Raw genomic sequence first — 71,138 nt, forward strand, 5'->3', positions numbered from 1 at the left:
TTAACTGGTTTTATTTAAATAAAAAAAATTATTTAATCTGATTGAAATTAACCTGGCAAATAAAGTTACATCAACGAAAGTCATTTTATGGGTTAAATCAACTATAAATACATCCTTGAGCTGAATGTTGACGTAAACATAAATTGGCATCTAGATAGCAGCATAGTATGGAGATGAACTGCATTTGGTTATCAAAAGGCAAGCTGAATGAACAGTAGGCCATTATGAAATGTTATGAGAAAATTTGACTTTATACCTTTTTTTATTTCTTATTTTGTTAATAATAGCCTACCTCATCTCATCAATCATGACAAAATTCTTTAACCACATGAAAGCAACCGCTGTGTATTTCATGTTTGGACATTTTCTTGAAAGATGAAAATTCAGCATGTAATTGATATGAAAATTGCTTGTCTCCAGTTATGACTTTGCTAATGGATCATTGTCTGTGTGCAGGCTGCTTATGGTTTTACTGTCTGTAAGTAAAGCAGTTGTTCCTCTTTCTTTTTCTCATGCTCCACTACATTAACATGCAAACAGGCAAATTAGCCTCCCCACAGGAAGTTTATGAGAGCAGGCGGGAGAGCGGCCATTGCTAAGTTAGGTACTCTAATCAATGGCCTTGTTTCACGGGCAAGAGAGGAAACCGAATATTCGCATGACAATAGTGGGCACTGGCGCAAAAGAGGATTCAAATGTTCTTGAAGTTGGAGATGTTGCATTTACTGTATGTCGTGTGGCATAATCACTGATTCCAAAGTCACATTGCTGCAGTAACATAAAGGAATAGATCACCCAAAAAATTCTGTGGCCATTTACTCACCCTCATGTTGTTCCCAATCCATTTGACTTTTGCATGTGTATCAAAAGGAGATGTTATAGGCTGAATATCAGCCTCAGTCACAATTTGCTTTTATTTGTTGCATGGAAAATATGTAACAAAAGTGAATGGTGACTGAGATAAATTCTGCTTCACATCTTTTTTCCATGGAATGTTAGATCCACTATAATACTATAATATTGATGTTGTAATGTATAATAATCATGCTATGTTAAAAAAGGAAATCACTTGGTTTTTCTTCAATTGACTTAGACCTAGAGTGCAATGTGCCTCTTTCACAGCCTGAAATATTTGTGGGAAATCCACACAATAGACGCAAAGCAAAGCATGCCATTGTTCTTGTGAGTGTCTTTTGTCTGAGGGTTACCTGCAGGTTGTGGGTATGTGCACAACCCCACACACTCTGATGCACACACTTTTACTTCTGAACTCATTTTGCTCACTTTCTATCCCTGTGGCTGCAATGTGCTCAATACCATATTGACTTGTTCTCCACGGCAACCTGCAGAATTCCACCGACTCCCCTCCACGAGCCTGGCAGTCTGTCTCTCCACCCCTCCCTCCCTCTCTCACTCTGTCTCCATCGCTTCTCCCATCCCCCCATCTCCAGCTCGAGGGATGTGGTGACACTAAATGTCTGTGTGTGTGTGTGTGTGTGTGTGTGTGTGTGTGTGTGACTGAGAGAGAACGAAAGAGAGAGAGTGCGTGTGTATCATGGCTTCAGATGTGTATGTGCTTCATGCTTCTATATGTGCAGCTGCGTGTCATCCGCAACCATCCCTGTGTGTGATGTGGGGGTGGCTCATTGCATGGTGCTGCAGGCAGTGTGATTTAAATAGCCAGTTAGTCCACAGTAGTCGTGATAACAATGACTTCAGCACAGCCATTTCAGAGCACTGATCCAGAAAACACACACAACCATTCACATATGTCAATAACGTTTTCTGCCAATAAAATAGCTTCATATAATTTGAGGCGTAAGTATGTGCACATAATTGCTTGTAAATATGCACATTCTACAGAATTTATTATCCTTTATTTTAATTGATTGTAGTGATCAATGATTTTATCTCAGTACCAAGACAACACAGAGGGTCTGCAATCTTGGGTAAATGAGTATGTTATTATAAAAGGCAGGTTACAGAGCCGGATGCTGATCGTGCTACCCGGTGTTAATGTGGAAATGTGAGGGTAAGAGAGTCTGAAGCTTATCACTCCCACTGATGATGTTTGACTGCTACTTTGGGGGCCACTCCAAACATTTCTCTCCCTCTCTTCACCCTTTTCTCTCTCTCTGTTTTGACATGTAACATTATGTATTATTTTTCTAAAAGTCTTTCAGTTTCCATATAAATCTGCTTTGATCAAATGGAAACATTGGATAATTTCTCTGACTGATGTTCTGGGTTTCTAATTTGCTACATATAATTTAAATATAGTTAGTTAGATAGTCGTATGAGCACTTTCCATATGATCAATAAATATGAATAAGAAAAGAGTACTAATGTCAAACTGACGGGTGTGAGTCAGCTACACATCCTCACTATCCCCACTGATTAACCTTTACTGCCAGAGTGTAAGTGCGTCAGAGCCACAAGAGAGAGCAAGAGAGAGGGAGAATGAGAGAGAAAGTGTGGAAGAGAGCCAGAGAGAAATGAAGACAGTGTGTGTGCGGAATAATAGAGTGGTCCACAGTGATTCACTCTAGCTAGTCATTTTTGTTCAATAATGATGAACATTACCTGCTATTTGCGTACTGCACTCTCAGGGACTCTGAGCCAATCAAAGAACCCGGCATCAGAGGGCTTGACTGAGTCACTGTGACGGCAGTGCATTTTTCCATTCTCATATAAGTGGTGACAATAAAGCACTTAATTTATAACTGAGTGTGTGTGTGTGTGTGTGTGTGTGTGTGTGTGTGTGTGTGTGTGTGTGTGTGTGTGTGTGTGTGTGTGTGTGTGTGTGTGTGTGTGTGTGTGTGTGTGTGTGTGTCTGTGTGTAGGTGTGTGTTTGGATACATAAATGTCTGTATGTGTACTTATGGAAAGTTTTGCAGAAATATGTATGAGAACCGGTTTGATTACTTATGAAAGTGATAAAGTATATGTTCAACGTTTAGTCATGCATTAAACATTGTCTTCCTTGTAAACAGGACTTCTGTTGATAGCATCAAAAGAAACTCTTGACATACTTTCTTTTTTTCTTTTTTTTTTTAACCTCTGCTGTTATTTGCAAGTGTGCTTGACTTGTAACCTATATGTTTAGATGTTACAGTAAAGTACAATATGCAAAAGTATTGAAAAGTTGATTTGTTAAGCAGCCAAATGATTACAGTCAATGTACATTAAATTGAGCTTCAAATTAATGTTTGAGAAGACATTGTTCATCTAATTGTTCTATCACATTTGATATCTTATAAAGAGACAAACAGCTTCTAACTTCACAGCATTTAATTGACAATTCCTCCGGTATCCACTACTCCAACTGTTATGTGTAATAATTAAAGGGAAAAGAAAAGAAAATTCTCTCATAATTTTTTCACCCTCATGCCATCACAGATGTGTGAGACTTTCACAGACTTCACAGACTTTCTTTCTTCTGCAGAACTCAAATGAAGATTTTTAGAAGAATATCTCTCTGTAGATCCATACAATGCAAGTGAATGGGAGCCAACATTTTGAAGCTCCAAAATGCACATAAGGGCAACATAAAAGTACTCCAGACAACTTTGGGAGTTATATTCATATTTACTGAAGCAATATGATAGGTGTGGTTGAGAAACTGATCAATATTTAAGTCCTTTTTCCTTTAACAATTTCCTGTTCTGTTTTAGGCAATTCACATTATTTGTGCATATTGTCCCCTACTGAGCAGGGAGGTGAATTTATGATCCTAATATTATATCATGTCTGAACCACATGGATTTAACCACTGGAGTCATATGGATTTTTGTACACATTCACATGTATTGTGAGGACCTACAGAGCTGAGATATTCTTCTAAAAACCTTCAATTGTGTTCAGCAGATGAAGGAAAACCGTGCACATCTTGGGATGCCTGGAGGCATTAGAGAATTTTCATTTTTGGGTGAACTATCGTTTTAATATTTCAATAAAGTCTGAGGGTAGGGATGGTGGGTTCCTCCTTTAAGACAAGGTCAAACAGCAATGTTTTGCTCCTGAATACACTGGCTGAAATTATTAGGCCATTAGCGGTGCAACTGCAACATCAAAGGTTTTCAAGAATCAACAATACATTTCTCAAACACCAATAATCCCTGTGGCCATGTTTGCACTGTTATGACAGTTATCGATTGTGTATTTAAAGCAGATTGTCCAAACTGAATGAACCTGTTCCAGTTTTATCCATAGACTCAATATCCAGCTCAGTGCTCAGAACCTCTTTGTCTTTGAGAACAGATGTAATGCAATTAGTGTTGTAGAATTGGCAGTTTTTAACCAAGAAAATCATAAATTGCTTCAGTAAAGATTGATGATTCCACTATGAGTCTGATTCATTCCCTTAAAATTGTGCATTACAAAAAGTTTTCTTTCAGTTGAGTGTACTTTTTGCTCTTAACAGGAGCTTTTGAGACAGTTCTTTTGGAGTGGGTTGATTGTGTCACTGTTAATTTCAAACCCCAGATAATTATGTAGGGAACATGATTAGGCATTATTGTCATGAGACATTTCTGCAAATGGGCAATGTAAGGGCAACCAGGAGACTCAGCTCAAAAATAAATTAATCAATAAATTGTGTTATGGTGTTATCTATAAGTGTTATCTGAAATATTCCCCAACCAATTCAGAGTGTAACATCACCCTTTCACGAAAATGTCGCGGCATGTCTTAAAGTTACATGACTCTGCAAAAGTATCAGCTTTTGGTTTCACGATACATCACAATTAAACAACACTGGATGCAACTGATATAACATCCCCGCATTCCAGAGAAACATTATGATGTCACTATATTGAACGGGGTTTTCAAATGAGATGATGAGCACTGTGGTGCGCATTTTTTACATTTTCATTTTGGGCCAAGCATGCATGCAGAAACTTCAAAAGGTATAGCTCAATTCGTAATATTTTAATCATCATGTTTTCACAAATCAAAGACTGTGATGTCAAGTTCTGCATTGCAAAAAAGCACAAAACAAGCAGTGAAACTCGAGAAAGTCTCGAGCTTTAGATGCATCACCGTTACCTTTCAAACTTTATATATATATATTACCTGTCACTGCGAAAAGTTGGTTTTGCATTTAGAAGCCAGCAGTCGAAAAATGATTCGCATAGTCATGAATGTGAGTAGTTAATTATTTGAAGAAGGACAGTGAGGTCTTTATCAACATCATTACTGGTCGACCTTTAGCCATAAACTATTTGTCATTTTAAGCAGATCACCGTCTCCGAAAAGAACTGGCCAAAATAATTTCGTTGCATTTCAAGTATCTGCACACCCGCATTAATTAGATGGGACCCTCTGGCATAGTTTAATACATCATTTCCCTTCTCAGCAGTTCAAAAAAGTGACTTCAGATACTTAACCACATGTCATAATGTCGGCATATACATTAAACCTCACACGTTAAACTCTTCTGAAATTCAAAGCCAATGTTGAGTTCTTGGTTGTTCCGTTCGGGTTATTTACATCGCTTGGATATGAATTTGGGATTCCATGTGCAATTCATCCATGTCACTAGATAGGCAGGATAGGAGAAAAATTGACGAGACTCTTTATTGTAGCCTACATTTTAGGATGAACAGCAACATCTCACGAGCACCAGAGATCAGCAGGTTGTGTAGAAACACTGTTCGTTGAAGACACTACATATCGGTAAATGCTAAGGCAAACTGTTGTATGATGAAGACTTGGACATAGCCGATAACATGGCAGAATATCCCCTAAAATGACCAAAACAGGGTTCGTGCGATTAAACGGTGTTTTTACAATGCGACAATTTGTGTTCCTGGGCCAGATTCATTCATGAATGAACATTTTCACCTCGAGTCCATTTTTATGCAGTTCCATAATGTCATTAATTACTACATCCAAAACTGTATTGTTTAATTTTTCCAGTATTTTTGCTTCTGCGCAGCACTCATTGCCTTATAAGGAAAGGCTGTCGTGCCATTCTGCAATAGGCTGACAATTGCCGCCTGCAGTTAACCCTTATCCTGCTGAATTTTTCTGAAGATGTATTGCCATTTCGCAGCCGCAAAAGCATATTATGGTGTTTATATGACTGTGCATATAATGTGTGTGTGTGTGTGTGTGTGTGTGTGTGTGTGTGTGTGTGTGTGTGTGTGTGTGTGTGTGTGTGTGTGTGTGTGTGTATGTGTGTGTGTGAGTGTATGGGTGCATATTCTGAGTGCGTGAGTATACATGTAATTGAGTTGCCATTGTGTGTGTGGTGTGTGTGTGTGTGTGTGTGTGTGTGTGTGTGTGTGTGTGTGTGTGTGTGTGTGTGTGTGTGTAAAGGTTTGGGTGGTTTACAAGGACACTTTTAGGTTACAAACTGGTAATTACAAGTGCATTAGGCTTCAAATGTGGTTTATGAGGACATTTCAAGTGTTCCCATAAATCAAATCACTTAGTAAACATATTAAACTAGGCCTATGTTTTATTGAAAATGTAAAACTGCAGAATGTTTTTTGTGAGGGTTAGGTTTAGGGGTAGGGTTAGGTCTATAGTTTGTACAGTATAAACATCATTATGTCTATGGAGAGTCCTCATAAGAATAGCCGCATGTGTGTATGTGTGTGTGCGCTAACTCAATATGTAACTGGTACGCTGGGCATTGCCCAGGGTTTTGCAGCAGCCGTTGGCCGTCAGAAAGCAGTTTTCAGATGTAGATGCGTATCAGCTTGCTGTTTGCTGGAGGCTTTAAAGACCAACCACAGTGACCTACATATGGTGGTACATTCGCGGTCCACTTACATGTGCATTGAATGCGCACAAGAGTTTAAAGCGGCATTTTGCAAACCCTAATATGTCTAATATGCAGGCAGCCATCCATGCAATTAAATAAGCTGAATTCTAATGATGTCCAAATGGGCATTGCCTTCAGAAACCAAAAAACGAGCGTTGAGTCAGAACATTAAATAAACGGTCTTACCTACAGAATATATTATGATGATGAATCCCATTCACTACCATATGATTATTTTATGTATCAATGGAAAGAAGAGAAAGAGATCGCTATTAAAAGCAGCATTAAAGTTAACATTAAAAGGAGAATAAGTGTTATCGTTTTCGTGCTGTCAAAGTGTAAAAAGTCCTTTTGTTAATAGCCTAGCTTTTAATGTTTTTATTATATCCTTTCCCTTAAAGTATCCACTGATATATCAACTTAAAATGAATGGGAAAACAACAGAAGACCTTGCTGCTGCTTATGACGATGTTAATGACTGAAGTCTGTCACATGACAGCTATTAATCAATGCAAAAGTAATCAAGCTTGAATTTGAAAATGGATTAATTGCCACGAGTGTCCCCAACTTTGCGTCATAAAAGAAGAAATTTCGCCGCAGACATGAGAAGCTGCTATAACGACTCTTCATTTGCTCGGTAAACCCGCAGGCACGGAGCTGACCAGCCTCTACAGCGCCCCGCCTGTGTGTGACGTCACGCCCATGGCTATTTGCATGAAGTACGTTCTGCAGCTCATTTGAGAGTTAAAACTGAATCTCACTCTCAAAGCGAAAGATCATCCAGAGCAGAGGAGGAGAGCGCGGGGAATCAGCGCGAGAAGAACACTCATGTTATCGCGCGCGTGCTGAGCAACAACGCGTGCTGAAAATGGAGCTGCCCGCAGCGGGTGAGCACGTCTTCGCGGTGGAAAGCATCGAAAAGAAACGTATTCGAAAGGTTTGTGATCGTTTTCTTAACACTGTTAAAATTGTGCACGCTGGAAGACTGTAAAACGTGCAAGTAAGGTTTGTGTTTTAAACGCAAGAACTTGTGCGCAAGTGTACGGATTTGTTATATTATTATTATTATTTTCAATCGAAAATGACTTTTGTTTTTTATGATCTCTTTAGGGAAGGTTTGAGTACCTGGTCAAGTGGAGAGGCTGGTCTCCCAAGTAAGTTTCCCAGCAAGATGTAATCTTGCTTTTTCAGTGTATGCGTATGAGAAAGAGGCTAACTGCGCGTGTTACTGAGGAATACATAGTTTTGATGGTGAATTGCAATGTTTAAAATTTAAGCTTAATGCCAGTGAAATGTGTCCTTGTTATCATTTTGTTCAAATTATTAAAACCTATATAAAATAGGACATATTGTTGCTGTTTTAGAGGGAGCCTTTGCCTTTTACAGAATCGTTTTGCTCTCTAACGTCTTTGAAGATCCATTTAGTATGTGCATTTTAGTTAATCGCTCGGATGACAACCACGTTAGATAGTTTGGTTGAGAGAGCTGATTATATTCATGCTTCTCTGATCTCCCTCTATCTCCGCCTCCTTTCTTTTCTCTCTTTAGATATAACACATGGGAACCAGAGGAAAATATTCTGGACCCGAGACTCCTCGTCGCTTTCCAAAACAGGTGAGATATAGAGGCACCCTCGGCTTGGCGCCCTGACCTTGTACAGTCCAAAGGGGAGGAGTGGAGACGCTTTTACTGGCTGTGCTCATTCTTTTTCACTTTCTCTTGCTGACAGAATGGGGGTTGAGCACGCAAGAGCGGGAGAAAGCTGGTGCGCAGGCGTACCACAAAATGTGACTGTTTAATTGCGCGGTACACCAATGCTACGTACAGGACTCAGCACCCAACCATTAAAGGATGGTTACAGGGTAGAAAATTTGATAGATTATTTGACGCATTGTTTTCCTTTTTCTAATGGAGCCTCATGATCTCAACAAACGTTAACCATTCAACATTGTAGGCCTACTAGGGGTGTAACGGTTCAAATTTGTCACTGTTCGGTTTGTATCACGGTTTTAAGGTCACGATTTCGGTACGGTATTTGTAATGTTCAGAAAAAAAAAATCTGCCATATCAAAAAGTAAAAATACTCTATTTGGTAACCAACACTTCAACAGGGTTGCCCTTAAAAAAAATAATTGTTTTACAGTAACCATAGTTTAACAACGGTATTTGTAGAAAAACATAGTAACCACAAAATCAACACGTTTACTGTCATGTTTACAAAGTATATAATTATGGTTACTATATGGAAACTACAGTATTACTGTTGTAAACACATTGTTATTGTATCAAAACCCTGATTTCTGCAAAAAATACCATGGTGACAGCAGTCATGGTTACTACAATATTACTAAAGTAAACCCAAGGTTAATTTTTATTATGGTCTTAAACTTAAACAAACTTAGAAAAAATTTAACTCATTTTAACATTTTAACTCAATACCTACATTATTACTATACATGCATCGACATAAAATGTGTTTCAACCTCTCCAGCACATATTCAATATTCGGAAGCTGTACATCACTACAGAAGGAACTTTGCTATTAAAATGGATACGAGGGATGCTGTGACTCGTTTTGAGTGATTTAATCATTTGCGGAAATCACACATCTTCATCAGCGGAGTAGGGAAACATATCATTGACAATGAACACCCCAATCGCATTAGTTATTGTTATATGTCTGTCCGAAAGGGAGTGTGTGCAGTTTCTTTATCCCGTGATTGTGGCGTAAATGATCATATGTCGATGTATTAGGCCTACCAGTATACACTGTTTGCAGACACGCATCGAGCGATGTCTGCAAACAGTGCCTGTTTTGTAAACATTATTTGACCATCACTGTTGCAATTGACTGCAAAAAGGAAATATTCCCAGACTGGAGACCTGAATAACGCAGGGAGGGTGCTTCTCTATCAGTGGCTCGTTTTCTCCACGTGCCATTTTCAATTACACACAACAGTGATGTCATCAGTTTGACGTACGTGAAACTCAGGGAGCATATCCATCTACAGATCCATTCAGGTGCACTAGCGGAGGTTGTAAATGTGCGTGTCTATTTGATGCTTTATTTTCTAAGCAAAACCTTGTGCTCCAAATGCGTAAATAAACTTGAGATGAACCACAGTGGCATTGCTTACCAAACTGTGGTTGGCGAACCGAACCGAACAGATCTTTTTTATGGAGATCTGTTACACCCCTAGATTGTACCTACAATTATTCCTGACTGGGTTGGCTGACGGCTTATCACTCTTGGCCCTCTTTAGTATTTTCAAAGCACATTCAGTACCAAAGTCTTGAAATTTTGTAAAATTACAATATTCACACCATTGACTGGCATCTCCTCTTGCCATTACCTGCATTTTGGGTTGATGCACTTTGGTGCGAATCAGGGGCAGACTGGCCATTGGGAGAACCGGGACTAAGCTGAAATGAGCTGCCGCGTTATGCAGAACGGACAACAAAACGGTACAGCGTTATTCAGAAAATGACAGTGTTAGGGTTTAGGATTAGTTTTTTTTTGCAATATCATTTGATAGAATGGGGTGGATGGGAAAAAAGCTGATGGCCCATTTATCTACAGTCAACAGACTCAATTTGAGCTGACAAGTAGGCCTAAATTGTATAACCAATTTGAAAAGCCTGTCAAATAACACAAACGTGCAACTCTGTTTATTATCTTTTATCTTATTCATTAAAGACTTTATTTCTAAATTGAATTTTACACCAAAATATTAAACTAAGTTCACAGACTAGCTGTTCTTATGTTTATGCCATTTATGGTCACGTATTGTCATTTATATGCTATTTAAAACCCAGGCACATTTAAAAATTGTATAATTGTGATTAATGGTATAATGGATATTCAGTCATTTGCTTATCATGAATGCTTATAATTTTTTTTAAGTGCAAGACTTTATATAATCTGAGATTCTTCTATACAGGGAAAGTCAAGAGCAGCTAATGGGTTATCGCAAACGAGGGCCCAAATCAAAACATCTTATCATGCAGGTAATTTACCACTTACAAACATGCCCATGAACACAATGTACCCAATTAACAGCCATGGATGACACGCCACTGTTTCTCTTGCATATATAGCTAATTGTTGATTTGTCTGATTTCCAAGGTGCCTTCATTTGCTCGAAGATCCAGTGTTCTTACAGACCTCCAGGAGGTGTCTCAGGGTGATGATAACCAACCCAAAACCATCCCAGACCTGGTCCAAAGCCAGCAATACCAGCTTAACAGCAAGAAGCACCATCCCTACAAGCCCAACCCAAAAGACAAGCAGGGAGAGGCACGAACAAATGGGAAAAAGAAGCACTACTACCAGCTCAACAGCAAGAAACACCATCACTACCAACCCAACCCTAAAATGTATGACTGTCTGTATCAGAATGTCAGAGAGACCAAAGTGCCTGAGGGCTGGGACATATCTCCAGCTCTACAACAGAAATGGGTTCAAGAAAAGAATTCTGGGTGCCTCACTAAGGTGAGAAATATTACGATGGAGTTGAAAAAGCTTCCAGCTAAACTAAATAGTGGTGCAGACTCAAACGTGAACACAAAAAGTGATACAAAAGAGGACACAGCACCAGCCAATGGAATAAACAGCAAGTTGAAAATAGTAAAGAACAAAAATAAAAATGGCCGCATTGTCATTGTCATGAGCAAGTCCATGGAAAATGGCACCCAGGCAGCTAAAATTAAGAAGGGAATGGCAGATGCTGTGGAAAAAAGACAATCACGTGATTGTAAGCCTAATGGAATGAATGAGAGCTTAGAGAAGTTAAAGCACAACAAGAAGCAAAGTCTCGAGAAGGTGATTAAAAAGGACAGTAGTGAGTCTGCCCCTCTTGGGCTTTCCGATGCACTATTATCCTGTGGAGTGGACAATTCTGATAAAGCAGACCCAACAGTGTTTGAGCCGAATGACTCAGAGAAGCTCTGCAGCTCTGGAGATTATGCATCTGATGATCGACCATTGAAACTGTCATCCAAGCCTATTCAGACTCCAGTGACCATTGAGAAGGGTAATCCAAGTGGCAACCAGTCTACCCAATGTGGTCCTCCCACCTTCCCTCTAAAGCGTTGTTGCTCTGACCCAGAGAGTGGCAGGGGGGAGGCCAAGATGTTCCGGAGTTCTCGGAGTATAAGTGCTCCACATACTGATGTCTCTCATTCTTACAGCTCCACCATGCACTTCAATGGCCATCAACACTATTGTGGACATGACTTTGAAAACCTGGACACCAACCATGATGAACCCATAGACCTCAGCTGTGTACGGTCAAGAGAAGAGAGGAAGGTTTCTACACATTCTCAGATTGGAAACTCTATGCCAACAAGGAAAGAAGCATTGTCCACACCAGAACGGGTAGAAGAAGAAACAGAAATGGGACCAAAACGTGTTCAAAGCTTTACACCTTTTCTTGGGAATATAATAATTACAGATGTCACTGCAAACTGCCTCACAGTGACATTTAAGGAGTATGTGACAGTTTGAGGAATATGTTATGGCAAGTCTATAAAGACTACCCACTGTTTACTGTGAATTTGTACAAATGTAAAGCATGTCTAATCTTTAAGTCCACAAGCCTGCGTGAATATTGTGAAACAATCTTCTAGTGTAAAGTTTTGATAGTCCTCAGACTGCATATGATTGAACTGAATTAATTTTTGAATTCACACTTCTAACTATTCCATGTTAGGAATAGAAAAAATAAACTGAACAGGTTTCCTGTTAATATATTATATAATATTACTTAGCATCAAAGCTGTTTGCAATGCTGCATTTCAGAAGGCTTATAATATAAGAAGCACTTACATGTAATACTGAGAAACATTTCCTACTGATGTCTTTTATAGTCTTTGTTTCAAAACAAATGACACTCAAAATGTATGTTATTTAGCATATTAAAAGTTATATTTTATGTTTGAATAATATCTGAGTCTTTGTACTTAAAGCAGGGGTGTGTGTGTGTGTGGTTAAAAGTATTCTCTCTTAAATGCTTGTGCTGACTTACAGTTTTTTAGGCTAGCTGATACATAAGTTGTAATATATAAGCATGTAAACTACCAGTAGAGTGTTGATGGAATACTTATATACAGTATATTTTAGATGTCAGCCTGCCGTCATTTGACTGACAGGACTAGTTGTTTAGATAAGTCTTCCTCAGAACCAGAGGCCTTGCTCTAATTTCACACAAATATGTAAAAGGTTTTGATAAAATACCATTCAGGTTTTTATAATACACACGCAACTTCAGAGTTCCAATACTGGAAATAAATGATTAATATTTAAAGAGAAATTTAACAACTCTCGTAACGGTTTATACTGCAGGCTATGTTTGATCAGTGCCGTCGGATTAAAAGCAGCACGTCTGGTGTGCTGGCATTGGCAGTGTTCGCTATTTCATTATTCTCAAAGCACAGGTAGGGTATCATTGCATTCGAGAGGCTCTAGGGCGTTTAGGCCAATGTCCTCCTGAAAAGTCAGTGAAAATAGCAATTTTGCTTGAATGATTCATTCTGCGTGATGCTCATCATATAAAAAACATCCTAATTAAAACATCAGAGATTGTCAAGGAAACTTCAGTGTCTTTGAAATGGCTGTCTATGACATGTCACATTTTTATATGCCACTTGCGAGAAACAATATAGGAATAAAAGAAGTCTGTTCCACCAAATGAGTCTACTAAACTCATCCGTTTTCGTGTTGATATTCCAACGGAAATCTTAAAAACTGAAATGTCATAATCAGATTTAAGTGACCAGACACTAATAACTCACTGTTAAAAAAAAGGGAAACTTTCACAGGACCATTAAGTGTCTTATTTCCATTTTTCGGGAACAATGCTCACAATTTAAAGTAGTGAATGTTGTGTAAATCAATGACAGAATATTTCACTTGTGTATGGCGAGAATATCTGGTTGTCAAATAAAAACGCATTATCGTTCAAAATCGTATTTCCTAATCTTGGTGGCCAATATTAGACTTTGCTTCTGTAAGAAGACTGTTTAACATGAATACATGTTGAGGATAGTGTTAAGACATACAACGAAATAAAACTCAATTTTAAAGATTGGATCAGATTATCAATTCGTGTCCTCGGGAAGTAAACCGAAACAGCGCTGACATTTAAGCTATTAACATTTACAGGCATGACTACTTGAGTTTATCAAAGTCAAATTAAACTTCCTCAAAGCTGAACATCTGCTTTTTCTATAGGTTTAAGATGTTGTTAGAGTCGGAATATAATAAAGCTACAACCTCCGGATTATTGGCAACTTTCTTTATGCGCTGAATGGTCCAAATGAGACGGCCAGGAGATTCATCAAATGTAGTCTATATCATCGTCAAGAGAGGGTTCTCTTCATTGTGGCTTTCTCTTTATCGTCATCAGGCTTTGATGAAGAATTCGACTATTTATTTTTTATATTCGCTAACATGGCGGACAGCAAACGCCTCTGTCACGGCATGATAGAGCTCCATATTAGTCCATTAAATAAACAAGCAGCAGAGAGAGGGATGGTTAATGGTGAACTTGGTGTTAAAGACTGGCTTCAGAAAACACTTCAGCCTCAATGAAACAGAATCAACCATTTCCTCTGCTGTATCGCCTGCGCTGAAGCTGCTCTCTTGCGCTGCAGTTATAAAATGGCTTCCTTTGGTCCATCCACTTTTTTTGCAATCAGCATATGAATTCAGATTTGCAGCAGTGCAATTTTGAGTGTAGGTTGTTAATTATGAAAGATTATTTAAAGGGCGTTTGAACAGCTTCTTTCGCAACAATAAAAGTAATAGTAATTAATTAGGCATTATTTGAGCACAAATCGCATTAGTGAGGGCGTTATGGTTTGGGAGAGGTACAGAAAAACGTTAAATATTTGGAAGATCTGTCCATTTTTGTGGTCAGTATAGAAATATTGACTGATCGAGAATGAACATCTTTAATTTAGTTAAACATAATTTCTTAAATTAAACTCGCCTTCGGGAAGCAGTTTGTAAATTTAACATGTGAAATAATCAGTATAAGATTGAGTTGGGCAATATTCAACTTCAGAGATGTTTAAATGTTCAAATGATCAAAAGTGGCATTCAACCAATAACTTAATGCACTATTTTTTTTAAATGATGCAGCAGTCCTCTTACTTTTTATGACTATATGAAATACAACAAATATTAATGGTCATATTACAAATGTAACTCTGATATAACCTGTATATTCATCTAACTAAATCGGAGAAACAATGAACACTGCACTGATCTTATTTCTTTAAGGACAAAACATCTCGAAATGTGCATTACTGTTTTTATCAAGACTGTCGAAAATTGCATCAAACAATCTGGAGAGGACAAAGTAGTAGGTATTTGCTATTTACGTTCGTAAATTGTGCAGAATTTCTCATGATGGTTGCCCAGAAACGAGCGAACCAATAATATTCCTCCAGCTCGATCTTGAGCCCATATACGGATGTAACCACTGCAGCAGCCAAACCACCAATCATCTTCCGCAAAGAATCTTCAGCAAACCGTTTTTACTTGCTTCAATTCTGTGTGCATTTAAAGGCGAAAAACTTAAGCTTTGATCTTAATTTGGCGTAATCCATTTACAAACCTCACAGAATCATGTACAGTTCATTTTTCCTGTGTTGGATGCACACTGGCTTTACTCCCCAAAACGAACCTCCCTCGGTAATCTTATAGACCAATTTATTGGCTGAATCAAAAGAATAACCTTGTATCTGTCCTGAAAATTAAAAAATATATAGACATAATATAATTAGCCTATATTATATTATATTATTCCTAAACGTGTGTTTACAATTCAAATTCAAGTTATTCCAAAAGTAAAGCACTCGGGAGTGTTGCCAATTTCGGGATTGGAATAGTCTATTACCCATACTCTTACTACTTGTGCCACATCTGTCTATGGCAGAAATAGTGTGACAGAACGTTCAGAACTCGGTCAGGTTTTTCGGACTTTTATATTTAAACTGTCATGCTGAAATTATGGGCAGTGATATCTCCCTGTAAGAAACCTAAGCGATTATGCAGAGATCTGTGAACAAGTTTCGAGAAAATTTGGTGACTATTTATTTGCCTTTGTACGGGTTAATCGCCGTAAATTAATGACTGGTTTTAAAAATAAATTCCCATACACATTGACGTCAATGTATGCAAGCAATTTCAATGTTAAAAGACGTATTTTGGGTAGCCTATTCATCTTTTTCGCTGAACCATCATATTTATTTGAGTTTTGTTTAACTGAATAAGGCCTATACAAAAGTTTTAGGCTATTTATTTTTTTTAATTACGTGGTCAAAAATAGTTTTATATATTCTTCTATCTACGTATTTTTCTCCAAAATTAAAATATATATTTTTAATTTGCCGTTACAATCAATAATATTTTAAAAACTGAGTAAAAACTATGATTTAACGCTGGTAAAAGTATCAAATAAATTTCAAAACAAAACAAAATGATCCATTCTCATTATTTTCCATATTTTATTGCTTTGTTATTTGGTTGTATTTGAGTTATCATCATTAGGCCTAATGATTGTTTCATCTCACAATTTTCTTCTCCTCTAGAAATATTAAAGGACCAATGCGATTATTTCATAGGCTATACATAAAATGTCCTTCTTATTTTTTTAAATAAGTAAATTGGGATATTTTATTTATAAAATTAGTATAAAATTAGATAGGCCTACGTTTGTGATTGTTTATAATAATATATATTCACGTGACGCTGTTTGATTCATTTGATTTTGAATTCTAAATACAATATAGCCTACGTTAAGCCTAATATTATTTTCGAGACTAATGCTTGTTGATTTTCTTTACAACCTACGAATCAAGGACCCCGGGAAATAAACAGGGTTCCCCTCAAAACAACCATCCATTTTGGAGACGAATCTGAATATTCAAGACATTTGGAGCTAACGTTTCGGCTAAATATGTTGAATGAAACTCAAGTAGTCCTAGCTATAGTCTAGGTGGTTCTTTTTACTTTCTCAGGAGTTCTAAAACGGATAAATGGTTTCCCTTTAATATTAGGCTACCCTTCATTTTTATCGCTAATAATGTGCAAAAGTCGGCTACATCTATGATCACTGAAGTAGCTACAGATTCCGCGTTTTAATTTCTATCACCAATAGAAAACCCGAATAGTCCATCACCGACCATTAGAAATCATTTAGAATTTGGAAAGGATGATTAAATTATTCAAAATTATCATTAAATAAAACAATTAATTTGACTTATATTCTGTTGCAGGAACACAAACTTTTGTCCACCTGCTTTGGCTGATTTTCCAAAAAAATATACATAAATAAATAAATAAACTGACGTGATAAGCGTGACAAGTTTGCGTCTTAGAATTAGCAAGACAGCTTTGTGAACAATGAAAAATCAGCTATACTGTTGTTATAATAACAGCTGACTAATACAGTAGGCTATAGGCCTACAAATAATATTAATAGAAATAAATCCTAATGAATTGTGCTTAAATCCATCAAAAAGAAGAAGAAAAAAAAAGAAAAAACATAAAAGTCTTCCTGGCCTACTGTTTAATGATTTACGTGTTTTGTGTATTCTATGTTGTTGTTTTTAGTTTTTTGTCTTAACGTCATTGTTATTTTTATTAATATTTTGTTTTATCTTCAGCCTTCTGATGTGTTCATCCTTGCACAGAGGAGATCTTATAATTTTCTGTCAAGGATTTAGATTTCTATGACACAGAGCAAGCAAGCTCCGGCCACTTAGCAACAACTGAGCCAATGAACGGCCTCAAAATGTTTCCACCTACAGCGGTGCCAAGGCAACATGCTAAAGAACGTGATGACGTCTGGCTGTGCACGAGAGTATTATGGGCTGCATGAAATTCTGAAGCGAGTGCAGGCGGACCGGGCTCGCGCTCACAGCTAGCCTCGCTGTAAGCTAACGGTAGACGAAGGTAAACATGGAGCTGTCGGCTGTCGGAGAGAGGGTGTTCGCGGCCGAATCGATCATCAAGAGACGAATACGACGGGTACGTATTACGTGAGGTTGCTCGCGACATTTTCTGCACGTATGTGATCATGTCGTTGGCTCACGCTAACGAATTCTTTTTTTGTATATAATGGCACGCGCAGGGTCGAATGGAATATCTCGTGAAATGGAAGGGCTGGTCACCCAAGTGAGTAATACAAACCATCCTCTCTGTTGTGCCTTGTCATAGTATTTTAGTGCAAGCAGTGGTTGTCAAATATATCGAGGTGGGTATGCAGCCACTGTCAGATTAACATACTGGTTATTTCAGCGGGATGGTTTTGGCAGATTGCATGCTGCAAGATTAGCTGGCCCAGCTAACTGGCCGATAATGCAATGCTTTAACGCAACTAGAGATTGTCAAGTGAACCGCGTTATACCTCCCCCCCTGCAGGTACAGTACTTGGGAACCTGAGGAAAATATTCTCGATTCTCGCCTTTTCGTTGCCTTTGAAGAGAGGTAAAAAAATAAATAAAACTATTAGGGGCCCGACAATTTCTGTGGTGTCACTGAGAAAAAATCTAAGAATTCACCTCACACATATTTTTGTATTTTCATTCAGGGAACGTGAGAGAGAAATATTTGGGCCCAAGAAAAGAGGACCTAAGCTCAAGACTTTTCTTCTAAAGGTTAATTGCATCTTTTTTTATTTTATATTGGTTTATAATAAAACTTGCTCGTCAATATGTTTGCAGACATAGTAGTAAATAAATAAATAAATACTATTTTAGCAGAAGGCCATCATTTAGTATTCTTTTTTTATTTTTATAGGCTCAAGCTAAGGAAAAGGCCAAGTCTTATGAATTTAGGAATGATTCTTCCAGAGGTATTCGTGTTACATATTCCAGTCCAGAGCCTGTTGTAACCCCTAGAGCAAGAGAGGGCCTACGTGCTGTGGTGCCCACAATTTTTCCTCCCAGCACAGTCAACCGAGGGGAAAGTGTGCGGCTTCCACCTCCAGAACCAAGGGAGCAACATTCTCCGCACTCACCCAGACCCAGTGCTGATACATTTAGACTTACCCCTAAAAAGAGGGGACGGAAACCCAAACTATGCTTCACAGATGTATATTTGAGCTCCTTGAATCCAGAGCCAGCAAAAAGAGTAGCAGAAGAAACCATGGCAAGCATTCCTTCCAAAATGGCAAAGTTAGGTTTGGGAGGAGAAGAAGAGGAAGAAGAAGAAGAAGATATGTGCTCTGACATAAGTGAGAGAATTAAGTTATCTCACAAGCACCTGGGTGCTACATATTCCCTGAAACAGAACAGAGTTGTAGCCAGCAGAAGCACTCAGCAAATTTCTGCAGAGTGGAGTTTGCATTCAAACAGAGTGGATGGAGATTTACAGGACAGCAGAACTAAAGAGCAAACAAGCCACTTTCACCATAAACACCTTTCAAAACGAAGCACGTTTGAACAGGTCGATTCTAACAGACAGCCTTCGCTTATCGCCAAAATCCCAGTGTCGCGCATATACGGAGAGCCCGATGAGGCAGACAGGTGGAGACCTTCCCTTAGCAATGTGGAGAAGGTCGTAGTTACGGATGTGACCACGAACTTTCTGACTGTAACGATCAAAGAGAGTAGCACAGACGAAGGCTTCTTCAAAGACAAAAGATGATTATGCTGTAACATTCTTCACAAGTCCTTTATTATAAAAAACATTCTATGTATTGTATATAAATGTTCTTATTACTTTTTCTGTCACACCGAAAAATTGTGAAATTGCTAATTTAAAAGTTTTGCATGCACTAGACTTGTTAAACAAAGCTGTTGTAAATGGAAATGCGCCCAGATAAACATGGGCCTTGGAATTTTTTTTTATTATTTTATTTTCTTTTGTAAATCGTTTTTAATCACATTTCGTTAAATATATATGTATATACATTGAATAATGAAATGTATCTCAGATTAATATTAAAAACAAATTTACTTGTAAACTAAAAGTTGAAAAATTGCACACTTGGCGCAATTAAGTTTGTAATTATTGTAAAAATAAATGGTTTCTTTTTCTTTTCTTTTTTTGAGTGTGTGTCAGTTATAATCCAATAGACGGTAAAGCGGCCTGAATAATTTACACCAAAAAGTGTCAATAAGATTTTCGTCCTATACAGTGAATAATGGACGTGTATTGATTTTTGTTTTTTATTATTATTACTTTAACTCATCTTCATAAATATCGAGTAATGCTAAATTATATTATTTTATTATATAATTCTTCATAGTTTTTTCAAGAAATAGCCTATTATAGATATAGATATAGATATGATAATAAATGGGAAATTTAGTAAATAACTTGTGCTGAGTGAAAAGTTTAAAAACATTTTGGAAAACCAAAATAAAACACATCCATAGATATTTCGATAAGTGATGATTATTTGCAAAATTAGAGTACATGTAAGAAGAGAGATGTCCTTGTTTTAAAGTAATAAGCCTACATTTTAATTCACATCCTTCCTTTAGGACAAATGCCATTATTAGTCTAGTTGTCATAATTCCGGTACTAAATTTGATAGCCTTTTTTTTATATTTATTTAATAATTATCTTTAAATATTGTATTATTTGTTTTAAGATAACTTATTTTTTTTAGAGAGGTCAGAGTAATACTACACAGTGATTATACATCAATTTATTTTGGGCCTTTATATTTGACCATGTCAAACTCTTGGTTATGTATGTATCATCACTCTTCTAAACGCGGTCGTAGTTTTACTGTCGGATTTATTCATCCACCCATCCATCTTCTATAGCCGCGTGTCCTATACAGGGTCGCTGGAGCCTATCCCAGCTGTCTCGGGCCGAAGCAGAGAACACCCTGGATAGGGGTCAGTCAACACTTACAGACACACACATTCACACTTACTGGCAAGTTAGGGTCTCCAACTAACCTGCATATCAGTCCTCGAACATGCAAACAGGACAGTTGAGTCGGGACTCGAACCCGGGACCACTGAGCCACCATTTATTATTAGTGTCCAATCTAAAATTACATGTTGTCATTTGTGCCGCTCCTGGATTTATTCAAAAATCTTATACTGCTAAATTATAGGCTACTGCTAAGGTGAAAATTAATTAGATGAGGAACCACAACCAAAATTTTGTGAACAGCATTTATTATTAGTCTCCAATCTAAAATGACATGTTGTCATTCGTTTTTTATTTTCTCAAACATATTTTAGACCGATAATATCGTATCGGGGATTTTTTTCCCTTTATCTAAATAAGACATCTCTAAATTGCTTCTTATCAATATGTGGGTGTCTTCATTGCTTTTTGCGTCCTTGACCTCCTCAGCATTTTGGGGTCTTTTTAGTGCAATCCGTTACGTTGTCTTCATCGGCATAGTCGTCACCTCAATTGTCGTCTTCACCCTGAAAAAAATCAATTTGTATTGATTGTATTCACGAAAAATAAATCTACTAATTTATACTAATTATGAACGGGTTTCCTTGATAAAACTTATGAGATGGAATTTAATTGTAGGCCATTTAGAGCAGTCAGCGTGTGTGAACATTACAACATTCAGGGCAGCTACAAACACTTAAATTGCTGTTCCTTTCTAAACAATGTTTGTCCACTTAAACCCCCTGCAAAGATTTTATTCTGTAACACTTGATATTCAGCCAGAGTGTGTTAGTTGCCCTGAGCTGCATTGCTGGAAAATAAACCCCCCAAATGATGAGTTTAGCCATTATTGCCGCATTCACCAAAATCATTTATGGTACGTTTGTGTCTGGACACATATGAGCTGCAGACTTAATCATGTTCTCCACCTGTTATAAAAAGAGGTTGTTGTTTGAATAAAATGAGGCATCTAGAAAAATTATTTAAGAGTGAAGTTGTGAAAGCACAATTGAAATAATATTTGAAACCATGAATATTTATCCACATCAAAAATAAGCTCAAACACTGCAGTCAAGCGCTAAATCCCTCAGAACCGAACCTATGGATCACTGTAGGCCGGTTAGACAGGGTAGCCATAGTTGCGGTCACAGCGGGGGAAGCAGTGGGGGTTCAGCCAGTGCTCCATATTGGTCTCTCGAGCCCTCTGCTCCAGCCTCTGCATATGCAGCATGTGCTCCTGAAATAGTATTGACATGGCGCTGAGTTATGGATTCACATATTGATTTATTGAATATTTTGTATTGAAAAGATCATAAAGCAACATAGCACCCACAGTTGTTTACCATCACAGATACAAAAATAAATACATTTAACTACAGACTGACTATCATGCATGATGTTTGTATCGTTATTAAAAATGAGAATAAAATGATCCTAGAGTCTTTTGTTGGCTCCCTACCCTCATAGGTTCATCAGGGTATCCAGGCTTCTGTCTCTTGGTGCGGAGAAGCTGCTTTGCAAAGCTTTCCTTAATTATGGGGTTTGCGTCTAAAAACCATGACAGACATGCATCAAGGTCACCTTTTGATACATTAATTCCATGGTAATGACAATATGATTTATTCATGTAAAATTAATTTACAATTCTAAATGACTGAGAGGTTATTAAGGATTTTTTGTCATGTAAAAAAAAATTGGTGATTAGTCTCTGAAACATTTCAATCTGTGTCCTTCCTTTCTTCCCCAATACTTACTTTCTTTCTTTCTTTCTTTCTTTCTTTCTTTCTTTCTTTCTTTCTTTCTTTCTTTCTTTTCTTTCTTTCTTTCCACGAGTCCTTTGGGGTTCTAATTTGTATTCCTTATCTTTCTTCACCCCTCTCTTTTTTCTCTTTCTTTCTTTCTTTCTTTCTTTCTTTCTTTCTTTCTTTCTTTCACACACACAAACACACACACACACACACACACACACACACACACACACACACACACACTCTCTCTCTCTCTCCCTCCCTCTCTCTTCAGCCCTCCCAGCTCTGTTTCTCCAGGGTAGAACACAAAGTGGCCATTCATGAGCGCGTCTCCCAGGGGAGCGAGCACTAGTGCGCGCCTGACCTGAAGCTCTGACCCGCGAGGAGTATGAAAATGAGTCCTTTACAGTAAACACCGACGTGGCAGAAAAATCACTATGAGCAGAATTTTTAGATTTTTTGGGGGAGACATTATATTTAAGTATTTAAAGTATATAGGCTATATACTTAGGCTCTCTCTCTCTCTCTCTATATATATATTTCTTTTTTTTCTTTTTTCTTTTTTTTTAGATAAGCTTTAAAAATATGTGGCGGGCGTTTTTGAGGCAAGTGTGTTAAAGGTCACATTTGTAAGGACATTGCTCAATAAGAATATTAATTTAGTTCAGATACATTAATAAACAAAGTCAGAAAAGAAAAGAAAAAAGTGTATATAGTACAGTTTGTTTTATGTGACATTTAACGTTTACAGGTGACAGAGGATATAAAGAATAATAATAATAAAAAAAAAAATAACAAGCATAGGCTAGGCATAATTATAATAATATCACAGATCTCGATATCAGACCATTTTCGTCAGCTATGAACGTTTTCTAGAACCATTACTGAATGCTTTGAAATAATTGCCATTAGAGTAAAGCCAACCAAAATATTCTGAAAAAGGAATTTTGCATGAGAATTAGACTCAGTGGAAGGTAAAATACACATAAAAAAAACATGAGGGAAAACGATATGGCCTACCTGTGCATAAGGTCAATAAGACCACGCAAAAAAGGCATGCCATCAGCTTCATTTTCGCTTCTGTCCGCAGTACGAAATAACTTCCCCTGAGTGTTTACCCAACTTATGAGGAGAAGAGGTGCATGACCCACCCCCTCACAGGCCACTGGAAATATACATGGGGGTGGAGAAAGAAGAACCGTAGAATTAATATTAAAAAAAGGGAAAATTGTTTGGAGAAAGACTAAGAGAGGGACAAGAGATTGTATTTATTTTATCCTGCAAAGCAAATGATCTTGGCAAACTCCTCTACGATGTGGTTAACTGACAAGTTTGTACTGACAATGTAAATGTAAGTTTAGGCTACCAATTCCCTCTTGCCTGCACATCTGGATGAGGCTGTAACTACAGAGCTATTCCACTAGATGTCGCACTCAGTCAGGCTTACGTCACAGGCTGGGTAGTTCATTACTAAAATAATTTAAAAAATAAAGGAAATAAATGGCAGGGTGGTGCAGCGGTTAGCACTGTCGCCTCACAGCAAGAAGGTCGTGGGTTCAAACCCTGGTTGCCCCGGCCTTTCTGTGTGAAGTTTGCATGTTCACCCCGTGTCTGCGTGGGTTCTCTCCGGGTACTCCGGCTTCCTCCCACCATCCAAAAGACATGCAGGCTAGGCTAATTGGTGTCTCCAAAAAAATTGCCGTGGAGGTGAGTGTGAGTGTGAGTGTATGTCTGTCTATGTGTGGCCCTGCGATGGACTGGCGACCTGTCCAGGGTGTCCCCCGCCTTTCGCCCAATGTTAGCTGGGATAGGCTCCCGCGACCCTGTACACAGGATAAGCGGTTGACGATGGATGGATGGAAATAAATGGCAGTTTTATTTTTGCCTTACAATGTCCACTTTCTGACATATAGTATTATTAAGTATAGCCTACTATTTATTACGCTATATTTATTCTGCACTATCATTATTATTGTTGTTGTTGTTTCTTATATGCATAGAACACTAAAAACATGACCCAGGTACGCAGTTTAAAATCTTGCAACTATTAGTTTGTAACAGTGGTTACTATTGCCCCTCCGCCTTCACATTCTGTATGGAGGTCTTATTATTGAGCAAACGCACTGCCTACGTCATAATTTCCGTTTCCGTGTTGAACTAGATTAACCTCTAAGAGGTTTTACGTGCTGTTTGTGTTTTTCCAGTGGCTTCAGCTTGGATAACAAGACTTCGAGATGACGGGATCTCTTCTGTATAAGTAACAGAACATAACCGCGCATGTATTTTATTCGCTGTAAACCAAGATTGCCTGGGTGTGCCAAGCGGTTGACGGAGTGGAGGCGCGTGGTGGTGTTTACAATGGCTGTGCTGTTGCTGTTGCTGTAATGTGTGTGTGATTTAGTGTGATGATGCTCGCTGCTCGGATGTGGTCCGAAATGGAAGATGGTAGTTTTGGGTTCTCAAAGCATCAACAACACATTGGCTGTTGACGATCTCCGACATTTATTGATAACTTTGAGCGGGTCTGAGTTGTGCATGACGACAGCCCTGTAAAATTAATGGCTATGGAGGATAGTGCTGTAGATGTGAGGGAGGAATGGACTTTGCTCCTCTGGACCACGGTTGCTGTTCTAGTCCCGGTGCTCATCACACTGTGGTGCAGTTTCCAGCGTCCCAAACGCAAAGTACAGCTCAAAGATCTGTTTCGTAAGAGCAAACACGGCTGGCACTACACGGACCTGTTCAACAAGCCCACCTACTGCTGCGTGTGCTCTCAGCCCATCCTGCAGGGGGCATTCTGTGACTGCTGTGGCATATGTGCGGATGAGCAGTGCATACATAGAGCAGATCGCACCCTGTCATGTAGGGAGATCATGACCCAGAGCCAGCCAGATGGGGGGTTCTGCCACCGGTGGGTCAGGGGAAATGTGCCCCTCGCCAGCTACTGTGCCGTCTGCAAACAGCAATGTGGGACTCAGCCCAAACTCTGTGACTACAGGTACTCAATAAGATGATTTTTACATCTTTATTGTGTTCGGTACTTACCCTGACAAATTTATAAATGTACAGAAAATAATTTTTATTGTATGAATAATAATATTACTTTACTAATATCATATTTTATCATATTCATATTATATATTAATGTTATTATTTTGGTATCGAAGAAAAGCCCAGATTTCTTTAAATGTACACTTAGTAGCTTTTTGTTTATGTTGCATTTAAATTGATGCATCTTCAAATGTAGTAGTGTGGACCTGGATTGATCTTATATTATTCAAATGGTCATGTGATCCTAACATGGCAACCCCCATGCATGGACCCACTCCATTAAGACTAAAACAGCTTTTATACTGTTCATTCAGTATTCATTTCAGAACAAGCTTTGTGGAGTGGGTTTACATTGTTTGTGGTAATTTCACCATTTATTTGTTGTTATTTCAATCTGTACTATAGGTGTGTGTGGTGTCAGGCCACAGTGCATGATGACTGTCTGTCCAGTCTGAATGAAGGAGATGTGTGTGATCTGGGAGAGTTCTGCTCTGTGATCATACCTCCATACTACCTCTATCAAGTCAACAAGCTCCGCCGCAGACATCCTGAAGAGTACAGCAAGGTGAGGAAAGGACATTCGCAATTGTTACATCTCAAATTAGAAGAAGCATTTTTTCCGAGGTTGGGCTGGATGCAAGATATCATCTGCTGAAAATGAGCATACATTTACGTAACAATCACAGTCAAAAGTTTGGATATACTGAATTTATGTTTCTTGTGATCTGAAAAACTGGAATTAATGCTTGGAATTAATTTATTTACAAAACTAATCTTTACAAAACTAAAATAAAAAAAAAATGGATAGGTGACCACTGATAGTAACAGAAAAACAGCCAACAAGTATCCAGCATACATTACATGGGAAATCCTTCAAAACTATTTAAATATTATTCCCTGTGGATACATTCATATTTATGCATTTGGAAGACCCTTTGATCCAAAGCGACTTACAGTGCATTCAGGAAATACATTTGAGCAGTTTGTGTTTATCCTGTGAATGTAACCCATGACCTTGATGTTGCTAGTACCATGTTCCCATCAGTTGGGCTACAGGAACCCATTAGATTACATTATGAAACTGTTGTGAGAATGCCAAGAGTGTTCAGAGTTGTTATCAGGGCAAACAGTGGCTACCTGTACTTTACAGAATCTTTACTTTACTTTACTATTTTTATTATTATTGGTCATTACACAATTCCAAAACTTCCTCTTGTATTATTTTTATTTTTGATGACTTTACTATTATTCTAATAAAGAATGAGTGGATGAAGTTTAGTTTCTTTTATTTGTATAACATTGTTTTTGTAACATCTTTTTTGAATTCCCAGTGTGAATGTCTGATTTTTACACCATACTGTATATAAACTAGACTGTATTTCCAAAAATGTATTGGTTTTATTTAATTATAAATTATTTGCTCCGCAAGTAATGACCCTGACTGCCATACCTGGAGTCTCAAGTTCGAATCCAGGGCATGCTGAGTGAATACAGTCAGGCTTTAAGCAACCAATTGGCCCGGTTGCTGGGGTGGGTAGAGTCACGTTGCGTTAACCTCATCGTGGTCGCTATAATGTGTTTCTCGCTCACGGTGGGGCTCGTGGTGAGTTGTGCATGGATGCCGTGGAGACTAGCGTTAAGCCTCCACACGTGCTAGGTCTCCGAGGTAACGCGCTCAACAAGCTATGTGATAAGATGCACGGATTGACAGTCTTAGACGTGGAGGCAACTGAGATTCGTCCTCCACCACCCGGATGGAGGCGTGTCACTACACCATAACGAGGAATTTGAGAGCATTGGGAATTGTGCTTGCCAAATTGGGGAGAAAATCTTCCTTTTATCAACTCAGTTACTCAGCATTAGTTGTGAAATAAACCAATCAATGTGTAGTCCACAAAATGTATTTCAATAAACCTAGTTTGACTGTTTAATTCTTAATGTGTGTGTGTGTATGTAGCTTGCTGCAATGTGTGGGAGTGGCTGGACTCCAGTTCTGGTCTTGGCAAACACTCGAAGTGGCAACAACATGGGGGAGGTTCTTCTGGGAGAGTTTCGTACCCTCCTCAACCCTGTACAGGTATCAGTCAAATCTGTTCTCACATACACAGATTCAGCACTGCTGAGCCTGTCGCGCTCTGTTTACATACAGCCTCGCTTTATTTTGGCAGACATCTTTGCCACTATTCCCAAACTTTGTTTTAATGGTTTAAAGTCATGAAAAGCAGCCAATTAAATTTTTCTTTTCAGGTATTTGATCTCTCTGAACTGCCCCCTTCTAAAGCCCTTCAGCTGTGTACTCTTCTGCCCCCCGGCAGCGTGCGTGTTCTGGTGTGTGGGGGAGATGGCACTGTGGGGTGGGTTCTGGATGCCATCGACACCATGAGGCTGAAGGTGAGAGCTGTAGAAGCAGAAGAGTTGAGTTTACTAAAATGCGTTAAATAGAATTAGGCACATTAGATTCAGTAGTTGTAAGTAACCCACAATGCTTTAGTTATAGAGTTGAAAAATTTGCATTCTCCAAGTGCCAAATGCAAGTAAAAAAAGTACATTATTTAGGAAATAAAGCAGATTTATTGGCCACTTGGATGGTAACTTTTTTCAGATCTAAAATGGATATTTTAAATGTCAATGTATGAAGGTTAGTCTGACCCTCGCTATTATGTGATATTAGAGAAGTGAGTAAATCAATTCAAAGAGATATTCAAGTGATTGTTTCTCTCGTGCTCTATCTAGGGACAAGATCAGTTTATCCCTCTTGTGACCATCCTGCCACTGGGCACAGGCAATGACTTATCAAACTCTCTGGGATGGGGAGCAGGTTATGCTGGAGAGATATCTGTAGAGCAGGTGCTCAGGAACGTTTTAGAGGCTGGGGTGGTCAAGATGGACAGGTAAGACTCTACCTGTGCTTTAAAGTCTTGTATTGAGAGGCATGGATTTTATCATTCCTCAGTTTGTTGTCTGCTGTGAATATTTCAGGTGGAAAGTTCAGGTAGCCTCCAAAGGACACTACTTTCGTAAGCCAAAGGTCAGTACAAACCATATGTAAATAACTAGCAGAGGGATTATACCTCAGGCCAGGAAGCAAATGGAATTAATATAATTTTATTTAGTATTTGATTAATTTGACGCAGTAGAAATCAGATGAAATATGCTCAGCATTTATTAAAGGTGCACTCAGTAATAATTTCCCCATTAAAAAAGGTTTACTCATAAAGAAATTAATTGTTAATTTGAAACATATGTATAAAATCATGACTACTCACATGAGATGAGGACTCCATTCATATCAGTAACCTTATAAAAGCAGTTTTATTCTACATGGGAGTGGGACAACCTCATGGGGGCTGCCATTTTAGAATCACATGACCAGCTGTATACTACTCATTTAATCTCAGTCTTGTAACTGGACACGTTCATTCTTAGATTAAATGAATCATGGCTTATTGTGAATATTGTATTTCTACAATTGCATCTGCAACTGAAAACTATTGATTTTTAATGAGGCTTACATCCACACCACTAGGTGTCACTGTAATCCAAGATGACATGAGCAAAAAGTTACTGAGTGCACCTTTAAATTAGTCATAGGCTGCGTTCCATTTCAAATTTGTATCTCCTTCCCTCGCGAACTTCAATCCGTCTAATGGTCTCGGATGTACGTCACTGCTTACTAGCAGAAGACGTGCAATTGGTTTAACTGGAACACCCTTAACCCTTGATCACTTGGAGTATGTTGAAGGCTGATGTCAGTTTGTGGAATTATTTAGGGATGTTTGGACCTGAGAAAACAATGCTTTCGGAGATTGATTTCAGAGGCTTATGTATATATATTGTATGTTTATTTTTTTTTCTCATTATAATGAATTGTTAGAAAGGATTAATCAAGATTTACAAAATTACAATTTTAACACAACATTTAACACATATTGTGCCTGTCACAATATATTTTTCATTTTAATGGTCATTTGAAGACCATTTTATACCACTGATATAATTCTAATATAATAGCAAAATAATGCAAGAACACCCATTCAAAGATCATTGAACTTGAATTTCTTAAAAATATTCAGACATTGGAATTGGAAGTCAGGAAGGCCCCTCTCCATTTTTTTTCCCAGCTCTGAAAACTGGATGGGATGGTAATGTTTTAGATGAGCTTTTACGTATTGCCACTTTTCGTTGCCACTGTTTTTAAACAAAGTCTACATAATGTCTTGTTCACGTTAATGGGCTGATTGGAAAGCGACTTAGAATCCAAGTCCATTCAGACTTATTCTTCCAAACTTTCTGGCTGTAATTATGCAGTCATCATGAAAAACACCTATTAAAACACCTACTAGCCTCGAGTAATGCGTTATCTTCACCTGTCGCGGTGTGTGTGTGTGTGTGTGTGTGTGTGTGTGGAGCAGCCTGTGTCCCTCCTCTGACACAGAGAGCAGATTAGAGGACAGAAGCAGCGCGACTGGCTAAAATGTTGGTGACATTCATTCTTATGTAAACAAACATGCATGTAAACACAATGGGCAATATGGAGGTCAGCAAAAATTTTCGAGTTCTTGTCCATATATCGTACAATAATGATTGATTACGTATTTATCGTGACAGACCTAATAACAATGAACACATAGGCTATTACTGTGTGATAAACAGTAGCTACAAGTATTATGCTGTTAAATTTCAATATAACTTTTCTAAACTGCATAATTTACCTAACTTCACTTCCATCATACATTGGAGTTGTGTGGGGGTGGGGTTTATGAAGTGCATTCTGCTGTCACATCACAGACAAGTTGCATTGTGGGATGTGGAGCTGCCTGAACCGTACATCAGAGTATGCTCACTCCCTCTGTCAAAATCGAGGGTTTGAGGGTCTGTCAACAGAAACTTCTATCACTCACATAACGAAGTGGAACGGACTTCCAAAATAGCAGCGGGTACTCACTTGAGGGAAAGTGCTTAGGGGAGTTTGCGAGTGGATGTTAAAAGTGAAGTGGAATGCAGCCATAATATTCTGAATAGTTTAGTGGAAAAGAAAAGATGCTGATTTTAGCTCAATTTTGTTTTGTCACCAGGTGTTGTGCATGAATAATTATTTCTCTGTGGGTCCTGATGCTCTTATGGCACTGAACTTCCACACACACAGAGAGAAAACGCCCTCCTTTTTCTCTAGCCGGATCATCAACAAGGTCTGAAGCCTCACCATCTTTTCATTTCACAGGAAAATTCAGCCCAAATAAGTACATGTAAGATTGTTCCAACATTATGATCATTGTTAGCTCAAACTGCATATTTAAGTTAAAAACACCATTGTGTGTTATAGAAACCACATTTCTAAGAGCCCTGGGTAGCTCAGCAAGTAAACGCTGACAACCATACCTGGAGTCGCAAGTTTGAATCCAGTGCATGCTGAGTGACTCCAGTCAGGCTTCCTAAGCAACCAATTGGCCAGTTGCTGGGGAGGGTAGAGTCATGTTGGGGTAACCTCCATGTGGTCGCTTTAATGTGGTTCTCACTCTCGGTGGGGCGCGTGGTGACTTGTGTGTGGATGCCGCGGAGAATAGCGTAAAGCCTCCACACGCGCTAGGTCTCCGTGGTAATGCGCTCAACAAGCCATGTCATAAGATGCGTGGATTGACGGTCTTAGACATGGAGGCAACTGAGATTCGTCCTCCACCACCCGGATTGAGATGAGTCACTACGCCACCACGAGGACTTGGAGCGCATTGGGGATTGGGCATTCCAAATTGGGGAGAAAAGGGGAAAACAATTTTGAATTTCTATAAGCAGAAATGAAAAGCCTCTTATCATTTACTCACCCTCATGTCATCCCAGATGTGTATGACTTTCTTTCTTCAGCAGAACACAAACAAAGATTTTTAGAAGAATATTTCAGCTCTGTTGGTCCATACTTTGCAAGTGAAAGTTCTCCAAAAAATCACAGTAGCTCCAAAAATCACAAACGTAATCTGTATGACTCCAGTGTTTAAATCCATATCTTAAGAAACAATATAATAGGTGTGGGTGGGAAACAGAACAATATTTATGTCCTTTGGTTTTTACTCTAAATCTCCACTTTAACTTTCACTTTCAGATGTAAAAGTAAAAGTGGAGATTTAGAGTAAAAAAGGATCTGTTTCTCACCCACACCTATTATATCGCTACTGAAGATATAGATTTATCCACTGGAGTCATTTGGATTACTTTTATGTTTCCTTTGTGGTTTTTGGAGCTACAGAGCTTTGTTTGTGTTCTGCTTAAGAAAGAGACTCATACACATCTGGGATGGCATGAGAGTGAGTAAATGAGAGAATTACAATTTTTGGGTGAACTATCCCTTTAAAATGAGAAGTTAAAATACTCTTGAGGTGGTATAAAAAGTTAATTGTCTTGATTCCGAGAAAAACAATATGTTTTAGCAGTTTAATTATACATCCATGTAATATAAACATATAATGTAATACATGTGGATGTCAAATTATGTTGGGGTTCTGATTAATTTACTGCTGTCCATCCCTGCATGCATATATTGCTAAAAACAGAAGTGTTTTGTAAATGTATGACTGATAGTGATGACAGTGGTCTTTTCTCACAGGCAGTGTACTTCCTCTATGGTACTAAAGATTGCTTAGTGCAAGAATGTAAAGATCTGGATAAGGTTATTGAGGTAAAGATTCTAACTTCTTCTCTAAAATGTATTTGAAAAGTAAACACTTCTCTATTTATTTCCAGTATGTTTTACCATTTATATAATTAGTGCATTCTCTTGAAGACATGAACTTCCTGCTTCATTACTGTGGTGCTGTAATGAACACTCATACTGTATTGCTATTTTCTGCTGAGACCAGATTTCTTTCTTTAATAATGTCTATGGTGAATGGTTCATCAGCTATGAAGGTAAATCAATCAAAGGTGCATTTTTTGTGCGTGTGGCTATTTTGAGTGCTTTGAGCTGTACTTTTATGAACTGTACTGCGTGAATACAGTTCTATTGATCAGTAATGTTTAATTTTTGACTGAGTTAAATACACTTGATGCGGGATGGGCTAATCAAGACACACACACACAGTTGCAGATCCCCCATATGTGCCTCCTGACAGAACTCCTTGTCTATGAAACGTATTTCTTGTCCTAAATTTTTTTTATTCTGCTGACCCCATTGAAAAGGTTTTTAATAAATCAATTTAGAATCAGTTTTAGAGTTTTTTATTCCAAATGGATCTTAAACGGCTTATATGTTTTTTTAAAGTTGTTTTACCTATTGTTATATTTTAACCTTGCCATGAAAATAACCATAGAAGCTGGCATGACATTAAATAAACAAAAGCAAAACATGCTTAATTTTATGTCTTTAGCTGGAGCTGGATGGAGAGCGAGTGACTTTGCCCAGTCTGGAGGGGATAATTGTGTGCAACATTGGCTACTGGGGGGGTGGCTGTAGACTGTGGGAGGGAATGGGAGATGAGCCCTATCCTCCAACACGGTGAGTATTTAAACATCACTGTCGACTTTAAAGACTTTTTATAGCTTTTTGTGATCATGGATTGCCATCCTGAAAATTATCTTTTGTAGAACAGAATCACTGTGAAATGACGACTGAAATTACTGCCAGTTGACTCATTTTCTTTGTATCTTCTGTCGTCAGTGTGGATGATGGTTTATTAGAGGTGGTGGGTGTGTATGGCTCATTCCACTGTGCACAGATCCAGGTGAAACTGGCCAATCCTGTGAGGCTGGGACAGGCACACACAGTTCGGGTGAGAACCAAGCCTATGTTCTTTACTCATACTGCTTTAATACTATATGTGTAGGTCAATTAAAATATGTCTCCATAATTTTGATCATTTAATTATTAGTTAAAGCCGACATCATACCAGCTGATATCTCCAGCAATTTTTTGGTGTGGCCGATTGGTGAGAGACAGAGCAGAAAAGGATCCAACATGACAGAAATGATTTTTCTGTTGCCAGGAGATGGGCTCTTGTGTTCTCTTCAAGTGACTAGTGAGCTTCTTTTACTAAAGAACTGACACAACGTCAAGCTGATCTGAACGTTTTCATCGCTCTCAGCTGCATATCATTAATTTTATTTAATTTAATTGATCAATTGTCACACATTATACATACATTTCTGCATATACATGGTGAAATTATTTATTTTTCACATATCTAAGCTAAGCTAAGCTGGGGTCAGAGCGCAGGGTCAGCCATGATACGGCGCCCCTGGAGCAGATAGGTTCAAGGGCCTTGCTCAAGGGCCCAACGGTGGTGTTGGGGCTTGAACCCCTGACCTTCTGATCACCCAGAGCCTTAACCGCTGAGCCACCACTGCTGATTGTAATCCATAGTGATTCTGTCATCACGCATTTTTCAACACTAAAATTACAAATTATATCAGACAGTGGAGGCACAACAGTCTGTTTTATTGAACGTAATTTCTTTACTTACTGAAAGCTGCATATGGACATACCCGTTCTATGGCAAGCCTCAATGGGAAAATCACTCTATCCACAGTTTTTCTGAGCAACCACTGGGTGGCGCCATGATGATTCTAGTTGCCTGTTTTCTGTTTCTGGTCTCAAGACGCAATGTAAAAAATTAACAAACTGAGCGATCCAGAAGGAGAACAATAACCATTTATGTTAATAAAAAATGGTCATCTCGACTCTGTGAAATATCGACACTATACAGCCACATGTTGTTTTGACAATTTTTAAAAATTTAATACTTTAAACATTACATTAGCCACTGAGAATATACACCGATGCGAGTGAAAACACTGGAGACTGGAAATTGAAAACAGACGAAGCGTGGAACACTTCTGCCTTAAGGAAAAAGGTGGATTACAATTGCTTATGCTCACACGGTACTCCTGTAGTTATTTCGGCGAGCTCCACATGACAGGGAAATAGAGAGAGAGAGTTGCAGTGAGTTGGTATGTCTGCCACCCCTCCACCATTTTGTTTCGGTAAGTATGTCATAGATCCGACTGAAGATAGCGAGATCTCAGCTTCTGCCAAAATTGAGTAGTTTTGAGTCGAGTCAAGTCAAGTCAAGTCAAGTCAAGTGGTTTTTATTGTCGTTTCAACCATATACAGTTAGTACAGTACACAGCAAAACGAGACAACGTTCCTCCAGGACCATGGTGCTACATAAAAACAACATAGGACCACATGAGACTACACAACGAAATAAAATACCTATATAAACTACCTATATATACCTATATAAAGTGCACGTGCAAACGTGCAAAAAGTACAGGACAGTACAACAAATTACTGACAATGAACAGGACAATAAACAGTGCAGCGCCGACCAGTACTCAGTAGTGCAAAAAGATGACAGTTTCTAAAAATGTAAACATAACATACTATGAGATAATGTTCTATGCACATAGCAGTTATTGAGGTAGCAGACAGTTATAAAGTGACAGTTATTAAAGTGCAACTCAGGACACGTGTGTGTCAAACCAGTCTCTGAGTATTGAGAAGTCTGATGGCTTGGGGAAGAAGCTGTTACACAGTCTGGCCGTGAGGGCCCGAATGCTTCGGTACCTCTTGCCAGACGGGAGGAGGGTAAAGAGTTTGTGTGAGGGGTGTGTGGGGTCGAGTCCACAATGCTGGTTGCTTCTATGGATACAGTGTTTTTTGTAAATGTCTTTGATGGAGGGAAGAGAGACCCCAATGATCTTCTCAGCTGTCCTCACTATCCTCTGCAGGGCTTTGCGGTCCGAAACGGGGCAAGTCCCAAACCAGGCAGTGATGCAGCTGCTCAGGATGCTCTCAATAGTCCCTCTATAGAATGTAGTGAGGATGGGGGTTGGGAGATGTGCTTTCCTCAGCCTTCGAAGAAAGTAGAGACGCTGCTGGGCTTTCTTGGTGATAGAGCTGGTGTTGAGGGACCAGGTGAGGTTCTCCGCCAGGTGAACACCAAGGAATTTGGTGCTCTTGACGATCTCCACAGAGGAGCCGTTGATGTTCAGCGGAGTGTGTTCACCTTGTGCTCTCCTAAAGTCAACAACCATCTCTTTTGTTTTGTCAACATTCAGGGACAGGTTGTTGGCTCTACACCAGTTCGTCAGCCGCTGCACCTCCTCTCTGTATGCTGACTCGTTGTTCTTGCTGATGAGACCCACCACGGTCGTGTCATCGGCGAACTTGATGATGTGATTCGAGCTGTGCATTGCTGCACAGTCGTGAGTCAGCAGAGTGAACAGCAGTGGACTAAGCACACAGCCCTGGGGGGCCCCAGTGCTCAGTGTGGTGGTGGTGGTGGTGGAGATGCTGTTCCCGATCCGGACTGACTGAGGTCTCCCAGTCAGGAAGTCCAGGATCTAGTTGCAGAGGGAGGTGTCCAGGCCCAGCAGGTTCAGCTTTCCAATCAGGTGCTGGGGAATGATTGTGTTGAATGCTGAGCTGAAATCTATGAACAGCATTCGAACGTATGAGTCCTTATTGTCTAGGTGGGTGAGGGCCAGATGGAGGGTTGTGGTGATTGCATCGTCCGTTGAACGGTTTGAACGATACGCAAACTGCAGTGGGTCTAGTGAGGGGGCAGCTGGGTCTTAATCTGCCTCATGACGAGCCTCTCGAAGCACTTCATGATGATGGGTGTAAGTGCGACGGGACGGTAGTCGTTGAGGCAGGACACTGAAGACTTCTTTGGCATGGGGATGATGGTGGTGGCCTTGAAGCACGTTGGAACAACGGCGCTGCTCAGAGAGATGTTGAAGATGTCGGTAAGAACATCTGCTAGCTGGTCTGCACATCCTCTGAGCACTCTGCCAGGAATGTTGTCTGGTCCAGCAGCCTTCCGAGGGGTTGACTCTACGTAGAGTTTTCCTCACATCTGCCGTGGTAAGACAGAGCACCTGGTCGTTAGGAGGAGGGGTGGACTTCCTCGCCATCACGTCGTTCTGCACTTCAAACCGAGCGTAGAAGTCGTTCAGCGCATCTGGAAGGGAGGCATCTTTGTCACAGGCAACTGATGTTGTCCTGTAGTTGGTGATGGCCTGGATGCCCTGCCACATGCGCCGCGTGTCACTGCTGTCCTGGAAGTGACTGTGGATTCTCTGGGCGTGCTGCGCTTTGCCTCTCTGATTGCCCGTGACAGTTTGGCCCTAGCTGTTCTTAGGGCTGCCTTATCGCCTGCTCTGAAGGCGGAGTCTCGGGACCTCAGCAGCGTGCGCACCTCCGCAGTCATCCACGGCTTCTGGTTGGGCGTGTGGTGATGGTCTTGGAGAAAGTGACATCATCAATGCACTTGCTGATGTAGCTGGTCACTGATGCTGTGTATTCCTCCAAGTTGGTAGAATCGCCATATGTTGCAGCCTCCTGAACATGTGCCAGTCAGTACACTCAAAACAGTCCTGAAGAGCAGAGATGGCTCCTGCTGGCCAGGTTTTCACCTGCTTCTGGAGCGGTTTTGTGCGTCTGACGAGCGGTCTGTATGCTGGAATTAACATAACAGAGATGTGGTCTGAGTAGCCGAGGTGGGGCGGGGCTCCGCCCGTGCACGCCTGGGATGTTTGTGTAAACAAGATCAAGCTGCGTCAGCCCTCTCGTTGCAAAGTCCACATACTGATGGAATTTAGGGAGCACTGTCTTGAGATTTGCATGGTTGAAATCTCCGGCGACAATAAACAGTCCGTCGGGGTGAGCGTTCTGCAGTTCAGCTCATAGCCCCATACAGTTCACAGAGCTTCCTTAGCGTTAGCGCTGGGGAATGTAAACTCGGTTATGCAAACAGTGGTGAATTCCGTGGTAGATAAAAAGGTCTGCATCTAACAGTCACAAGCTCCAACAGTGATGAACAGTAACTAGAGACTAGCATAGAGTTCTTGCACCATTCCGTGTTGATGTAAACATACAAGCCACCACCGTGAGTCTTACCGCGAGAGAGCTGTATTTCTGTCGCACGAAACGAGGCGAGCCCGTCTAGCTGAATGGCGGCATCCGAACTCTGTCGCTGAGCCACGTCTCCGTGAAAACAAAGACGCAGCAGTCTCTAAACTCACGCTGCGTAGCCTGCTGGAGTCAGATATAGTCCAGTTTATTGTCCAGGGAGCAAACATTTGAGAGCAGGATAGACGGGAGAGCCGGCCGGCTAGGGTTTGTTTTTAGCCTAGCATGGACCCCGCCCTCTTTCCGCGCTTCCGCTTTCGCACACCGCTTACGACGTCCTCTCCCCGGCCACCGGCATCAGGCGACGCCGAGGCTGGAGGCCTGGTCTCCGCAGCAAGCCGAGTACGCGTAGCGCCTCCTGCAGGTCATCATGCAGCTTGGTTTTTGCATGAGTCTTATATTTGAGTAGTGTCTGGCGATGGTAGACACGAACACTGGTTGCTCCGATGTCCATGTGTTGCAAAAGTCAGGCTTTTTTAACAAAAATAGCACCATTGTGGATCCGGAGTGGCCGCTGCGTGCTACCGCGCCGCCATCTTGGATCAAGCCGACGCAGCCGACGCAAGCCGACGCAAGCCGCGCAAGTCTGCGTTTGATTAGATAGTCCCAAGTCAAACTTGGATTTATTTCTCAGAAATTGACATTATTTCTATAAAACAACCTGAATCTACACGGATTTTGCATTTAAGTAGTATTTCTTTAAAGTACTCCTGAAAAAACTAAAAACAAATTTAAATGTTTAATGACCTGGATGTTGCTTCCATTCAGATCCAATGTCCATAGTACTGGACCTCAGTGAACTTTTTTGACTGATTATCATTTTATGGCTGCATTTGGAGTAGAAATAAAGTATGGTCATATTTATACATAATTCCGATCTGAAAGGGTTTACCAATATGAAATCTTCTACCTGACCTGAACTCAGATTTTCATGTATAGCTACTCTGGATTTGGCCTTGAAATAAAAATTGAAATAATAAGTAAATATTTTATTTTAATGTGTGCAAACACAGACTCAGTTTTAAGTCAGAGCTGTGAGAATCTGTGTGTCTGGCTCTGCTCACTCATAAAGTGAAGCAATTTTTAATTAGTGTTGGGTTCGACCTTAAAAACTGACAGAATTGGCTGGGTCACAGAGCCTCATTATGGGCTTAATAACATGTACAGACCTCTAGGCTTCTAACATCAACACTATCCACCAATAAATGGCAGAAAGTTGCAAACCCTGTCTGATTGACCTTTTTCTTTATTGTGGTAGCTGGTGTTGAAGAGCTCCAGGATGCCAATGCAGGTAGATGGAGAGCCATGGGCACAGGGTCCATGCACCATCACCATTACCCATAAGACCCAAGCCCTCATGCTGTACCACAGTGCAGAACACACAGATGACGACGACTCCAGCACCTCAGAGGCCGAAGAGCCCTCAGCCGATCACATTAACACAGATAGTAACACCCACAAAACAGTAACGGAGTCTCAGTAAGCTGTAATTTCTCTGCTCAAAAATGTACCATAGCACGAAATGAAGGTATCCTGGTCTGATTTTGTCTTTGGAACTGGTGTAATGTCATAATTGTAAGTGTTCATAATGCCTATTTCTTGTACCTCCAAGCCGAACTCCTGCAGTTTCTCAACTGTCCATAAGAGGTCACTGTCTCCTTTGTAAGGGAGTGTTACCCGGAAACCGTAATAAGTGGCTCCGGTTTTGGCCCTTGCTAATCCAAAATAGAATGATATTTAGATGTATGTAGAGCTCAGGCAATCGTAAAAAAAAAAAAAAAAACTTAGTCAAAAGGAGGATGTTACAAACGAAGCTGCTTAGACGTGAATGTTTTTGCGCTGACTTTGTGCCATAGAGCTGTGAAGATAAATTAAGTGCAATCATTTTGTTTGGGTCTCCTTCTATTTTGTTGCTCCTGTGAAATTACGACAGAGTGGTTAAATGTATGAAGTACATGTTGACATGTTTAGTGTCTGATAATTGAAACACCTTTGCACTGCTTGAATCTAGGGCAGATAAATGTGCAATTCATAACCTCATGTTTTGTGACCAAGTCACTGGTTTAGCTGACAGTGAAATGGCAGTAACATATTTTAGAGCACTGTATTAAAATATGATTCTTTCTTTATATATATGTGTGATTTTTTTTTTATTATTTTATTTCCCCAATATGCTGTTACATCTTTTTTTTTTTTTTGCGTTTGACGATTATTTGTTGCGGTGTTGTTGTTTAAGTTTTAAGTTACAGTTTTTGTGCATCATGCTTGAATTATATAACTTTTTGTTGGAACATTTAGGTGATTTACTTAGCACTTAACATTCCTATAATACTTATACAAGACTTCATTATTTAAAGGTTGAGTCATAAACTGCTTTATTAAGTCATAATATCTATAATAATAACACTCTTCCCAGTCTTTTGTGCTCCACCAGATTACACATTTTGAGCTGAACCCCATAATGGCATGTATGGTTAATGTATGAATCAGAGCTGCAGTTGACCTCCGACTAAAAGTATTACATTATATGTTTACATTACATGGATGTATAATAAACTGCTAAAACAGTTAGTTTTTCTCAGAGTCAAGGCATTTACTCAGCCATATACATTTTAAAAAAAAATTACATTTTTTTTTTAACTTCTTTTAAAGGGATTGTTCACCCCAAAATGCTAATATTCTCATTATTTACTCACCCTCATGCCATCCTGGATGTTTATGACTTGACTTTCATCTGCTGAACACAAACAAATATTTTTAGAAACACGTCTCGGCTCTATGGGTCCATGAAATGCAAGTGAATTATGATCAGATCTTTTGTTGCTCCAAAAATCACATAAAGGAAACATAGAAGTAATCCAGTGGATATAGCTTCAGAAGATATGAATTTATTCACTGGAGTCATATGAATTACTTTTATGTTTTACATAGTCTTATTAACATCAAATGGCTTCCCTTTTGGGAAGGCATTGTCAAACATTCTCACTGACCTTATGCCCTCTCTTTGCTTGAGTTGCTGTTTACCCATTTTATTCATGACAGCCTTAAATTTGTTGTCACTTGAGATAAATGTGTGGTTTTATTTATTTAATGTATGTCAATATGTCATTTGTTTGATATTTTCATTCTGATTGTAAATTTTATTTTTAATAGTCTTACAACTTGTTGAATTGTGCTTGATTGTGATCCAAATGCAGCCATTTTTCATAGATGATTGTGAAGTTTTTCATTTTATTTTATTTGTTTACATTGAAAGGTTTAAAAGAGTATGTGTTGCCAAAAATATAATTGTGATAGTTTTTTAAGGCAAGAGAAATATGTTTCCTTATTACATAAATCTCCATCACTTCTGCATTGAAATGTACACCGCTAATGTGTGGAAAAAGCATTTATAGTTAGAAAGACAAAAAAAAAAAAAAAAAAAATCTAAATTGTAATGTCTTTTTACAAAAGGAATATTCTGGGTTCAATACAAGTGAAGCTCAACTGATAGCATGTTTGACAAAATGTTAATTATTGGACCAGAAAACATTTTTATAATAATAATTACAACTCCACTCCTTTAATATAAAAAGAGAGAGAAACCATGTTACATTGAGGTACTTGCAAAGGAAATTAATAGGGCCAGCTTTTGGATGGTTTAAATGCTGTTGATTGAGCTTAACTTTATTGAACCTGGACTATTCCTTTAGGATGCTATTATGTAAAATCAATGTAAAGTTACATGCACATGTTTTAATATACAGTATATTTATCTAGTTGTTGATACAGTGGTTGTGGTCATGAAAACATTTCCTTGCTCTAATTGCATTTAATCTAATTGTTGCTTTGTTTCCTGTGCTTAAGACACTGTAATGTTACTGAAAAGACTGTTTACAAATGCTCTGAATGTGTAAAAAAGGTTTAAGCAGATGGGAATATGGTTTAATAAATGATTGTGTTATGTGAAAGTTGGATTAACTGGAATGAACGTTTAAGATTGAGACACTTTGCACTGACTTCTGTGTGCCATAATCATGATATACCTTTCATACATATGGCTTATTTTCCCCCCAAATACAACTGAAGCCTACTGACGATGTAAATGCCATAATAGCTGCACTTGATGGAACATTCTGTTTAATCTGTGATGAGGCTTATTTTACTGTGTCCAGAGAATATACCAATACATATTCAAAGGTGGTAATTATAATTTTCATTCATAGACATTTTTTGTAAGTTAATAAAACAATTACAGAATTCTTTGGCCATTTTTATTTTTTATTTGAACATTTCATTTTCCATTAAGTCTAACAAAAATATGAGCTGCACAATTTAATAATGAATATTTCAGAACAAAGATTAAGATTAAGATTAAGCATATCATAAGTATGATGAATAGAGCAGAGAATATAATATCTAGATATTCTTATATGAGGACATTTTATTCTGTAATGAGACATTTGATCAAGTCTTTCTCTTAAAGTCTGTACTGTTCTTATATGACTATATGTATATGTTCTCACTTTGAAAAACAATTCCAATAAATATTTTCATAAAGTTGTTGTTTTTTCATCATATCCCATTTAATCCCATATACAACTTAAAAGCAAAATCAGTCACAACAGTAATTCATTAGTTGTTTTGGAAATCTCAAATATATTAATAATTGATATTAAGGTTTATTTCCTCCAAAGCAACAGAACTCTTGTTACAGTGGATTGTTAAAACAATCTCATCTGAAAATAGCAGATAAATATTTACATTTTATCTGTGCCAACATCAAAGTGAATAGGCTACTCTGTGCGTTACATGCAACAAGACCAGTAGACATTAATTTTATGCCATTCACAATGATCATAAAACAACAATATTACCAGACAAACAAGGAACTTCAAGCGCACAGAAAGCATGTAAGCTTAAGTTTCTGTTAGACTGTATGGAGACAAGCTGTTTTATAGCTGAATATTCAAATATATTTAATGTGATCTCTCTCAATAGGCCTTTGACTTCTTTGTTGCCCTGTCAGTAAGACATGGTAGCAGTTAGATCTACTGGCAGTTTTAATCTGCTTTGAGCTCACTTTAGTGAATTGTTGAGTAGACTACTTTAGAAATGTAATCCAGTACTTATCACAAATGACACAACTAATATTGTACTCAGTAATGCAATCATTTAGATTACTTTTAGGTAATGTATTCTGATTACTATTGGATGACTTATTCCATGTTTTTATGAAAATCACATTTTATGAGTATTAAGTACCAATTTGCACTCTTTTCATAAAACATTAGTAAACATGAAATCAAACCACAAGTTAAGTTTGACAGATAATGTAATCCATATGTAATTAAGTAATTCCTACCTAACAAGTAACTGTTATCGGACTACACATGGTTAAAAATGCAATGTAATCGAATAACAAGTTATTTTTTTTGTAATCGGATTACATAACTGATTACATGTAGTCCATTTTTTCCCCAACACTGACTAAATGCCTGATCGTTTGGCAGAATTGCTCATGCTTAAAAACATGATATTTCATACAGTCAATGAAAGTGTTCCAACTGAAGCAAATAAAGATCCATGCCAACTAACTTTAGATCTAGCTGGAGCACAGTGGCAAAGGACTTTGCCCATGTACTGTAATAAAACCAACACATCACTATTTGTTTATGTGATAAAGTTAAACATGTTAAACAACTACAAGACCTGCACACTAACAGAGACTCAAACACAATTATGTATTCATAACATGTACATGCATACTTAATTCACCCCTTGTTAATCAATATAATATATCCATATCTATCATCTACATTTTTGGTCAGGATTGAAAGAAACCGAATTTATTTCTTAAAGTCTCCTGTATGCATCATGTATCATCACAGAAGACTGGAATTTGTATTAAACTTCACTCCTTTTACCACCATGGTCCTTTGAAACAACCATATTTTAACATAACACACTTAAGTAATTAAAAACTGAATAATCAATCAACATTAATTAATTTAAGCCAATATGAGTTCACCTCATACAGCTTAGTTACTGAGTGAGCTTGCACAGAGAAACAGAAGAGCCATTTGAGAAAATCCAGAATGCTGGATACACGGGCTTAGAGAAAGGGAACACGAAAGTGTGGAAGGGATAGGCCCGGTCCTGCACATTATAGAACGTTGCACTTCCTGCGTCGCAATCCAGCATGATGCCCACGCGGCTAGGGTTGGGATTCGCCAACACCGTCTCAATGCTGTTGTGCCATGCAGAAAGCTTCATGTTAAACCACTCCACGCACCAGGATTCTGCATTACGCCCCAAACGGCTGGATGGACCCTTCCGGTCGATTCTGCCGTACGCAAGCCCCAATCCACAGAAGTTGTTGCTGCTCATTTTGATCTCCCAGTAATGCCGACCCTGAGAGAAACCCTTGGTGCAGAGTACCTGGGAACAGACAGAAAAGCGAGTAGGAATGTCGGGATAGTTAGCTGGCTCATCTGAAATTGTCGCTTTGGTGTCATTTTCAGAGAGGAAGATCCGCTTATGGGCTGTTCTGACATCAAAATTGAGGATAGTGCCATCTAGAAGGGAGAAAAACATGCACATAAATGTAAAAAAAATTGGTGAAGATTAACATGTGGATAAATTAGCGAGCCTAAACTATTCAAAGCAGACTAACTCACATTTAAGAAGGTCACTTCTTTTATCAAAGTTATCCAGAGGTGATGAAACAGCAAAATTCTCTGAAACGTGAAAGAGGAAATATAAAGCAAATAAAGCGTTATTATAAATAACTAATGTAGCCCTCTTATAATGAATGAAAGATTTGGTTGCTTTGTTAATGCTTTAGCAAACTCATCTGCTCAACACTCATCTCAGTTATTAAAATATACTCTGAACTCACACTAAACAAACATACTAAACCAAACAACATGGGTGAGGTTCTTTAGTTTTATTGCTTTTGACTGATATAAATTTTTTTATTAAATTGTTTTTGCTTCTAGGGTCTGCTGTGTAATCTGGAACTGTTTAGTGTAATTTTGGAGTACAGGCTTGTCACAGTAAAGATTCAACTCAAATTAAACAAACACAAAAATGAAAATTCTTTCATATCTCACTCATTTACTCTCCCTCACATAGTTTAAAACCTGTATGACTTTCTTATGTGGAACAATAATACATATTCTGCTCAGCCTTTTCCATACATTTGCAGTTGAAAGGGACGCATTTTAAAAGCTTAAAATGCACCCAAAAGTATCATAAAAGTAATCAATGCAACTTGTGCATCATATTCCAAGTCTTCTGAAGACATATAATAGGTTATGGTAAAAAACAACCTAAAATGAAAATAGTTTTTAGTGAAAATCTTGACATCCATTCATTAGTGCATGAGAGGAGCTTGTTCACAGTGGTTCTCACGTAAACATGCATGCCAATGTAGACGAGCTTCTCACATAGCGCTCAAAAACGTGCAACAGACATCAAGATTTTCACTGAAAAAGGACACTTTTGGAGCCTATTGTTTTTTTTAAGTCTTTAAGTGAGTCCCTATCAACTACCCTTGTACAGAAAAAAAAAACAAAACAAAACAAAAAAAAAAACAGACGACCGGGACATTCATTATACATCTCCTTTTTTGTACCACATAAGAAAGAAAGTCATGCGGGTTTGAAAACATGAGGGTTATGTGTAAATAATATTTTAGGTGAACTATTCCTTTAAGTAGGGCAAGATTAAACAAGACGTTTGCACATACTTATTTCTGGTATCTCTACAGTTTTAAGATTGAAATCTAGCAAGCTTTCCATGCTTTTGGAGAAAGCAGGACTCATTCCTTTAGGGGGGATCCAGGGTCCTAGCAAATGATATAAAATAATGTTAAAGTCATGTTTCTTAATTGATTGACTCTGAAATTTCCATACCTTCAAACTCAGCACAGTTTAAAAAAAGTGACATGGTGCAAGGTATATGTGTGTGTGTGTGTGGGGGGGGTTTAACAAGTTTAACAAGTGCAACAATCTTTCTAATAACTGCGGCAATTCTGCTAGCAAGTTTTGTGATTGAGTGCACACAGATGCGAGTTGCCAAATGGTCTCTTTACCAAATCCATGCTATTTGTGATTGATATTAACCTTGTGCGACCCCACAGATGGATGTTGTATTTTGACTTCGCTATACTTATTTAAACTGACCGAATAGATCACAAGACTCTACACTGTCATTTAAGGGTTAAACTTCTAGCGCACCGCGTCACGTGACAACAGCATGATGTTGATTTCAGTGAAGCACTCCTACTAAACAGTGCTAAACAAAAGTGCCTCTGGTAAGAAATCTCTACATTTTTTTGATTGAAACCTGTTTGGTTGCAAGAGTAGCGGTGTCTCAAGTTTAGTTTGATGTCACTTTAAAAAATCCATTCATTTTTTCACTCGTTAGCGCACTGATAAGCATGAAGTCCACATACAGTATGGTGCAAAAGTTTAAGGCACTTGTGAAAAACATTCAAAGTGAGCATTCTTTACAAAAATTATGAAATTGTTTTCATTAATCAATTAACATCATACAAAGTCCAGTAAACAGAAAAAAAGCTAAATCAATATTTGGTGTGCACACTTTTGCCTTCAAAACAGCACCAATTCTCCAACTTACACCTGGACACAGTTTTTTTGGTTGTTGGTAGATTCTTGGAGAATATGCCACAGTTCGTCTATCTATTTCAGCTGTCTCAATTCCTTCTGTCTCTATGGGTAATCCCAGACTGACCCAATGTTCAGTAGGGGGCTCTTTGAGGGCCATGCCATATGTTACAGGTTTCTCTTCTTCACATTTGCAATTCAAATTTGCAAAAGGAATGTTTGGGAGTATAACATTTATATTTCCTATTGACACACTAAAGTAGCAGATATAAATAACCATCTTAAGACAAATGTTTTTGTGAAACATTATGTGCCTAAGACTTTTGCACTGTACTGTATGTGGAAAATTGGAACTTATTCCCTCAAAAGTAAAAAAAATATATATATATATTTTTAATAACTTTCAACATTAACATATCTGTGGGTCATTTCACTTCATTTTTTAAATTATTTTGTTCGATTTTATTTTGTTACAGTAGAATACGGTTCTACTCATTAACACTAGTAAATGCATTCCTATGTATTTGCTGTGCATATTCACATTGAGAATCAATGTATTCGTGCATTTCAAATTGTTCAAATAGACAGCACACTGGAGGTTAAGTCATCCACTAAATAGGAAGCAAGGGTGCATCCTATAGCTTTCTATGCAGCTAAGTGCATTCTTTCCTACAGTCTGACCAAATGTTCAGTTTCAGGCTGCAGATGATTTTTGGACCTCTCAACATGTTTGGCAGACATGGGACAATGCTAATCAATACATAGATTCAGAATACTATAATGCAAAATTTTATTTTAACATGGTGGGCAGTGATTGGATGATTCTGGCCATTATTTTTAATCAGAAATCTTTATTCAGCTTGATAGAAAATCAGCTGCAATGTCTGTAACGTCTCGAAAACATGAATAAACAACACTCCTAGAAAAATAAACAATTTGGTAAAAAAAAAAAAAATATTGGACTCTCTAGAGCTTGGTATTATTTAAAATTTCACAACTTAGTCCCGCTGTCCACATATGTGAACATCAACTATTTGCTCCAGAATTATAATTTTGCTTGTTCATTAGCAGCTATATCTTACAAATTAAAAAGGAAAATGTAAAATGCACACATCAGCCTTGCTCGGGTCTCAGGAGGTTAATTAAAATACCACGGTACCAAGGTGCATTGCTTATACTATTAGCAGTATAATATTTAGTTATAGCTAAAGTTAGACTTAAAAACAATGTTCCCCACAGCAATTTAATTCTTTGCTAATCTGTCAAACATCATTTTTGAATTATTACTTTAAAATGTATTAAATTGAATTTAGCACACAAAAAAAAAAACAGCTAATAATGTGTAAAGATGACTGCCCAGGACATTTTGAAATATTAAGTGTATGTATATTGGTATATGAAGTAGCTCTATTTTATATTTTATACATTTTATACATACATGGCTCCAGATTGTGACAAAAATGGTAGCAAACGTGACCCAAAAATAAATGATGACGACAATCATTTAAAATCTAGTAGCATTGGTGACAGACGGTTGTGTGGTTCCATAAGATGTCAACTTGTGAGTTATTGAATACATCTTTACAGTGCACACCAGTGTCTCTCGAGCCATTTTTCACCCTTTCTGTTGAGATGAGCTGGATGCACGCAAAAACAAACACAGCGTGAGCCATGATGTTCGATTTGTGAAAATTACTCTTTTGAACCGGGCCATTTTAATGATTTACCCGAAAGGAACTCAGGAGCTCAGTTTTGCAGTTTAAGTCATCTCAACTATTATGTTTTTATAAAGCAAATTGTGAAAGGGGTGTAAAAACGTATGAAACAAAAGGGGAACACAAACGTATGCACTCAACTACAGTATACAGTACATAGGCCATATACAGTTGAAGTCAGAAGTTTACATACACTTAGGATGAAGTCATTAAAACTCCTTTTTTAACCATTCCACAGATTTAATATTAGCACACTACAGTTTTGACAAGTCATTTAGGACATCTACTTTGTTTAGTAATTTTTTTCAACAATTGTTTACAGACAGATTGTTTAACTTTTAATTGACTATATCACAATTCAAGTGGGTCCCAAGTTAACTGTACCTTTAAGCAGCTTGGAAATTTTCAGAAAATATCAAGCCTTTAGGCAATTAGCTTCTGATAGGAGGTGTACTGAACTGGAGGTGTATCTGTGTATGTAGTTTATGGTCTACCTTCAAACTCAGTGCCTCTTTGATTGACATCATTGGAAATTGGTTAATCCTTGGGAACAATTTCCAAACACCTGAAGGTACCACGTTCATCTGTACAAACAATAGTAAGCAAGTATAAACACCATGGACACCACGCAGCCATCATACCGTTCAGGAAGGAGACACATTCTGTCTCCTAGAGATGAGTGTAGTTTGGTGCGAAAAGTGCACATCAATCCCAGAACAACAGCAAAGGACCATGTGAAGATGCTGGAGGAAACAGGTAGACAAGTATCTAGATCCACAATAAAACAAGTCCTATATCGACATAACCTGAAAGGCTACTCCGCAAGGAAGAAGTCACTGCTCCAAGACAGCCATAAAAAAGCCAGACTACAGTTTGCAAGTGCACACGGGGGCAAAGATTTTACTTTTTGAAGAAATGTCCTCTGGTCTGATGAAACAAAAATGTAACTGTTTGGCCATAATGAACATTGTTATGTTTGGAGGAAAAAGGGTGAGGCTTGCAAGCCGAAGAACACCATCCCAACCGTGAAGCAAGGGGGTGGTACTTTGCTGCAGGAGGGACTGGTGCACTTCTCAAAATAGATGGCATCATGAGGAAGGAACATTATGTGGATATACTGAAGCAACATCTCAAGATATCAGCCAGCAAGTTAAAGCTTGGTCCCAAATGGGTCTTCCAAATGGACAATAACCCCAAGAATACTTCCAACGTTGTGGCAAAATGGCTTAAGGAAAACAAAGTCAAGGTATTGGAGTGGCCATCACAAAGCCCTGACCTCAATCCGATAGAAAATTTGTGGGCAGAACTGAAAAAGGAGGAGGCCTAGAAACTTGACTCAGTTACACCAGTTCTGTCTGGAGGAATGGGCCAAAATTCCAGCACCTTATTGTGAGAAGCTCGTGGAAGGCTACCCAAAATGTCAGACCAAATTTAAACAATTTATAAGCAATGCTACCAAACACTAACAAAGTGTATTTAAAACTTCAGACCCACTGGGAATGTGATGAAAGGAATAAAAGCTGAAATAAATAATTCTCTCTACTATTATTGTGACATTTCACATTCTTAAAATAAAGTAGGGATCCTAACTGACCTAAGACTGGGAATTTTTCTATGATCAAATGGCAGGAATTGTGAAAAACTGAGTTTAAATATAGTTGGCTAAGGTGTATGTAAACTTCTGACTTCAACTGTATATTAAACCCCCGATTAATGGTTTATTAGCCTTTTCTTCAGTTTTCTATCTTGTTTCTGAATCTGAACAACAATCTAAATCAAACAATTATGTGAGCTGGAAACTAATAACAGCCATTTGGCTCCTAAATCTTTCAGTTTAGAAGCCAATGGCTACAAAGTAATTTTTTTAGTCTGGAGCCCTGTTTAGAACATCCGTTTTGTACCATACACATCAAGGGTAAGGTTATCTTACCTATCCCGATTAGAGCTCTTTATCGGTAGACTTTCAGAGAAAAGTGGAACGTCTGTCAAACAGAGTCTGTGAGCAGGCTTAGAATCCCTGTCATTGTGCTGCTCTAATCAAGAAGGTGATTGACAGAGAAAACTGATTGTTCACATTTGGGGTTGCAGAACTAACGTTGTTGACATGGTCAGCCAGAAATAGTCTCTCACCTTGCGATTTATAAAACAGGAACATGACATTGGCAGTTAGAAAAGCACTTGAAAGTGAAAGTAAAATTGAAACTTCTCTCATGATTTACTTACCCTCCTAGCATCACAGATGTTTATGACTTTCTTCTGCAGAACACAAATTAAGTTATTTAAAAGAATATTTCAGCTTTGTAGGTCCTTAAAAAGGAAGTGAATGGGTGCCAAAATGTTTAAGCTCCAAAATCCACATAAAGGGAGCATAAAAGTAATACATATTACTCCAGTGGTTAAATCCATGTGTTCAGACACGATATGATAGGTGTGGGTGAGAAACAGATCAATATTGAAGTCATTTTTATCATAAATTCTTCTCTCTGCCCAGTAGGGGGTGATATGCATTAAGACTGTGAATCACCAAAAGCAGAAGATGAAGTAGAAGAATGGGAGTGTGAAACTGAAGTGGAGACTTTATAGTAAATAGGGACTTAAATATTGATCTGTTTCTCACCTACACCTATCAAGACATTGATTTAACCACTGGAGTCATATGAATTACTTTTATGTCACCCTTGTGTGGAATTTGGAGCTTCAAACTTTTGGCACCCATTCACTTGTATTGTGGACAAACAGATCTGAAATATTCTTCTAAAAATCTTCTTTTTTGTTCAGCAGATGACTGGGATGGCATGAGGGTGAGTAAATGATAAGAGAATTTTCATTTTTTGGTGAACTATTACTTGAAATTGGAGAACACTGACATGATGGAATGCATCCCCATTTTTGTCTGCACACTAGATCCTGTGGCCATCTGAAACCATCATTAAAGTGGATGCAAGTGGATGGGGGCAACAGGTAGGTAGTCCAGGCTAAATACGTATAGACACTCATGTAAAATTTAGCTACGTTATAGCTCAACAAATGCCTACCTATTGTAGCATACTTGCAATAAAAAGGTGCTTAAGAGGAGATAACTCTATGATTGATGTTTATTTTATCTGTTCCGATCACATACAAAACAATGTTCAGACCATCTGCCATTATTTTCCCCTCAGGTGTCACACTCCTACACCTGTTTCCTAGTCTAGATGGCTATCTAATGCCTGACATCATACAGTATAGTGAAATTTTTGTAAGTAAATATTATCTAAAACTCATTAAATTGTAGCAAACATAAATCTATCTATTGTGTATTGTAGGACTTTATGTATAGGAGAGTCTGATTTCTGCAGGGGGGTGAGGTGGCAAATTCGTTTTAGCAAGTCAGTCCACTCGGGTGTGTGGATGTGGATGTGTAGGCTAATCGACTCGGAATCAAAACAGCGAATGTCTTACTAGTTCACAGGTATGAATATTAGTTAAATCAACATAAATTTTCATGAAAAACAATATACCAATCCAAGTGCTACAGGTGTGAATATTTTCCACACGCACACACCCGCATGCACACACGCACACACACACATTATTTCAGGTCAGGGTGTCAATTAGCAATAATTTTCATGGTGGTCAAAGCTTACGGTTTGCCCTCTGGTCTTTACGCTCTTTGTGATCACTCAGGTCTTTAGCATGACTCTTTTCTAACAGAAAAAGTAGAGAAGAATGAGAATGATGCAGAGGACAATAAAGAGCCAAGTTAAAAACAAGGTATGAACATATATTTTTATTAATAAATTAATTGTTGTTGATGGTTTAAAGAAACAGTCCTTCATGACTTACGGGGCGGATTCTTCTTTTTAGCTCCTGAATCTCTGGTCCTTAAAGGGGCTCCAGGACTGGGAGACCTCAAATGAATGGGTGAAACAGAGACTGAAAGACATCGAGAGAAAAATTTATCAGAAACTGGATGGATGATCTGAAAAAAACAACATACGCATAACCTATTGCTTTAAGTGCATTGGTGTTACAACTTACACATTCCTCTAGGATTTGACAGGGATGCAGGATTTTCACTGGTTCCTGGGAACTGGTTTCCTGAACAATTAGCCGAGTAGTTCACACCATCTGCATGTATTTATATTAAGGAAAACATCAATAATCACAACTTCCACACTAATCACAAAAAAGAAAATCTCACCTGAGTCAAGAACAGCTTTCTCAAACTCTGTAAAAAAATTTGTAAGTCTGAATTCAATGCATGCAAAGAGTACTGTTGCTGTACACTGTACCAACCGCAAATCATCATATCATCTAAAACATGCTGCACTGCACAAATTACACAAGCTCACACACAAACCTGGTTTAAGTATCGAGATTCTGTTTTCTGCTGGTTGATCCAGAATCTTGCTGATCCATCCCTTCAGGGCAACTGCAGAGGAGTGGTAAGCTATCACCTCTTTGGAGTCCACATTTATCCGAGGGCTATAGGGCTCAAAATTTACCACTGAGGGCAAATCAACAGAGGTCTGTGAAAGAAATGGGAAAGTAATGAGTGCAAATATACATTTTGCAAGCTGCATCAATGACCACTGACAAACAACATTTGGGCTATTTGTAAAACTGATCGAAGTATGAGAGCTGATCTTGAATTGGCTTTTGCTCTTCCTAAGAGAACTTAGACCAACACTCTCTCAGACTTGATATGTTACACTACGTCTGATCATATAAATTATAAAAATAAAGTAAGAAATAACATCAATAAACCAGAATTATCTGGATGGATGCCATAATACACATCTGGTCCAGTAAACTGTTCTCTGAATCACCTTTAAGAAGGAGAGGGACTGTGACTGATCCAGCAGGCTGTTGATCTCAGATTTGGTTCTACTCATCTTCTCAACATTTTCATTACATTTTTTTATCAGGGAGGCCAGTTTGCCCTGACCTTTCTCCTGTTCCTTACTGATGGCAAGCATGGCCTCTTTCTCATCTCTTTCAAACATTTCTCGGATATGTCTGTATTCTGCCTCAAGAATGCGTTTGCGGGATGCTGCATGCTCCTGAAAAAGCAGAAATGAGGAAAAATACAAGCACAGCCCAAATCTGAACATTGGACATGAACATGAACAAAGAACATTGAATACACTGCATCTAAATGAGCACCTGGCATCTGTGATAGTACAGTAGCTGAAGAGACTTATTTCAGTATACACATCTTGACATTTAAACATATTACATTTATTAATTTAGCAGACACTTTTATCCAAAACAACTTACACCAGATTCAAGGCATGCATTTTTTCATTAGACTATGAGCGAATCCAACAGATGACCTTGGTAATGCTAGAGGGATGTTCGTGCAGTCAAAACACAGGAACAACAAACAATCAGGGCTGCGTTTCCCAAAAGCATCGTAAACCTAAGTAGATTGTTGAAACCACTGCCGTAAATGGCCTCTAGGGTCAACTTAAGCTTACTAAGCTTTTGGGAGACATAGGCCTAGTTTCTGATTGCGGAACATTTTCAAAAGGAAGAGGAACATTCGCCAACCTTTAATTTGCTTTGTTGCTCCTTCATCTGCGTTATGACCTGCTGATTCTTGTCAGTTTTGGCATCAAGAGTGTTGAGCTTGTCTATCAGATCAGTCTATAGAGTTTCAACAAACACAAGACCACACGTTGAAGTTTCCTACTACATGGTTTCATTTTAAAATTAATCAAATTCACAAAACAAAAAAGTAAAAACTTAAAATCACAATGCTTGAAAGGTCATGGAACATTTGTCTCTGTATTCAGATTAGAGTCATTTTAAAGCAATAGTTCCCCCAAAATTTCTCTCATCATTTACTCACCCTCATGCATCCCAGAAGTAGAAAAAATCTAAATGGCCCCCTTTACACCTGGCATGCATTTTCTGTGATCAGGTCACGACCGGACCGTGCTTGACCACATTAAAAGACAGGTGTAAATGCAAAGACGTTGGTGGTGAAAACACGTTGTGAACGGATATTGATCAGATCACTGAAACTACATTCAAAGGCGTCCTGCGACACCTGACAGCATTTAATAAAGGTGTAAATGCAAATGTGTTTTTGTTAACCGAATCTCACTATGTAAGTTAAAAACGCTGTGTTGTGTGTTCTTTTCTTTTTCTGTTAATTCAGCCATCGCAATGTGAACAAAATAGACACGGCTGTCTTGCAATCTTGTTACACAAACAATGAACAACATCCCATTATTCCTTTGAAATACACTTGGAATATCAAGTTTCTATCAAATCCCCACTCACTCACATATCTATCCTGTCTTCTAATCATGCACATCACACATGAAACCAGTCTTCATTCGCTCGTTTCAGATGAAGCACATTTAGCAAAGCGGCGAACGGAGACAAATATCATTAAATTGGCGGCGACCCGAAATATAGCTTTGGTGGCCACCAAAAAGTGTTCAATGAAAGAAAAAACCTGACTGTTAGTGTTAGAAAGCATTTGAATTATCCATCAATGTTTTTAAAATTAGCTAAAAGACAGAGAATTTTCAATTACCACAGCCTCTGATGTAATATGCAAGTAGTGTTTTTCAATTTGCATGGAAAATTTTGATGGGATCTCTATCCAATCACAGTGGAGACACATTTGACTGCAAGGTGTAAATGCAATCGAGCTAAAGAAAATCCAGATACTATCCAGACATGAAATGCATTTTAAAAGAATGTTCCAGTTCCAATATAATTTAAGATCAATCGACAGCATTTGTGGCATAATATTGATCATCACAAAAATGTATTTCGACTCATCTCTCCTTTTCTTTCAAAAAAAAAAGCAAAAATCAAGGTTACAGTGAAGGCACTTACAATGGAAGTGAATGTGGCCAATTTATGGAAGGTTTAAACCATAGACTGTAAAAAAAGATGGACGACGCCCCTTCGCTCTTTTCCATTGGTGAGAACTGAAGCCACCAGTGTCCCGATATGGCGCTGACATCTTGGGACTTGAGTCTGCGCAGTTGCGATTTCGGGACCAGACCTGCGCAGTAGTGAGCAGGAAGTAAAGCCACTAAATCAAGGCCCCGCCCTCACTCTCGCTGAATCAATCGCAAGCACACGCCCCTGCACTTTTGACTTCTGACGGTGTGAAATTATTAATTATAGAAATTTAGATATTAAATTTAAGCTCCAATCTCCTCAGTCCTCCGAAGATCCCGAAAAAAAGTCTGTTGGTGCTTCAGTGACTACTTCGCTCAGAGAACCTGTCAATCACAGCTGTCAATCATGATGTCACAGCACCGATGTGTATGACTTTCTTTCTTATGCAGAATATCATGGCTTTGTAGATCCATAAAATGGAAGTGAAAGGTGACAAACTCTGAAGCTCCAAAAAGCACAAAGGCAGCATAAAGGTAATCCATATGACTCTAGTGGATCAATCCCTGTCTTCTGAAGCGATCCAGTCAGTTTTGGGTGAGAACAGACCAAAATATAACTCCTTTTTCACCAGAAAACTTGACATCAGCAGTCTCCTTGGCAATCAAGATTTCGAGCTCAATTACACTTGCTAGCAGCAACTAGCTCTCTGCACATTCATCAAGCACTAGGAAGTGTAATCAAGCTTGAAATCTTGGTCATACCTAGAAACTGCAATGGCTAGATGTACAGTGGAAAAGTTATTTTTTGGTCTGTTTTTACCCAAAGCCGATTAGTTCGCTTCAGAAAAATTGGTTAAACCACTGTAATCATGGATTCATTTTATGCTGCCTTTATGTACTTTTTGGAGCTTCAAAGTTTTGGTCACCATTCACTTGAATGGTATAGACCTACAAAGTGGAGATATTCTTCTAAAAATCTTAATTTGTCTTCTGCAGAAGAAAGAAAGTAATACGCATCTGGGATGGCATGAGGCTAAGTAAACGATGAGAAGTCAATCATTTTTGGGTGAACAATTCCTTTAAGTCAGCATTATTACGATAAAATGCAGTGGTTCACACCCTGTTCCTGTTCTCCCTTATCTGACACACCCAATTCAGGTCCAAGAGTCTCTACTAATGAGTTGAATCAGGTGTGTTTGATTAGGGAGATATCCAAAATGTGTAGTGTTGGGGGGCCTCAAGCAGTGATGGGTATTCCGGCTCTTTTCAGTGATTCGGCTCAGCTCACCAAAAAGAGCTGGCTCTTTTGGCTTCCAAATGGCTCTTTAAAATATATCTGTTTTGTATTTTTTCAAGTCAAACAGCTTGCGATAGTTTGACTATGATTGGTGTTAAAACAATTCTAATTCAATTATTAGGGTGAACAGTTTGCATATGCCGGTGTAGGTTGTGCGTAGAACCGGCTTTATATTAGATTTTTTGGCAAATTCTACACTGTGCTCTAACATCGTCTACATTATTAAAATGTATCCAATTGCTACTGTGCTTCCGACTCATTTTCCACTTTCCAGATGTTGTTTTCACAGCTGTCAATCCTCTCTCTCCTCGGTTGCTAATGTGTGACTGGATGTGAGTGAGTTGGCTCCGCCCTCCCTCACGCATCTTTGGCTCATTGTTTGACGCTGCGTGTCTGATTGACAGGAACAACATGTGAGGCTGTTAGTCTGAGCAGACAGTCAGAACGAATGTGTGAGCATTTAGGCCTATATTATTTTATTTATTTTTTTAGAAGAAAAGTTAAATTGCACAAATGTGTTTTAACTCGCAGTGTTATTTAGTTTGTTTTACATCTAGTTCAAAACCATTGCAAATTAGAATATTTTTTTTAAATAATATTCTGGCCTAAAATTACAATATAATCATATTCTGCAATAGCTGTTATGAAAACAACTGAATGCAGATATAGTGTGAGGAATTTGTCACATTTAAATAGGGGCTAGTTGTCACGTAAAACACAATTCATTAATTACAATCTATGTTAACCAGAACAATTGTTTGACACAGTTTCATTTATGGTTTTGTGTTTCATAATTTGCATAACCGTATGCAGTTCAACCGCAAAGACCACGTTAATTTAAAAAAAAAAAATAAACCTACCCTGAGAAATATTCAAGAGTAAAACGTAACATATTGCCCCAGTCCTCATAACATTACCGATTAAACTCTAGTAAATTATCACAATTTACAGGTTTGATGACCACCCGGTAAATACCAGTTAAGCCTCTCTTAATCAAGTTTTGAGATACCTTGTGTTTGATGCGCTGATCATCTGCGTTGGTAAACTTACAGCCCTTATGTACGTTCTGCAGACAGGAGCTACAGATGCAGCACTGGTGCTGAGAGCAGTATAAATCCATCAACTTGCCGTGATCGGGACAGAGACGATCCATCAGATCAGGAAGCGGTTCCGAGAGCTGATGCGCCCGGAATACAGCATTCTCACGGTGAGGCCTCACATGATCCTCACAGTAAGACGCCATACACGTCAGACAAGTTTTGACCGCTTTGGCCTCCATACAATTGTCGCATTTGATTATCTCTTCATCTTTATTTTTCACCTCAATAGGATCACTGACGGGTTCGGAGATCCCCGCCTTGAATCTGTATGCATCCACAACAGCGCTGAGGACGGTGTTCTTCTTGAGATCAGGTCTGCTGTTAAAATGCATACGGCAGTTAGGGCAAGACAGAGAGGATGTCGTGTCGTTCCATGACGCCTCGAGACAGCTGGCGCAAAAACTGTGTCCACAGAGTAAACTCACTGGGTTATTGAACAGACATAAACAGATGCTGCATGTCAAATCGTCCTCGAGACTCAATAGAGACATGTTTTCCGCCATTGTGAGAGGTCGAGAAGTAATCACCCACAAACACGGAACAGCGCCTCAACGAAAGTGAAATGGTAATGAGTCGTTATTTTGAACGAATCTTTTAAATGACTCGGAAGAACGAATAGTATCAGGGAGTGATTCGTTCATTTTGTCGCAGCGACTCATCTGCAAAATCCGTACACATGTTTTTTGTTCATTTGGGCATATCATATCATACAGGAAACAACACTGATTAGTTCACCTTCCGAGTTGGTCTTCGGGTGCAGGTCGCTCACTGACAGCCGCAAAGTCCCTCTATTCCAGACATAGGTTACTTAATACGTCTTAATGCTCCCAACAAGCAGTTTAAGAAGTGTTTCTGGTCACTTTCATTATGTTTTTTTCCCATCCCATTGAATCTGGTAATAAAGAGTATGTATTTAAACTGTGTGACAATCTTCTAGTCAGAAAATATAGACTACAGGAACTATAAGGAAACCCCATATTAACTTGTTGTTTTTAAATAAAATGTAATTTATTTTTCCTTCATGATTCATCCTCTCGTTGTATTTATTTATTTATTATGTTCTTGTTAGTAATAGACCCAAATCAAGCATTAATTATTTATTAACTAATTTTACTCTTGGGATAAAATATCGTCTCAACACTTCTTGCATGAAATACATGAAAAATGTATTAATCACGACGATTCATATGATTTTCAAAAATCATATTTTGTCATGCTGACATGTACTGATCACGATACAAACAGAAGAAGACTCAGATCCGAATTCAGAAGACCGACTCAGGAGGTGAACAAATCAATTCTGTTTCCTTTAGAGCCTATGTCATACGATGAACGAAATGACTTTTGGGAAAAAGATTCGTTCATTTTGCTAACGAGACTCTAAGATCCAAGTCAGTAAAATGATCCGATCTTCCCATGGCTAAAACTAAATTAGGCGAAGAAACGAAACTTATCGCGATGGGAGAAAGGGGTGCCTGAGGTTGTTCCTGGCAGGCTACTTTCGTAATCTGTAAGAGTGATTCAGCAGGTTCAACCATCTCGCTGTTTAACAAAGGCTGATTTCAACATGATTTCCAATAGCATTTAATTATCTCTCAAACGTTTCTAAACATGTTGAAAATAAAACGTATAATCTATTAGCTATTCTTAGGTGTTTCTTTCATTTAACAATTAATTAAATTGAATTAAATTAATTAATAATTATGTAAAATAAATACTGTGGTTTGTCGTATTTAAAAATCTTACATTTTAAATGTGTTGAAATTTCCGCCTGAAAAACGTGTGTGATCCCCTGTTTTTGAAAGATTCAGTGTCAGATCCACCTGTTTTCCATGTAAGTTTTAGGGCATTCAGTATGTCAGTTTTGATGCACTTTTTAATGTCAGCAAAATAATATGTAGCGTAACGCTTTTTAAATTTTTATTGCTGCCATAAAAAAGACTTTGTCAAATATTGTATCATTTCATCAAATGTACACAAGAGGACGTTGTTTGCTTGTAAAACCGGATTCTATAGAGACAGAGCGCAACGCGTCATAATCTGAAGACCACGCCCACCGGGGGAGAAAACAATCCAACCGTCTCCATTGACTTTGCAGGCTGCCTCTCATGGTACAAATAGCAGGTTCCCATTTTTCCCCAGTATCAATAATCTCTCTGCAACGTTAATGAAAAATAATTGTAAAATAAATAGTTGAAAATATGAAAAAAACATTACTCCTAAAATTACCTCTTTTTAAAAACATTTATTATTGGAATATTATGCGAACAGATAACGCAGGGATAATTCAATATTTTTGAACGATTAAGTAAATTAACATTAACATTTACTCCTAATAATAACCATTAGATAGTCCGCGTTTCGTCACATCCGGCTCCGAATTATAGCGTAAACAAACATCCGCCCATCGATCTATCTATGGACGATCGCAGTTTTTCTAAATGCATTTTTAATTCCAACTTGCAGTGCCAGTCCTACCCCATTAGGCACCTTACCCGAGACACTCCAGTAACCCCCCCCCCCCAATTACTAAAATTATTACAGAAACATATATTACTTTTTACACCAATTAGCACATACTACATCCTAATGTGTGTAAACCCAAACTAGCAAAACATTAATTATAGCAATGTTGGGAAGACGTATACAAGTGCATGTTATTGCTTCTTAAGTAGGCATCATAAATGGGTATCACTGTATATAGGGATAACTTTAATTTAAAATGCATGTAAACCAAGTCAAGTGGTCTAAGATGTAAAAAAAAAAAAAAAAAAAAAAAAGGCACACTGCCCTAAAGATCTGTTCAAATAGATTTCACATTATATTTCACAGCAGGCACATTTACAGGCTTTCATCCTTACTGGGTTGCCTGGGGCCCATCAAGCACACAATATGTTGTACTATGATGTTGTAGGGTTGTTTCAAATTATTTATTCATTTTGCAAAAACAGCAGCAAAGCATTCATGTCTGGTGATTTTTAGGAGCATCATTTTCTTTATGGATTTAAAAACACAAGATGTTCTGCATGACCATGTGACTGGTTATTAAACAGGTAAGGAGGAGCGGGGGTAGCGGGGGTGTTGTGAAGCACCCGTCCGGAGAGTGAAAGCAGTAAGGGCACTTGCACCTGAACTAAATTATGTCTAACACCTGCCTCTAATTCCAGTGAGCATGGGGATAGCAGCATATAAAAAGCCACACAACTCCCAGATGGTGAGAGAGAATGACACGAGTGACCAGTGTGTCTTGTATACTATTGTTGTGAAGCTGAAGAGTGTGTGTAGCTGCTGTTGAAGAAGTTAGTGTTACATGTTTAATTAATTGGAGAGAACTGCACAGACATCAAAAGGCAAATAAATAAAGAGCCTTACAGGACTGCATCACTGCCCCCGTCTCGTCCTTTCTACACTGGTGCCGAAACCTGGGAAAACATATGCCCCGTGGAGTCCTCCCAGTTGGCCGAGGTCCTTCAGTCCCTTGCCGGCATACATCAGGGTCACCAACAAGCCCTGCTTGAGCTGCGCCAAGACCAGGACCACCACATCTTCGAGATCCTGCAAGCTCAAGCAGAGGACCGACATGCGATCCGGAGCCTGTTCGGCCAGGAGAGAGCCCCGGCCATGACCCTGGACAACCACAGTCCCCTGGCACCGCCTACGCTCCTGAAGATGGGGGTGGAAGATGATGCCAAGGCATTCCTCGATATGTTAGAGCGGACTGCTGAGATCTGGAGCTGGCCACGTTACCAGTGAGCGGCCAGACTCCTCCCTCTACTGTCCGGGGAAGCCCAGCTTGCTGCCCAACAGTTTCCGGCGGCGAATCTCCAGGCCTTCACCCTCTGCTCGGATCATGCCCCACTCCAATGGCTCTAAATGACGATACTAATGCCCGCATCACCCAGTGGTGTCTGGCTCTCCAGCCTTAAGTTCAAGGTGGTCCACAGACTGGGGGCGCAGATGGCTGTTGCTGACTGCCTTTCCAGAAATGGGGGGTGGTATGCAGGCCGGATGGCTACCTGGCCTGAGTTGGGCAGTGAGGGTATGTGGCAGTGGGGGCGTGGTCAAGTGCCCATCCGGAGAGGGAAAGCGGTAAGGGCGCTTGCACCTGAGCTAAATTATGTCGAACACCTGTCTCTAATTCCAGTGAGCATGGGGAGAGCGGCATATAAACAGCCACAGAACCGCCAGACGGGGAGAGAGAATGACACGAGTAACCAGCGTGTTTTGTATATTATTGTTGTTAAGATGAAGAGTGTGTGTAGCTGCTGTTAAAGAAGTTGTTACATGTTGATTTAATTGGAGAGGACACAAATATGTCAACTCTCAGGGAGATATACAAAGTGATAAACATTCATTTTATTAAGTAATGATTTAGTTTCCACATTACATGATATTAAAGCTTGTTTAACAAACACCTGCAGAACAGGTGTATAAAACATATAAAATTATAATCTCTTTTGATAATCGTAAACCTGACACACAAATGCAAGTGCTGCATCATTGTTTATCATTTGGGTTGCTAGGAGACATCTCTAATGAGAGTCAACCCCCTGCTAAGCTAACAGGAGTGTTGCAGTTCCAAATATAGGGGAATGGAATGCTTTTATGGTCGGATATCAAATATATCAAGTAGGAATATCCCACATCCAACTTAAATGGAACACAGCATAACCCTGTATCCTGACTAAATTACATGTATTGCAAGCAACATTTAAATCACAAATATTGTTAGATAGATTTTTTTCAGGTATTATAGATTCATATGAAAAATTATGATTTTTTGAATGTCTGTTTGGGAGACGTTCATTTCACATAATAGACATGCTGCAGATAAATACGCTTGCTTGAGCAATAATTGTAATTTAAAATTTTGGTTTCGTGCATGGACATATTTTTTAAATGTCAATTGGGATTACTAGTTAGTTGCAACATAATATATGATGCCCAAAGGCATATGGTGTCGTATTTAATGTGAAACTGTGTTTTCTTCATGGCATGAATCATACTGAAGGCGTAAACTTTAAATGCACGGCCCACCACTGCAGTAGCCTATATACACTATATGGTGTAGCATTAATTTCACATTATACAGCACAAGATGGTTTATCAAAGTTAACTTACTCAAAAGCCTGCTTTGGCAGAATCATGGTACAGTATGTTAAAACCTTGGTCATTTTTATAATACAATAGGCCTATCTATATTTGTAAGGCTACTCCAAAGAACATGATATTGGTTTAGTTTGGGTACTTTTAAGAGCTTTCGTGTAGTGTTTTGATACGCTTTATTAGTGAGGTTAAGTTCGTTTTGTTTTTGATATTCCTGACATATTCTAATAATAAAGCTAATAATATTCTTCAAGATTATTTTCATTATTTTCACGCGATACAATACTATGGAGCCCCTGAAGTGACCTGTGCAAAAAAAAAAAAATCAAAGAGACTTTAGCTTGCGCACGAGAAACCTTTGCGTGCGCACGAGATACCTTTCGCGTGAGCACGAGAAACTTTCGCGTGCGCACGTGTTACAGTTTCCGGTGTGTGTATAGCTCTTTACCGATTGTGTCATTGCCATCATTCATTTACTCAAAGATACTGAGAGCATGGATGCGCATGAATTTATAGAGATATATTTTAAACTTGGCCTTCAATACAAAGACATTACTGTCAATGACATTTGTAATACTGTCATGGCTGAGAAATGCTTTGATCTTCCAAAGGACACTAATCAAGCAAAAGACTTGTAATTGCATTTAACACTAGAACTACCAGAATTAGCTTTACTAACCATTTTGGCCATTTTGGGTTAGGCCTATACAGGTGAAACTCGAAAAATTAGAATATCGTGCAAAAGTTCATTAATTTCAGTAATTCAACTTAAAAGGTGAAACTAATATATTATATAGACTCATTACAAGCAAAGTAAGATATTTCAAGTCTTTATTTGATATAATTTTGATGATTATGGCTTACAGCTTATGAAAACCCCAAATTCAGAATCTCAGAAAATTAGAATATTACATGAAATCAATAAAAAAAAAGGATTTTAAATACAGAAATGTTGGCCCTCTGAAAAGTATAATCATGCATATGTACTCAGTACTTGTTTGGGCCCCTTTTGCATTAATTACTGCCTCAATGTGGTGTGGCATGGATGCTATCAGCCTGTGGCACTGCTGAGGTGTTATGGAAGACCAAGATGATTCAATAGCGGCCTTCAGCTCTTTTGCATTGTTTGGTCTCATGTCTCTCATCTTTCTCTTGGCAATGCCCCATAGATTCTCTATGGGGTTCAGGTCAGGCGAGTTTGCTGGCCAATCAAGCACAGTAATACCATGGTCATTGAACCAGGTTTTGGTACTTTTGGCAGTGTGGGCAGGTGCCAAGTCCTGCTGGAAAATGAAGTCAGCATCTCCATAAAGCTTGTCTGCTGAAGGAAGCATGAAGTGCTCTAAAATGTCCCAGTAGATGGCTGCGTTGACTCTGGACTTAATAAAGCACAGTGGACCAACACCAGCCGATGACATGGCTCCCCAAACCAACACAGACTGTGGAAACTTCACACTGGACTTCAAGCATCTTGGATTGTGTGCCTCTCCATTCTTCCTCCAGACTCTGGGACCTTGGTTTCCAAATGAGATGCAAAATTTGCTCTCATCAGAAAAGAGGACTTTGGACCACTGAGTAACAGACCAGTTCTTTTTTTCTTTAGCCCAGGTAAGACGTTTGACATTTGAAGCCCATGTCCAGGACCCGTCTGTGTGGTGGCTCTTGATGCAGTAACTCCAGCCTCAGTCCACTCCTTGTGAAGCTCCCCCACGCATTTGAATGGCCTTTTCCTGACAATCCTCTCCAGGCTACGGTCATCCCTGCTGCTTGTGCACCTTTTTCTTCCACACTTTTCCCTTCCACTTAACTTTCTATTAATGTGCTTTGATACAGCACTTTGAGAACATCCAACTTCTTTTGCAATTAACTTTTGAGGATTTCCCCCCTTGTGGAGGGTGTCAATGATGGTTTTCTGCACAACTGTCAGGTCAGCAATCTTCCCCATGATTGTGAATTCAACTGAACCAGACTCAGAGACCATTTAAAGGCTCAGGAACCCTTTGCAGGTGTTTAGCTGATTAGAGTGTGACACTTTGAGCCTACAATACTGAACCTTTTCACAATATTCTAATTTTCTGAGATTCTGAATTTGGGGTTTTCATAAGCTGTAAGCCATAATCATCAAAATTATATCAAATAAAGGCTTGAAATATCTTACTTTGCTTGTAATGAGTCTATATAATATATTAGTTTCACCTTTTAAGTTGAATTACTGAAATTAATGAACTTTTGCACGATATTCTAATTTTTCGAGTTTCACCTGTATATGTTTCACATGTCTAAGGTTTTTACTATGCATTGAAATACACTTTGGTGATGTTTTTATAAGCTATTGTATTGATTTGTTTTTAATTTACAAAGAAAATAATTTAATATAAATAATCACATTTGTCTCTGTAATTACTACAATAGCAAGTTCTGTGGTTGTCGATGAACTAATACATTTTCACATTCATTAGAATTTAAATTTTGTGTCCTGGTGTTTATTATTAATATAACAGATTCATTTATTCATGGATAAATGGTGTGCAATCCTATGCAGTGGTGGCTGCATAGGATTGTTTCCAATTCGTGTTGTCCAAACATTTCCAATAACTCCAGAGCGTTGTAAAGTCCAAAAGTCAACATGTTTTGAAAAAGGATAGATGTAATAATTTCCAAAATTCACAACATGTGTTAGGAATTCCTTGTCTTGTTTCACTGTTGCCCATTGTCTGCCATTTTTGTCACCTTTGCATTCCTTAGTTTTCACTTTTGTCCCTTGTGTAGCCCCTTAGTCTCTTTGTTAGCCTTCGTGTTCACTTGTCATTGTTAAAGAACTACACTGCCCAGAATCCACCTGCCATCATCACTGCCATTTTGTTCTCACCTGTGTCATATTCAGTCATCACTCACTGTGTATTTAAGCCCTGCTTTTTGTTCGCTCCTTGTCGTTCGTTGAATGTTGTTGTTAGCCTGGTATGTGTTCCCTGCCCGTGTTTTCTAGTTTTATGTTTTATTTCGCCATTGAGGGTTTTTCCTTTGTTCCCGTGTTTTGTGTACCCGCCTTGTTTATTTTTCTAATAAAGTTTAAACTGCTTTTGGATCCGCATCTCCTCGTCTGCTTCGCTGCCTCCATTCATAACAGAACGAACGACCAACATGGATCCAGCGGTTTTACAAGCAAGCTGCCGTCTGCTCAGCCTCATGCAGGGAAACGTCTGGTGGAGGACCACATCCACGATTTCCTCGCGATTGCGAGTGCCACCGACTTCCCTGACTCCGCCCTAGTGGCGTTTTTCCGGGCTAACCTGAATTGTGCGCTCCTGGAGCGGTTACCACCGACGACACGCGGCTGGACGCTCCACGAGTTCATCGAGGAGACTCTGCTGGTCTGCGCATCGCCGTTAACTGTGGGCGCCATCGAGGAGAACTCTGCCACTCCTCCCACAGTAATAACCCTCCACTCGCCCGTGGTTCGTCCCTTCATGCCTGCCTTGGTCAGTGAGCCTGCACGGTCCACTTCGTCTGCCCGGCGGAGGAGGAGAAGAGGAAAGGCTTCTGCTCCCCAGTCTCCGCCTGCCACGGCCAGCGAGCCAGAGCCCACGCCTGCCACGGCCAGCGAGCCAGAGCCCACGCCTGCCATGGCCAGCGAGCCAGAGCCCACGCCTGCCACGGCCAGCGAGCAAGAGCCCACGCCTGCCACGGTCAGCGAACCCATGCCAGCGCATACCACAGTCAGTGAGCCAGTGCCTGTCGCCTCAGAGGTCAGTGAGCCAGTGCCTGTCACCTCAGAGGTCAGTGAGCCAGTGCCTGTCGACTCAGAGGTCAGTGAGCCAGCGCCTGTAGCCTCGACCGTCCCTGAGCCAGCGCCTGTAGCCTCGACCGTTCCCGGGCCAACGCCAATAGCCAGGACTGACCAAAAGCCAGCGCCAATGGTCATGCCCGTCCTAGAGCCTGCGCCCCTCGAGCCTCCCGAGCTTCCGAGAGCTCCGCCTTCCCAGCTTCCCAGAGCTCCGCCTTCCGAGCTTCCCGAGCTTTCCAGAGCTCCGCCTCCTGAGCTTTCCAGAGCTCCGCCTCCTGAGCTTTCCAGAGCTCCGCCTTCCGAGCTTCCCGAGCTTTCCAGAGCTCCGCCTCCCGAGCTTTCCAGAGCTCCGCCTCCTGAGCTTTCCAGAGCTCCGCCTTCCGAGCTTTCCAGAGCTCCGCCTTCCGAGCCTCCCAAGCTTTCCAGAGCTCCGCCTCCTGAGCTTTCCAGAGCTCCACCTTCCGAGCTTCCTGAGCTTTCCAGAGCTCCGCCTTCCGAGCTTCCCAGAGCTCCGCCTTCCGAGCTTCCCGAGCTTTCCAGAGCTCCGCCTCCCGAGCTTTCCAGAGCTCCGCCTTCCGAGCCTCCCGAGCTTTCCAGCGTTCCGCCTTCCGAGCCTCCCAAGCTTTCCAGAGCTCCGCCTCCCAAGCTTTCCAGAGCTCCGCCTCCTGAGCTTTCCAGAGCTCCGCCTCCAGAGCTCCGCCTCCCGAGCTTTCCAGAGCTCCGCCTTCCAACTTTCCAGGGCTCCGCCTCTCGAGCCTCCCAGGGCTCCGCCTCTCAAGTCTCCCGAGCCTTCCAGGGCTCCGCCTCTCAAGTCTCCCGAGCCTCCCAGGGCTCCTCTCGAGCCTCCCAGTGCTCCGCCTCTCAAGCCTCTCGAGCCTCCCAGGGCTCCACCCCTCAAGTCTCTTGAGCCTCCCAGGGCTCCACCCCTCAAGTCTCTTGAGCCTCCCAGGGCTCCGCCTCTCAAGCCTCTCGAGCCTCCCAGGGCTCCATCTCTCAAGTCTCTCGAGTCTGCCAGGGCTCCTCCTCCCGAGATTCCCAGGGCTCCGCCTCTCGAGCCTCCCTCTGCTCTGCCTCCTGAGCCTCCCACGGCTCCGCCCCCTGAGCCTCCTGAGCTTTCCATGGTTCCTCCTCCCTCGGCTCTGCCTCCAGAGCCTCCCTCAGCTCCGCCTCCCGAGCCTCCTACGGCTCCGCCTCCCGAGCCTCCTGCGGCTCCGCCTCCCGAGCCTCCTACGGCTCCACCTCTAGAGCCTCCTACGGCTCCGCCGCCAGAGCCTTCCAGGTCACCGCCTCTAGGGCCTCCTCCCAGGGGTCCTGACCCTGTCCCTGACCTGTGGCCTCCTCCCAGGCCTTCTGACCCTGTTCCCGTCCTGTGGCCTCCTCCCAGGCCTCCTGACCCAGTCCCTGTCCTGTGGCCTCCTCCCAGGGCTCCTGACCCTGTCCCTGTCCTGTGGCCTCCTCCCAGGCCTCCTGACCCAGTCCCTGTCCTGTGGCCTCCTCCCAGGCCTCCTGACCCTGTTCCAGTCCTGTGGCCTCCTCCCAGGCCTCCTGACCCGGTCCCTGTCCTGTGGCCTCCTCCCAGGCCTTCTGAACCTGTTCCCGTCCTGTGGCCTCCTCCCAGGCCTCCTGACCCAGTCCCTGTCCTGTGGCCTCCTCCCAGGCCTCCTGACCCTGACCCTGTCCCTGTCCTGTGGCTTCCTCCCAGGCCTCCTGACCCAGTCCCTGTCCTGTGGCCTCCTCCCAGGCCTCCTGACCCGGTCCCTGTCCTGTGGCCTCCTCCCAGGCCTCCTGACCCAGTCCCTGTCCTGTGAACTCCTCCCAGGCCTCCTGACCCTGTTCCCGTCCTGTGGCCTCTTCCCAGGCCCCCTGACCCAGTCCCTGTCCAGTGGCCTCCTCCCAGGTTCCCCAAACCTGTCCTTGCCCGGTGGCCAGCTCCCAGAACACCTGAAGCTGTCCTTGCCCTTTGTGCCCCCTTGAACTTCCTATCTACCCCTCGTTGCCCCCTTGGACTTCCTGCCTGCCCTCTGTGCCCCCTTAGACTTCCTGCCTGCCCTCTGTGCCCCCTGGACTGCCTGTCTGCCCCTCGTTGCCCCCTGGACTGCCTGTCTGCCCCTCGTTGCCCCCTGGACTGCCTGTCTGCCCGTTGTTGCCCCCTTGGTCTGTCTGCCCACCTCAAGCTCCCCCCCCAGTCATGGACATTTTTTGCTTTGTTTTATGTTACTGTGATCGTCTGGAATCCGATCCTTGAGGGGGGGCTATGTTAGGAATTCCTTGTCTTGTTTCACTGTTGCCCTTTGTCTGCCATTTTTGTCACCTTTGCATTCCTTAGTTTTCACTTTTGTCCCTTGTGTAGCCCCTTAGTCTCTTTGTTAGCCTTCGTGTTCACTTGTCATTGTTAAAGAACTACACTTCCCAGAATCCGCCTGCCATCATCACTGCCATTTTGTTCTCACCTGTGTCTTATTCAGTCATCACTCACTGTGTATTTAAGCCCTGCTTTTTGTTCGCTCCTTGTCGTTCGTTGAATGTTGTTGTTAGCCTGGTATGTGTTCCCTGTCCGTGTTTTCTAGTTTTATGTTTTATTTCCCCATTGAGGGTTTTTCCTTTGTTCCCGTGTTTTGTGTACCCGCCTTGTTTATTTTTCTAATAAAGTTTAAACTGCTTTTGGATCCGCATCTCCTCGTCTGCTTCGCTGCCTCCATTCATAACAACATGTTTTTATCTAACAAAATCCTGCCTCAATCCATGTTTGTTGCCGTTTAGACTTTCAAAACCATTTTCACTGTGGTGAAAAAACTTGCTGGACACAAAGCGAGGCACGCACCTTCGGAGGCAGTCTAGCAGCTAATATATATATATATGTATTTGTATAGTCTAGCACTACTATATTTTACAAAAAAAGATCGTATTATGTAGGACTATCTGTGTTCGCTTGGCGCTGCATTTAATCCATATTATTCTATTTTATTCAAATTGAGGATTTTGTTCGAGGATTTATTAATTTTTTTAAAACATGACAACATTAGAAGCTTCATTCTAAAACTTCAGTAGATGTTTCGAATGTAAATATGACATGAAAAAAAACGACATTTTGTACAGTCTAGTATGAACGGTCAGAATGACCGCTATGGCTATTCTAGTAGTTATAGAATTCTGGTAGTTCTAGTGTTAAATGCAATACAAGTCTATTGCTTGATTAGTGTCCTTTGGAAGATCAAAGCCTGTCTCAGCCATGACAGTATTAAAAATGTCATAGACAGTAATGTCTTTGTATTGAAGGCCAAGTTTAAAATATATCTCTATAAGTTCATGCGCATCCATGCTGTCAGTATCTTTGAGTAAATGAATGATGGCAATGACACAATCGGAAAAGATCTATACACACACCGGAAACTGTAACACCTCCGCACGAAACGTTTCTCGTGCGCACGCGAAGTTTTCTCCTGCTCACGCGAAAGTCTCTTTGATTTTTTTTTTTTTTGCACAGGTCACTTCAGGGGCTCCATAATACGATGAGCATTTTCCTGCAAAAGCCGCCATAATGTGAGTTACCCTGGTAAGACGTCCTCTTTTCCCAGCGGCAAGTAAGGGACCGTTGTGAAAGTGCAATTTTTTTCTTTTTTGTATTAGTGGTGTGTGAACTGCAAGTCCAATATAAACCTTCTTTTTTAATAGCTTTTTTTGTTAAAGGAGATAGACACAAAACCAACGTCATTCAATAGAGTAGGACAGTGCGCAACTTTCACAGCCATTCGTTTTACCCCTAGTGGTTGAATAGGGAACTACACTCCCAAAATTAACATCATTTTTGTAATAGCTTTTATGTTGAAGGACATACAGATATGAAACAACGTCATTCAATAGAGTAGGACAGTGCGCCTCTTTCACAACCATTCGTTTTATCCCTAGTGGTTGAATAGGGAACTGAACACCCCAAATTTTATGTTTTTATTATTCCAGTATATGTGATAATAAAACGGCAACACACGACCATTCACAACCATTCTTTTTACCCCCAGTGGTTGAATAGGGAACTGAATGTCCAAAATAACTTTTTTTTGTAATAGCTTTTTTGTTGAAAAACAGAGGCTCAAAACCAATGACATTCAATAGAGTAGGACATTGCGCAACTTTCACAACCATTCGTTTTACCCCTAGTGGTTGAATAGGGAACTGCACGCACAAAATTTACTTTCCAATTCCAATATATGTGATAATGAAACGGCAACACTTTTTTAAATGATCTACTTGCAGTATTCAACCCCAAAGATCATTGCTCCATTTGTGGTCAAGAATGTCCTGATGGACGTGTTGGTCCAAACACATGGGTTTGTGTCCTGTTCTACGAAATTAGCTCAAATGGACTATTCTGTTATACATTGATTTCCTGTGTGGTCATTAGTTAAACTTCATGTTACAATTTTGGGTAAATATGATGTAGGAACAGTTAGTAATGGTGTAACTATTACGACCCAAATGTGTTTAATATTAGTACATTTTAAAGTAGGCTAGCTGTAAAGTCATTAAAACATATAAGATCTACTAGTGATTTAAAGTAAAATGATTGTCTAGCCAATTGTAACAATACCTGATATGTCCTGTGACATGCACACTGTAAATTCACACAACGTTGTGATCGTGTCATAGCTGTAACCACACACCTGCATACAAATACTGATGTTAAAGTACAGTAATGCTTGTGTAGGTAACAAGTAATAACACAGAAATCAAGCATTATTTGTTGTACTACACTGAATCTTCTTCGGTAATAGACAACTACTGAGTTACAACACATAAAGTTATTGTAAAATGTAATACCTATGAACTATTATTTCAATCGATTAGCAATGTGTCCTGTAGCATTTTCATTACATATAAGTACGTGTTGCAGCATGGGTTAAATGGTAATGACAATTTACCACAATGACTAAAAGGTATACACATGATGTATTGTCGAGAACCTTCTTTCTGACACTAATTGGTGTGACTATAAATTAACTTGTAGTAATGTAGTTATTCAACATACAATATGCCATGGGCTGGTCGGCAACTGTAAAGTCATTTCCTTCATGATTCACGTGTATGTGTTTTGTGCTTGTTTTCATGTCTTTTTATTTTAAAGTTTAGTTCCTGTTCAGGTCAAGTGGTGTCATGTCATGTGATTTCCTGTTCCCTCATGTGATCTTGTCATGTGTTTCCCCTGTTCATGTGTCTTCTTTTCATTGGTTCATTGTTAGATTACCTTGTTATTAGTCTTGTCTTTTCATTGGTTAAATTTAATTTAATCTTGTTAATAGTTTAGTCTTGTGATTGGTTGTCTT

The 71,138-nt window shown here is 39.6% G+C and overlaps 5 protein-coding genes across 7 annotated transcripts; 3 read left to right on the plus strand and 2 right to left on the minus strand.

The window, feature by feature from the left end:
- Window positions 1-7,479: 7,479 nt before the first annotated feature.
- On the plus strand, window positions 7,480-12,692 carry LOC127654111 (E3 SUMO-protein ligase CBX4-like). The gene is made up of 5 exons (XM_052141110.1): window positions 7,480-7,709; window positions 7,883-7,926; window positions 8,321-8,386; window positions 10,714-10,780; window positions 10,899-12,692. Exons 1-5 carry the CDS (start codon window positions 7,641-7,643, stop codon window positions 12,276-12,278), a joined length of 1,626 nt encoding a protein of 541 aa, XP_051997070.1. The 5' UTR covers window positions 7,480-7,640; the 3' UTR covers window positions 12,279-12,692.
- A 4,973-nt stretch (window positions 12,693-17,665) lies between these two features.
- cbx8b (chromobox homolog 8b) lies at window positions 17,666-19,798 on the plus strand. Its single transcript, XM_052141294.1, has 5 exons — window positions 17,666-17,810; window positions 17,914-17,957; window positions 18,204-18,269; window positions 18,373-18,439; window positions 18,582-19,798. Exons 1-5 carry the CDS (start codon window positions 17,742-17,744, stop codon window positions 19,428-19,430), a joined length of 1,095 nt encoding a protein of 364 aa, XP_051997254.1. The 5' UTR covers window positions 17,666-17,741; the 3' UTR covers window positions 19,431-19,798.
- A 657-nt stretch (window positions 19,799-20,455) lies between these two features.
- c13h17orf67 (chromosome 13 C17orf67 homolog) lies at window positions 20,456-23,543 on the minus strand. The gene is made up of 4 exons (XM_052141485.1): window positions 23,423-23,543; window positions 22,114-22,202; window positions 21,754-21,891; window positions 20,456-21,181 (listed from the first exon to the last, which is right to left on the minus strand). Exons 1-3 carry the CDS (start codon window positions 23,472-23,474, stop codon window positions 21,775-21,777), a joined length of 258 nt encoding a protein of 85 aa, XP_051997445.1. The 5' UTR covers window positions 23,475-23,543; the 3' UTR covers window positions 20,456-21,181; window positions 21,754-21,774.
- A 269-nt stretch (window positions 23,544-23,812) lies between these two features.
- Window positions 23,813-38,852, plus strand: dgke (diacylglycerol kinase, epsilon). Of its 2 annotated transcripts, XM_052140513.1 has the most exons (12): window positions 23,813-24,109; window positions 24,607-25,400; window positions 25,859-26,018; window positions 27,411-27,530; window positions 27,701-27,844; window positions 28,187-28,344; window positions 28,433-28,481; window positions 30,529-30,642; window positions 32,049-32,120; window positions 32,809-32,936; window positions 33,099-33,210; window positions 38,614-38,852. In XM_052140513.1, the coding sequence occupies exons 2-12, from the start codon at window positions 24,961-24,963 to the stop codon at window positions 38,836-38,838; spliced, it is 1,722 nt and encodes a 573-aa protein (XP_051996473.1). In that variant the 5' UTR covers window positions 23,813-24,109; window positions 24,607-24,960; the 3' UTR covers window positions 38,839-38,852. The 2 variants fall into 2 exon arrangements, with proteins under 2 accessions (XP_051996473.1, XP_051996471.1); XM_052140511.1 differs by lacking the exon at window positions 23,813-24,109 and having other exon boundaries at window positions 24,566-25,400.
- Window positions 38,853-38,870: 18 nt separating this feature from the next.
- Window positions 38,871-57,497, minus strand: trim25 (tripartite motif containing 25). Of its 2 annotated transcripts, XM_052140509.1 has the most exons (10): window positions 56,840-57,497; window positions 53,218-53,313; window positions 52,494-52,727; window positions 52,025-52,193; window positions 51,703-51,792; window positions 51,508-51,597; window positions 51,309-51,368; window positions 45,088-45,186; window positions 44,015-44,074; window positions 43,367-43,912 (listed from the first exon to the last, which is right to left on the minus strand). In XM_052140509.1, the coding sequence occupies exons 1-10, from the start codon at window positions 57,431-57,433 to the stop codon at window positions 43,380-43,382; spliced, it is 2,025 nt and encodes a 674-aa protein (XP_051996469.1). In that variant the 5' UTR covers window positions 57,434-57,497; the 3' UTR covers window positions 43,367-43,379. The 2 variants fall into 2 exon arrangements, with proteins under 2 accessions (XP_051996470.1, XP_051996469.1); XM_052140510.1 differs by lacking the exon at window positions 45,088-45,186 and having other exon boundaries at window positions 38,871-43,912; window positions 56,840-57,496.
- Window positions 57,498-71,138: the final 13,641 nt, after the last annotated feature.

Source organism: Xyrauchen texanus, chromosome 13, assembly GCF_025860055.1.
Source record: "Xyrauchen texanus isolate HMW12.3.18 chromosome 13, RBS_HiC_50CHRs, whole genome shotgun sequence".
NCBI classification, from domain to species: domain Eukaryota; kingdom Metazoa; phylum Chordata; class Actinopteri; order Cypriniformes; family Catostomidae; genus Xyrauchen; species Xyrauchen texanus.

Bases quoted from the DNA above. Each gene is read 5' to 3' on its own strand.
- LOC127654111 (XM_052141110.1), top strand. From the start codon at position 7,641: ATGGAGCTGCCCGCAGCGGGTGAGCACGTCTTCGCGGTGGAAAGCATC. The intron at 7,927-8,320 runs GTAAGTTTCCCA...TTCTCTCTTTAG, and splicing joins TGGAGAGGCTGGTCTCCCAA to ATATAACACATGGGAACCAG. The intron at 8,387-10,713 runs GTGAGATATAGA...TCTTCTATACAG, and splicing joins CTCGTCGCTTTCCAAAACAG to GGAAAGTCAAGAGCAGCTAA.
- cbx8b (XM_052141294.1), top strand. From the start codon at position 17,742: ATGGAGCTGTCGGCTGTCGGAGAGAGGGTGTTCGCGGCCGAATCGATC. The intron at 17,811-17,913 runs GTACGTATTACG...TGGCACGCGCAG, and splicing joins TCAAGAGACGAATACGACGG to GGTCGAATGGAATATCTCGT. The intron at 18,270-18,372 runs GTAAAAAAATAA...ATTTTCATTCAG, and splicing joins TTCGTTGCCTTTGAAGAGAG to GGAACGTGAGAGAGAAATAT.
- c13h17orf67 (XM_052141485.1), bottom strand. From the start codon at position 23,474: ATGAAGCTGATGGCATGCCTTTTTTGCGTGGTCTTATTGACCTTATGC. The intron at 22,203-23,422 runs GTAGGCCATATC...CATGGTTTTTAG, and splicing joins CTTATTGACCTTATGCACAG to ACGCAAACCCCATAATTAAG. The intron at 21,892-22,113 runs GTAGGGAGCCAA...ATACTATTTCAG, and splicing joins ACCCTGATGAACCTATGAGG to GAGCACATGCTGCATATGCA.
- dgke (XM_052140513.1), top strand. From the start codon at position 24,961: ATGGCTATGGAGGATAGTGCTGTAGATGTGAGGGAGGAATGGACTTTG. The intron at 28,482-30,528 runs GTCAGTACAAAC...TTTTGTCACCAG, and splicing joins ACTACTTTCGTAAGCCAAAG to GTGTTGTGCATGAATAATTA. The intron at 32,121-32,808 runs GTAAAGATTCTA...TTATGTCTTTAG, and splicing joins ATCTGGATAAGGTTATTGAG to CTGGAGCTGGATGGAGAGCG.
- trim25 (XM_052140509.1), bottom strand. From the start codon at position 57,433: ATGGCGGAAAACATGTCTCTATTGAGTCTCGAGGACGATTTGACATGC. The intron at 51,369-51,507 runs GTAAGTCATGAA...TTTTTCTGTTAG, and splicing joins TAAAAAGAAGAATCCGCCCC to AAAAGAGTCATGCTAAAGAC. The intron at 43,913-44,014 runs GTGAGTTAGTCT...TCTCCCTTCTAG, and splicing joins AAGAAGTGACCTTCTTAAAT to ATGGCACTATCCTCAATTTT.